Source organism: Pollicipes pollicipes, unplaced genomic scaffold (assembly GCF_011947565.3).
Source record: "Pollicipes pollicipes isolate AB1234 unplaced genomic scaffold, Ppol_2.1 Scaffold_7228;HRSCAF=8575_pilon_pilon_pilon, whole genome shotgun sequence".
In the NCBI taxonomy this organism is placed as follows: domain Eukaryota; kingdom Metazoa; phylum Arthropoda; class Thecostraca; order Pollicipedomorpha; family Pollicipedidae; genus Pollicipes; species Pollicipes pollicipes.
In genome coordinates this window covers 499,479-571,141 of record NW_023597032.1, presented here as the reverse complement: position 1 = coordinate 571,141, position 71,663 = coordinate 499,479, and the positions used below count along the sequence as shown (strand labels likewise).

The 71,663-nt window shown below is 54.0% G+C and overlaps 2 protein-coding genes and 1 non-coding gene across 3 annotated transcripts in view; all 3 read right to left on the bottom strand.

Moving 5' to 3' along the window:
• Positions 1 to 6,246: 6,246 nt before the first annotated feature.
• TRNAN-GUU (transfer RNA asparagine (anticodon GUU)) lies at positions 6,247 to 6,320 on the bottom strand. Its single transcript has one exon. It is a non-coding gene; the product is annotated as a tRNA-Asn (tRNA).
• A 26,679-nt stretch (positions 6,321 to 32,999) lies between these two features.
• On the bottom strand, positions 33,000 to 60,089 carry LOC119109036 (syndecan). The gene is made up of 5 exons (XM_037232575.1): positions 59,860 to 60,089; positions 57,850 to 58,126; positions 41,175 to 41,350; positions 38,725 to 38,938; positions 33,000 to 34,196 (listed from the first exon to the last, which is right to left on the bottom strand). The coding sequence occupies exons 1-5, from the start codon at positions 59,926 to 59,928 to the stop codon at positions 34,027 to 34,029; spliced, it is 906 nt and encodes a 301-aa protein (XP_037088470.1). The 5' UTR covers positions 59,929 to 60,089; the 3' UTR covers positions 33,000 to 34,026.
• Positions 60,090 to 71,193: 11,104 nt separating this feature from the next.
• The window catches only part of LOC119109042 (60S ribosomal protein L22), an 8,896-nt gene continuing 8,426 nt past the window's right edge, over positions 71,194 to 71,663 (bottom strand). The window contains exon 4 of the mRNA XM_037232581.1: positions 71,194 to 71,383. Within this exon, the coding sequence (XP_037088476.1) occupies positions 71,236 to 71,383 (148 nt within the window). The 3' untranslated portion in view covers positions 71,194 to 71,235. The remainder of the gene's footprint in view (positions 71,384 to 71,663) is intronic.

The window sequence follows — 71,663 nt, the reverse complement described above, 5'->3', positions numbered from 1 at the left end:
TTGTAACGGATTATAGGAGAGGTGCTGTATGCCTGCATGCATTTGGGTGAGGCTCAAAACTTAAAACTTGCTACTCGGCCTTCTGTATCTATTCTCCGTGCTTTCATATAAACACACCAAACACACACACACACCACACACACACAACCACACCCACACAACACACACACCACACACACACCCACACACACACCACACACACACACACACACACACACACACACACCACACACACACACACACACACACACACACACACACACACACACACACACACACACACACAACACACACACACACACACACACACACACACACACACACACACACACAACACACACACACAACACACACACACACACACACACCTATATATATATATATATATATATATATATATATATATATATATATATATATATAGGTGTATAGGCAAGGTATGAAGAAGACTCGGCGACGGAGTGTGCGGGACTGGCGCGCTCTGGCGGCTGCGGGCGGGAGAGAGCGCATTTCGCCTGCGTGTTGTGCAACACAGCCGAACCTATTCCATGGGATCGGTGAATGATCGTCGGACGTGGCCGGTGATTTTGGCCCTTCCATCAACTCTCAGCCTTTTGAATGATGGCAGCAGGCACTGCCGTTGTATTAAACAGCATTGTATTATATCGAACAGTGAAAAACGGTCGGTAGCGGTCAAATCGATTTGTCCGTTCGATTCCCCAACAATGCATGCTTCTCCCTAGTGCGTCCGTGCCGTCCATGGGTGAAGAGATCTGGCACAAAACGTTGAACAATGGGAAAGGAGAAAAAATCCATCGTCCTCAGTTAAAACCATCCATCCATCCACCCGAGTGAAAAACTTAAGAAATTTCAATTATTAATGTTTTGCAGTTCGATTCACCCCTCCGCCTGCCCTGGGTGCCGAGATGTGGCACAAAGCGTGCAAACCCGTGGAAGAGAGCAAAAGCCATCGTCCTGGCTCGTGTGTGCCCGACACGTGCAACGTGCCACCCCCGCACTTGTGACAACCGTGGGATTTCCCGTTCAATGGCCTATCGCAGCATGCCAGTCTCGCGTTTTACGTGCCATAAGAGCGGAAATCACGCGTAAAGCGTAAAAATAGACGAAATCGGCAAAATGCATCTTCACAGCTAATGTGCACGTGTGCCATGACTCGGGCAGCATTATATCGTACGCGTTTCATTGATTCTCGTCAGATCGCATATCGGAACATGCCAGTCTCGACGTACTTTATTCCCTGGTTTCTAAGATATCACAAAATGTGCAAGCTCCTCAAAAGAGCAAAAACGGGTAAATCCATACTTCAACACGTGGGCGCCATGACATGTGGCACGCGTCATCACACATTATCTTTTCGATCCTTCCATTCATCATCGAAGCGCGCCAATCCCGAGTGTGTTCGTGCCATAAGCGCCGAGATGTGGCACAAAACGTAAAAACCCGTGGAATAGAGCTAAATCCATCTGTGAGCCCGTGCCACGTGATACGTGTGACCGTGCTATTTCGCACGGTACACCACTATCCCCGTGTCGCTGCGACCCACCGTTGTCGAGATGTTTTCTGCGAGATGGCATAATCGGTCGGAAGCAATTCATTACGGCTGCCAGTCACGTGATTAGACTGCTGTTTAACCTTGAAACAACACTCAGGCGTCGGTCCAGACATCGGATGGCGCCGTCCTCTCGCGGCATAAAAAGCCGTCATGCAACCTATAAATTAGGGCTCATTTGCGAGCGACATATGTCAAAATGTGAGGAACAAAAGGGTGGTATAGAAAGAGAATGAATCGGCAACACGCTGATGTAGTTTTCAACGCTAAATCGAGGGTAGTTTGGGAGGCGTGCTGTCACGGCCGCTGTCGCGTCCATTGCCGGAGCGCCCGTTGGAATGTTCTAGAATGTGCTGGCACGTCACAAAGCTCGTCACCTAATAGGGAGCCCCGGCGAAATGAGCAAAGTCGAAAGTTAGATATTTTCGAGCTTCAGAACGTTTGCGATCAAAGAGACGGTCACACACAGCGTGCCGTTAACCACCCTGCCGGAGTCGAGACAGCGCTGAACAATGACTGCAGCCCCGGCTCGCAGCCGGACAGACTGACGACACACCAGAATGCTCGCCCTTTTTACGAAGGCCGGCAACATGATCACAGTCGAAAGCCGGATGTGCCAACGGCCATTTTGACACACATATATATATATATATATATATATATATATATATATATATATATATTTGCAAGCTGTGTGAGTCATGACCCAAATGACTCAATGAAAGCAATGAGTCTGAAGAGAGTTAGCTAAACAATGTATTTAAAAACCTGTGAGTCATTCCTGAGCTGGCTAAAAAAGTTTGAGTCAAACACAAGTCTGGCTGCAGATACATTGGTATGAGTGCAGCGACGCAGTCCAGCCAAGATACATATTGAGTTGCATTAAAACTGCTCAGTCCAGCAGTGATGGCACAGGAGTATGTCCTACCCAACCATCCGCTAGGTCCCGAGGCTGAGGGGCCCTTCGGGAAGTCCCTCCGAATAGCTCAAAATTTCGATTTGAAGTAGCCGCTCCTGTGGGAGATGCCTTACTTTTTCCAACATCGTGTCCTGAAATGTTTGCAGCACACTAGCTGCTAAAGCTTGAAGTACCCCGTTAATAGAAAAAAGTATGCAAACATTACGCTTTTATCCCACGAAATCAGCGGAACGCTATACCATTATTTTCATTTCTCCCCCACGACTTTAACTACAGTGGCTCTTTTCGACACGCACTTTGGCCTTGGGGAACAAAAGATCGCATGGTCTGAAGAGACGCACTGGTTCAAACTTCAAGCAATGCGCTTCTCGGTGACTGGCCCTCGCCGCCCGTTGTGCCAATCACAAACGTTCATTTGTGCCGACGTCATTCATAACAGTAGAGGTGCCGCTTTTAAGACGCAGGACGGCAATGTACCGGTTAAAACAGCTCAAAAGTGGCAGCTCTAACACAGGTGACAACGGCCCTCAGCAGTTTCTTCCATCGTCATGACGATGGCGGCTGTCATAACTATGGCGGCTGTCATGACTATGGCGGCTGTCATGACTATGGCGGCTGTCATGACGACGGCGGTCGTGCAATCTGCAGCAGCCGCGAGCTCGGGATACGCTGTGGGGCTACCACAACAGGAAGAAGTGTAGTGCTGTTACGGATCGTTGGCGGCGTGACTTCGACTCCCAAACAATGACAATTTATAACCTTATTACTCGCGCCCAGAGAGGGAGAGAGAGGGAGAGAGAGAGGGAAAGAGAGAGAGAGGGAGAGAGAGAAAGAGGGAGAGAGAGTGAGAGAGAGAGAGTGAGAGAGAGAGAGAGGGAGAGAGAGAGAAGGAGAGAGGGAGGGAGAGAGAGAGGGAGAGAGAGAGAGGGAGAGAGAGAGGGAAAAAGAGAGAGAGGGAGAGAGAGAGACGCTGAGATACCCGATGCTTTCATTTCGGCCACAACAACCTGTATTTTGAGGAGGCACCCACACCTGGCCAGGCACCACGAAGGCCTTCAGGCCCTTTAATTTCCTATGGCGATAACCTCCCGAGGGTACACAAATTTTCTTATTTCTTATTTTTACGAGGAACCAAGGGCGCCACGATCGGTGGGTCAGGGACGCGTGACCTACCTTAGATCTTTAGGTCCCGAGGCCCTGAGGAGCCCTTTTGGTCCCCCCTCCCCACCAGGGACGACCAAGGGTCCGATCGAAGGACTCGAAGGGCTGGCCGGGGATGAGGGGACATCAGTCAGTGGGCAAAACCGAACACTCCGCCCCGCGCTGATCTTGGCCGTATGTCTTCTTTCCCAAACAGGGACAGAGCCGGACCTGCGAATGTGAATCCCAAAGATCGTGCATTAGTTTGGCCTCTGCACTCATCAGGAGCTCATAGAGCCCACCAAGGGGTCCCGTGTCGACAATAAGCTATAAGCCGGCCATGGGCACATTTGCTTAACAGGGACAGGAGTGGTACCTCAAATGTCGAAAGACCTCTTGCGTTGGTCAGGACCCTCTTGCCAATGACAAGAGACATGACAAATGACGTTGTAACGATTTGCGCTCGCAATGAGACGGTGACCTGTGCCAGTCAGAGGTCGCGGGACCGAACGAGGGGCCCTTCGCACCGTTTCAACCAGGAGGCAGGGGTCGATAAGCCGCACCGGTGTCTCGGAACCAATTAGGCCTTTGACGACCTGCGCCCCACTAAGGGATCCTCTCGCATCATTGACGTGTCCCTGCGTCGATCCCATGTTAAGTCAGAGGGCCTGTCGCGTCAGGGATAGGACCGGTGTATGGTACATCCCTCTGAGGGCCTTCGGATCGACCAGGACATCCCGGTTCCCTTATCGCCAGGGTAGAAGCTGATAGCTATCCTGGGCTGGGATGAAAGGGCCTTCCATCTCCTGACCAGGACAATTCACATGAGCGATTTCGAGGCAGATTCTCAGAACGCAATATGCAGTAACAGCACCACGGGCAACCGAGATTGTGCCACTGCGTTGTTGGTCTTTGGTGTGGTACATACTACAACAATATGACAACGCGTGGGCAATCGTGTACGAAATACGTATGTATTACAACTTACTTATTGTGTGCTACGCGTTATAAAAAAAAGTTTTTCACGACCACTACTATGCTACACTCAACTGTCTTATAGTTTTAATGCACGATGATTTGACGCGCCGGGGGCACATACCTAATATCCTTGTTTTGAATATGTAAAACCCATAGTTTTATGCATCGCTCGTGTCGTGTTCCTCGACTAGACGCAAGAAATTTTCATACTCCCTCTAAACACTCAAAACATGCAGCATAAGTATGAACATTTCTATGTCAAGGACACAGAGCATGTTACGCATATTCCAGGGAGCTGACGGTATGTTTTGTGTCAAGAAAGAATACCGTGTCAAAAGTGCACGAATTTTAATAGTTTTGCCGCTTTCTGCCACCACCACCATCATTTTGATATGCGGGTCATGTCACGTCACTCGAGTGGCATGACGAGTTAGGTCATGTGTTCAAGCTACTGTTTTTGCGTTCAACCATTCACTGCGAGGTTTGATCCCCCACGGTACCCGCCCTTTCCGCCAGAATGAGAGGCAAGCGTGGCCATGTGGTCTCAGAAACGTTGTTAAGTCCCAATCACGCACAAGCGTTCATTGTGAGGTAAGCGACTTACAAAATGCAACTTATTGCTGTTTTTTACGTAAGTTATTGGGCATTGCGTCATACAAGTGTCTTTCTTTAATACTTCTATGCCAGCCAAACATTAGAGGCAGCCCAACTTGGGGGGGCCCAGCCCACATTGAGGGACCAATCCGAACATTGGAGGGCGCCCAGCTCATCATTGGGGTGGGGGGGGGGGGGGCACGACTCCCAAAGAGATATAATTCCATCCCTGCTGTGGCGTAGCTTTCACCTATGCAACTTTTGGTTGATCTTTTAAACGAGCTAGCAGCTACAACAAGGCGTTCAAAAGCGATTCCGTCATCACGCCAAGAGATCGTGATGCTGTTAATGCAAATCAGTGTTGAATATTAATCTGACATTTATACAGATGAAACCTAAGCTTCGGGCCATTTCCCAAGCGTGGGCATTGATTTCAGAGGCATTGGAAAGCAAACGTTTTTTTTTTTTGAAAAAAGAAGATTCCAGGCGAAGGTGGGTCGACGATATCAATGTAAACTGCGGATCCAGCTTTCACCTACGCCAAGTCTCCCAATATCTCTGTAGAAACCACGAAACTGATATATTCCGTGCAGTCATTAATTTCTCGTTTCTACCTTTTGTTGACTTCAAAATACAGACAGGATTGCGTCTTTTGGTGGCCTCTGATTTCTGTAAGAGTTAACAAAGCAGATCAAATGAACGAAGTTGGGCCTCTTCGGAACATAGTGAACCAATCCGATGTCTTCAAAATCAAAATCCAAACAGCGGAGTTGCTAGCAGAAATCTCTCTTCTACACCCGTCTTAATCAAGACTTTTGCTGCGCCCCTGGTGCTCCCTTCGTGTCGACAATCTTTGGTGAAAGACCGGCGCACAAGAAGCTCAGTTGGGTTAACCGACGTGCAAGTAGCAAAACACTCACTTACGTGTGGACATCATAGACTGGGAAATGGTTTTCAGCGCTCGCGAGCACGATGTTAGTTGACTGCGAGATTCCTGCGTCGACAATTATGGCATGTCAGTTCTTCAAAACCGACCTGTGAGGGCCGCCCCCGGGTGGGCTCGAACCACCAACCTTTCGGTTAACAGCCGAACGCGCTAACCAATTGCGCCACGGAGGCACGCGATGGGTTAAAACCGACCCCCGAATCCGTGCGCCGGTATCCAATGTGCACACCAACCGGCCGGGAAGTGATGACACATCTCCTGATCCTGCAACATCGCTAAACACGGTGACTCGGGTTCTTGCTGCTTATCGGAATGCTGGATGCGCACCTTAGCATATGCCTTAGTAAGTGTCTTAAAAAGGAATCGTTACCAAACGTTAAATCATGAGGCTTTCTGCAGTGCTGGAATGACAAACCAGTCGTGTGGTTGAACTCGCATCCGCAATATGTAATTTAAAGTAATCGCCAACAATAAGAAGAATGCCAACAGCAATCAAAATAGCACGGGGAAAAACGTCTGCGGCGTCTACCTGGAGCGTGCTCTAGAATTGTGAAGACTCGCCCTGAGCTGAGTGAGAATCACGTTTATCCCGTCGCAGTTGCAGCGCTCTGTGCAGCGTTCCGTCTCCGATAAGTTCTCGAGGCTTGGCTGACGTGTCGCGCTCGCCTGTTCAGTAGTCGTTGTCTGTTTTGCTTTATACGCGCGTCATTCCACACAGCCTGTACGTGTCGTAGGGTGAGTGGACCATTTTTATGCATCGGTATGATAATCTCGGGCTGCAGACAATCACCGCCGGTGGGCGGCGATCTAACGCATCAGGCACGTACCGTCGAGCGTCCATCCTCCAAACTAGTGCTTATGCTCTGTGTGATGTGCACGAGAGACAGCCGATTGGGAGCGCCACCTGTAGGGTTTCCGCGCCCCGGCGTCGTACCGAGGTAGGCCATCTTCCAGTCCAGGTGGCGCTGGTGGCACCAGGACGCGCGCTGCCGGCCGGCCCACCGGCTGTACGTATGTGCCAGGCGGGTGGGCGCATCACACCGCTCCTGGGTTAGGACAAGATGACACTGGCAATGTCTGTCCTTCATTCGCCAATGCAACTGGGGCGTCTAGTGCCGCCTACCTGCTTCGGGCGAATAGGTCTGATCGTGTTTTTAAGGCGGCGTTCAACCGCGACCTTTCAGGGTTACTACGTATCCAGACGGCTCCAAGCCACTAGCCTTTCGGTGAGCAACTGTGCTTGCTGATCACTTGGGAGCTGTGTAGTGCGCGTTTTTAGCGTGCTTCAGGCTGGATACTTTTGTTTTAACGTGTGCTTCTTGGGTGAGCCGTATACATTCATAGGAATTGGTAAGAAATTAATGACATTTATATTTTGGTGCAGGTGAGCCTCCAGAAGCACGTCGCGGTGTGATAATCTTCTGACCTCTGCACTGTGGAGACACTTCGATGTGCATTGTGATTGAAGATAGCTTTCGGAGGAATTATAATTGACCGGCCTCCGAGCCCTGGTTAGCACGTTCGGCTGTTAACCGAAAGGTTGGTGGTTCGAGCGCACCCTGGGGCGAGAGCAGCCTTGGTAGGTTGTTTTAAGCTGAGCAGAATAACTGAATGAATCGTGAATTATCGGCTTCATGAATAATTCTGCGCGATGCTCGAAACGGGTTGGTGACACCTGGCGCATCCATATGACCATGATCTTCAAATGTAGAATGAATAGCAGATGTTCTCTGACCCCTTTTGCGAGACACACCTGCGTCCATTTGCGTGCAGGATGTAATCGGGTTTTATGGGCGACGTGTATGACGTACACGCCTGACACCATCTCCACTTTCTGGAGAGTCTCCTGAAGCCAGGCGAGCAGGAATGCAGCTGTCGTTTGGGAGTGGAGTAACCAATAACGCGCCGAATGGCTTGGCTGCGCTGCTAGAAGCAATAACGCACTCTAATTTGGGGATGAAACAAGCCTGGAACGGTGATGCCGTCCGTTGCACATGACGCAGACCCGGCCTTGGGGAGATGGGGAACTAAACATCATCGAACGCGAGAAGGGGTCTGCACGTGCCTGCGGGGGTTCGCGCGGCCTGCGTTGACGATAGCACAGGTGTGCATTGGGTGATTGGGGTACCGCGCACCTAAGAATATTGAAGACAGTCTAGGCCTCCAGTTTGTGCGGAAACAGTATTTGAACCGCTTTGAGTGATTGTAAGCATGTTTGGTTGATGTTAGTGTTGTCAGAGTTGTCCAGGACATGTGCGTGAATGGGTTGTAATATCTGATATGATAGTGCCGGTGTATTATAGTGTCAACTAGCCTAGATGTAAAATATATATCTATATTAGATATATATATATATATAGTATATCTACATATATATATTATATATATATATATATATAACAGTATATATATATATATATGCTGTGTGTTGTGTGTGTGTGTGTGGTTGTGTGGTGTGTGTGGTGTGTGTGTGTGTGTGAGTGTGTGTCAAGAAATAAGTTTGCTATAGATGAAATTGTCGCAGCATGTGCATGTCATAGTGTTTTCATCATGATGCATTTCATATTATCAAAGAAACAGCAGGAATTTGTCTTACTTCAGTTTGGGTTTCACCTCCGTTGTCTTCTTCGGTACTTAGATGTTCTCAAAATCGGGGTGAATAATTTTATTTTTTAAAAGCCTAGCACTTATTTCTGTAACAGTCATAGTTCTCTGACGATGAGATAAGGTCTCGAGACGTAAGAATGCACAGATTGACGAATATGTGAGTGATTTTACATGCACCATCTTTGATTTTAACGATGCTGCTAAGACGAAAGCCCGGAAACTCGGACGATGAAAGTCGAACGAAAAATAATCTTGTCAATGCTGCGTCAGCGGGTCTTTTTTTAATCAAATATATATAAAAATTATTTTGCTAAGATATATCCAACCATGTATATATATAAATGTATATGACCGTGTGTGTATGTGTGCGTGTATGTGTGTGTGTGCGTGCGTGCGTGTGTGTGTGTATGTGTGTGTGTGTGTATGTATGTGTGTGTGTGTGTGTGTGTGTGTGGTGTGTGTGGTGTGTGTGTGTGTGTGGTGTGTGTGGTGTGTGTGTTGTGTGTGTGTGGTGTCTACACACATATGTATTGCTTGATGTGGTCACTGGACGACAACCAGCCTGCCGGGGGCCGCACACTTCGACCGTGTGGCCTGTGGAGGCTAGGTCCGATCCCGCCGGCGTCTTTTGACGAGGACCTGTCGCCGGTGTTGGCACGTGTATCGCTGCCTCGGGTTGTCCAATCCATTGTGAGGCGAGAAGACCTGATACATCGGGCCGGAAATTCCTTTCCAAGTTCTGGCGGCATCATGTACTACTTGACTTGTCTATCGCTGCCCCGCTGCCCACTCCCCGGAGACTTGCCCTTTGTCATGTAGTCAAATGGCAGGCCCACCCACTTGAACTATATGCTGGGTCTGCAATCTGTTAACATCCTGGGACAGAGGTTCGCAGATTTCCGTGGTCGTAAGCGGCGATGTGCTCGGATACTAGGCCTGCAGTGTCTGCAGAGGTAAACACTGGCCTTCCTAAGCTTCTGGATGATTTTAACGTGGATCGTAATCACCTCGGCCGTTCTCAATGAACTTGAAAAAACATGGCACGTGTTCTCAACAACACTTATCACAGACGTATTTACCAATTATATACGTGGCATACCGGCTCACGACACCACTTAAGACATAGGTGTTTATTATACCACTTAACTACTCTTATGACACAAGAAGGCAACGCCTCGGCCACGTTCCGATGATGACGGAGCTATCACGCCACGGGTGTCAGGTCTGTGGAGATGCTCTCCGGGCTCAGCTGAAGCCTGAACCTGGCGGAGTGGCTTCCGCACGGCGGGCTTCTGCAGGCCTCCCTGCTCCTATGCTAATAGTCTAGTAAGTAGTCTGAATGACACGAGACACAGCGTGCACTGGTGATGACATGAACATTGGTTATCTCATGGACATTGCTCCCTGTGAATGAGGTCCCTGCTAAGCTAATGCTCCATCGCAACGGGCAGCGGCGACTCGTCTAGCGTTGTTTGAATGTGACGTGATCTCGGTAAGACGTACCTTGCAGCCTGCAAGTGCAAGGTAGGGACCCTGGGGCAGCAAGCTTATAGTTAAATCTCAATAGTAGCGCGCGTGTCTGAGTCAGCATCCCGTCCGTCATCTGCTGTGGGCAGATGACCCATCCGGCAGCCGTTCATCGCTGACCTCTGTCGTTGGCAGGGAGCGCGGTGAAGTCCGAATCTCCCTGGCTCTAGCAGAACGTACACAGCTGTGGAGACTCACACCCAAGGCACTACTTACAAAGCAACAACAGCGCGAGCAATCCCCCCTCCCTCTGATCTCAAATCTGACCAATAAGGGCGTGGGGTGGAGGGGGTGGGTGTCGACCCGTTAAACTCTGGTATCACAGCCCGGTGCATCTTAAATTTCGTAAACTCGTGACCTGCGTGTCCGGTTTACGGTCGCGTTCCAACCGCCTAGTAAACACCGTCTGCGATCAGTTATTTTGTTGGGATTCTTGGATTTCAGACACTGGATCTCAGGCTTCTAGGAATCGGTATTCACTAACACTCTGACTTGCAGAGTCGTGGTTGAGTCGCCACCACAGCGAGGCGATAGCCATTACGTACCGTCACCAGCCAGGCATGACGAGGTGCGACGCTTGGCTTCCGCGGCGGCGCTGAGTGTCCCGTTGCCAGCTGTTGTCGGCGGCGCTGAGCGTCCTGTTGCCAGCTGTTGTCGGCGGCGCTGAGCGTCCTGTTGCCAGCTGTTGTTGGCGGCGCTGAGCGTCCCGTTGCCAGCTACTGTCGGTGGCGCTGAGCGGACAGAAGCCAGTTGGTGGCGGCGGCGCTGAGTGGCCCGCTGCTAGCTGTTGTCGGCGGCGCTGAGCGTCCCGTTGCCAGCTGTCGGCGGCGCTGAACGTCCTGTTGCCAGCTGCTGTCGGCGGCGTTCAGTGTCCCGTTGCCATCTGCTGTCGATGGCGCTGAGAGGACAGAAGCCAGCTGCTGTAGGCGGCGTTCAGTGGCCCGCTGCCAGCTGCTGTCGGCTGCGCTGAGTGGCCCGCCGCTAGCTGCTGTCGGCGGCGCTGAGCCTCCCGCGTCCAGCTGCTGTCGGCGGCGCTGAGTGGCCCGCCGCTAGCTGCTGTCGGCGGCGCTGAGCCTCCCGCGTCCAGCTGCTGTCGGCGGCGCTGAGCGGCCCGCGTCCAGCTGCTGTCGGTGGCGCTGAGAGGACAGAAGCCAGCTGCTGTAGGCAGCGTTCAGTGGCCCGCTGCCAGCTGCTGTCGGCGGCGCTGAGCGGCCCGCCGCTAAGCTGCTGTCGGCGGCGCTGAGCCTCCCCGCGTCCAGCTTGCTGTCGGCGACGCTGAGCCTCCCGCGTCCAGCTGCTGTCGGCGGCGCTGAGCCTCCCGCGTCCAGCTGCTGTCGGCGGCGCTGAGCCTTCCCGCATCCAGCTGCTGTCGGCGGCGCTGAGCGGCCGCTGTGGTGAAGAGCGTCACCACGAGGCTCCCTGGAACACTCAGGCGAGCTGCACCGGTCACGTGATTAGATGAGATGTAGCGGTTAGATGATGAAATGAGGTGCAGTAGTCACGCAATCACACAGGATGAAGCGGTCAGATGCTCAGACGGGGTGCAACGGTCAGGTGATCAGACGAGGTACAGAGGTCAGAAGATCAGACGTAGTGCAGCGCTCAGATGCCTAGACGGGGTACAATGGTCAGAGGATCGGACGTGGTGCAGTGGTTGGATGATCAGATGTCGTACGGCGGCGGGATGATCAGACGTCATGCAGCGGCGACATGATTAGGAGAGATGCAGTGTTCGGGAACTCAGATGTGGCAGAAATGTTATATGACCACGCTTACAGCGGTCAGATCCTTAGGCGCGGTGTGGCAGTCAGATATTAAAAAGAAAGTGCAGTGTTTGGATACGTGAGCAAGGTACAGCGGTCAGATGTGTGGACAGCGTGTAGTGGTCATGATTAGACGATATGCAGCCATCAAATGATCAGACGAAGTGTAGCGGTTAGACGCTCAGACGAGATTAAGCGGTCTGATAAGCAGGCGATGTGGTGCAGCAGCCACGTGATAATGCTAGCCAAGCAGTCAGGTGCTCAGACGAGATGCAGCAGACACGTGATAATGCTAGCCAAGCAGTCAAGTGCTCAGACGAGATGCGGCAGGCACGTGATAATGCTAGCCAAGCAGTCAAGTGCTCAGACAAGATGCAGCAGCCATGTGATAACGCTGACGAAGCAGTCAGGTGCTCAGACGAATAGGAGCATCAGTTGGGTAGATGATGTCCAGTGATCTCATGCTCAGACAATATGCGGTTAGATTAGCAGGCGAGGGTCGGATTCTCAGCAGTCAGAAGTTCAGACGAGGGTACAGAGGTCAGAAGCTCAGATGAGGTACAGCGTTCAGATGCTCAGACGAGGTACAGCGGTCATATGCTCAGACGAGGTACAGCGCTCCGATGCTCAGACGAGGTACAAAAGTCACCTGCTTAGACGGGGTACCGCGGTCAAATGCTCAGACGATGTACAGAGGTCAGATGTTCAGAAGAGGCACAGCGGTCCGATGCTCAGACGAGGTACAGCGGTCCTATGCTCAGACGAGGTACAGAGGTCAGATGCTCAGACGAGTTACAGCGGTCCTATGCTCAGAGGAGTTACAGCGGTCCTATGCTCAGACGAGGTACAGCGGTCCGATGCTCAGACGAGGTACAGCGGTCCTATGCTCAGACAAGGTGCAGAGGCCGGATGTTCAGACGAAGTACAGAGGTCAGATGTTCAGACGGGGTGCAGAGGTCAGATGCTCAGACGAGGTACAGCGGCTAGATGGTCGACAAGGTACAGAGGCAAGATGGTCAGACGAGGCACAGAGACCAGATGATTAGACGAGATACAGCAGTCAAGTGCTCAGACGAGGTACCGTAATCAACTGTGATTAGATGAGGCGCAAGTTGAAGGTGTTTACCGTTTAAATGAATCTTTGGGGTCATGAATTACCCATGGAGTGTATCGGACTCATGCTTGAAATGCCAAGTGAAACAGGCAGGCATGAATAAGAACATGGTCAGCACAGATTAATAAAAATGGTTTGAAAAATAAATTGTGTAAATTCCAAATTGCATGGTCTATTATGTCAAAAACATTGTAGGCATTCGACTGATGGGCTTAGAGTAGAAGTATCGGTAGAGCCTTCGGACTCGTTAGATTCTGTGCGGTGCTGAAAAATTTTGCATGGATTATACGCTGAGACATTTGCGCAGGTCGGATTCTCAGAAGACATGCATTCAGGTAGGTACTTTGACGAATTATTTCGTTCTGATATTGAGGCAAAGCTTATCAGTTGGGCAGTCAGACAATGTGCGTAAGTGCATTAAGCAGACCGACTGCATGCCCAACGAGTCATTGTCTATTGGGTGCCCCTTCCCTCACTTCATTCAATATGCCCTATCCATCATGCTTCATCGATCATGCGGAGCAACTGGCAGCCCATGGCTGCTCCATGCGAGGAGAACGTATTCTCGCACTACGGACAGTAAAGGATCTCACTGTAGGCGGGTGGAGAACCATTGGAAAACTCGACAGATCACTGAATATATTGCTTTTATAGCTTTGGTTGAGTCAGACAAGAGGAACAAACCCATCTCAAAAGCGCAATGGTCAGGACGATTCTAGCTGACATTGGTCGGGATTAGTGAGGAGAGCAGGTGCAACCCACTCGTATAGGCGGATTGGAATGGATGGAAAACAAAACAAAGATTCTTGGTCGTCCTGAAGTACAAAGCCTTGGTTAAGTGTGGAGAACGCAAACGTGTCGACCAGCAAATTACTGCCAAGCTAATATAAAAAGCTGGACATGTAACCCATGCACATTGCAGACCCCACTAACTGCTCTGAGTTTGTCATACAACAATTAATATCAACGCCATAAAAGGATGCTGTCAATCATTGCAACCAAAAGAACGGCGATCTTGGACTTTGTCAATCTTGCGATATTCTGACTAATCTGATTTTCCACCGCCATTCACGGAACACATCAGAAAGCGACGTCGTCGCCCATGCCGCGCCGGGCCTTTGGAGTCTGTGATTGACAGCACCAGCCCCCCCCCCCCCCCCCAAGCCGAGCCGGCGACATTCCTGGGACGGGCGCCGTTTGGCCTCCCGCTGGTGGTGACGGCTAGGCGGTGGCAGACCCCGAACCTGTCTGAACCGCTTTCTCCCTCACCCCTTCCCTGACACATGCCGACTGAGTGCGGGTTTAAGCTAGGCTTTTCTCCCTAAACCCTGGGAGAACGGGATGCATCCGAATTTCAGGTCCGACCAAGGTGTCAACCAGATTTTATCAACACAATCGCTGTGTGTTGTAGGCTCGTAATTGTCCACAAATCTCATGTTCACGTAACCACTCCAAGGTCACGATTGATCAAAACACAATCTGCAGTGGTCGGTTGCACTCCTAAATGAGGCGTGCTTTATTGCGCAACCGCCGTTGTCGTGACAAGCAATACGCGATAGGCGTAAGTTATGCTAGTGTTTTACCACGTTACTTTATGTTCTGAATGTTTATAAATGGTGTCGCGAGCCCTCTTCTCCAGAGTCAATTGACCATTCGGCCTGTGTCTAGGGTTATGGACTGTCACAGCTGACATCAACAGTTTACGACGCATCAGCAGCTGAGGTTATATGGCGTCGCCTGCCTCTCACCCTGGTGGAAAGAGCTCGCATTGCGGGGAATCGAACCCCTTACCTCTGGTTTTCCAGACGGGCAGCTTAACGCACTGCGCTCACGGCACCCGCCGCGGACTGGTGCTCTTATTTTCCTTGCTCTTACTTTCATTTCGGCTTCACTGATTATCTTATTTTGGTGTTATACAAAAACAAATCAAAGTCCTTCCCGCCTGTTGTTTGGTATTCCGCGACTTTTTCCGCCATGGGTTTTGGAGCGTGGTGTATTCAAAGATATGCGGCCTCGTTTACCATCTTGTCGATTCACTGAATGGTGGCAAACAATTTTTCGATTCTGCTGTCGTTACTTTCCTGTGCGATGGTCACTCTTTTCTTCACTTAAACCGCTTTCATAAAATGATACATGAATATCAGCTTGACCGTATTTTTTTTTAATGCTGCAAGGAAGAAGAAAGGAAGAGGATGGCAATGAAGTGTGGTCAGTAACCAGGACACAACAATTTTGAGAGAACTACTCACTGTATTTAGTCAGCTGTCTCTATTTTAGATTCTTACCAGTGCCAGCTAACCCGGGAGAAGTCAGTTGCCAAGCTATGTCTTGTCAAGAGACAGTCTTCCATTAAACTGTTTGCTATAGTGTTGAAAGGACTTCATTGCACACAGCAATTCGCTATCACCGAGATAGGATTTGATGCACAGTGCACATATGCAATGCCCTGAAATAATGCCTTGTCGCTGATTCATCGGCAGGATACGATGCGAGGCGATGTATCGGAACAATGACGGCTGTCATTGACAGTTAGTATCAGACAGCTGTGTCTGGTAACTCGCCTGACGTCTGACAGCACCAATTATTTCATAAAATCTTGCCCAGCTAGCTATGTAGGTGCCATTGCTAAGCAACACTCGCCATAAGAATGCATCAATAATAGACTCAGTGTATTACCTTCCTTGTAATTATATCCTGCATGTCAAAGACAACATGAATCGAGACAATAGCACGGAACATGAATTGAGGCTAGTGGACTCAACTGGTGTGGAGAACTACCGCTAGAAAGGAAAAAAATTATTGAAGAGCTGGGTCAAAGCGATCCAGATAACAAGTGACAAAGATTAGAACGTAAATACGAATGTCAGAAAGCTTATTAGCACAAAAAGCCCATAATGAGAACGAAAAGAAAGGAGTGCAACATAATAAGAAATAATGCCTTGACGACGCATGTTCTACTTGTGGGGCGGAGCGAGTCAAAGCAACTCTAGAATTTACGGTGGCGGTAAACGAAAAAGTGTCGCATGCAACAGCAAGGGTTTCGTCAGTGATATGTTTGGTCGGCGTGTTATTGTGCACTGCACTTACCTATGTGAAATATCCCCATGCAGTACGTTCTATTCGGCTCACCATTGTAACTGAGAATATAGGCGTTATAAAGGCTTAAGATGTCAATGCTATTTATTCGGTGACGAAAATGATGCGCTAGGAAGCGTCTGTAATCAAAGTTCATGAAAATATGAAGTGATTGAATCTGACATGGATCATGCCAATCCTGCAGGGCATTTTCGGTTTTTTTAAAACTCAAATTGTCTTACCATATTGATATTGCAGCAAAGCATCCAATGCCACAAAAAGATAATCGGAATCGGTTACATCGTTTCTGTCGCTTTTTATGGCCGTCAAACGGGATAATAACAAACCTACATAGACGACGATTAATTCAAAAGGCTCACTATCTCGTCAGTGCCCATTGCACACAATTCATTTAATTTGATTTTGTATTTGGCTTGATACTTCCTCAGTACCCAATGCATACACAACGCTATCTGCGAACTGATGGCCGCCTTTACAACACTGTCAGGCTCTGTTTTCACAACTGTCATGAAGACTGCTACGCACTAGCCGAGAAAGAGAGATAACCATGGAGACTGCAGTAATGCACAGAAGGCCAGCTGGAAACTTCGACGCCGGTTTTCGCTAGAAAGATGAACTGATGATATTGTTTTAGACCATAGACACTTGTATATTGATGATAGAATTGTGCATTTGAATTTTGGTCGTTGCTTTCCTATGATTTGCGCATGTCCTGCTGTTTGGGCGAGCGCTTATTCGACTTGCGATGCACAGCTCTCCCCCTCTCTTTTCGCTGTTATATACCTGGTGATACGAGCTGTTTACGCTGTTTAATACCAGGTGAAGCATGCATTTTGTGATGGTTAGAAACATGTGTGACGTATGTGCTCTCACTTCTTTTCAATACGTTTTCATGGCGAAACAGCTGCGTCCTAACGTGTTCGCGCACTTCTTCCGGGCGCAGACACCAAGTGGCAGAAATGCATTCACCTTCTCCAGGTATGAAGCTACTCCCTGTCGTCACCCTCCATTACATCGAGGCGTGCTTGAGCCCGCCGGTTCTCTTTTTCCGGACGCCGCTTCGAGTATTTCGCAGAAACCCAATCGGCCAAACTGCCGCGTTCTGGGAAGTCTGTCTGGACCCGTTATAACCACGACCAGCGTGTCGCACGTCCCCTTCGGTGGCGCATTGATTTCGGCGGCGACAAAGCCACTGGCGCCGGCCCTGGAGGGGGCGCGCCGATAACATCGGCTGTGTGTTTGGTTGTTTTTGAGCCCGGGCGCCGCCGCAGGCCTCAGGGGTGGCGCAGGTAGAAGCGTCGGACCAGCCGCCGCTGCGTTTTTTTGCCAGCCGGCCGCGGACCGGGGGACGCAGCGCATTCCACGCCGGCGCCGCGGCCCGGCCCCACCGCCCGCGGCCACACATTTCGTATCTCCGATGGCATTGGCCAGCGTTTCTGCCTCTGAGCGCCTCGGCGCGCGCGCCGACGCGGGGAGGGCAGACGGGGGCAGGTGCGGCAGGTGCGAGGCTCCGGTGGCCGACGGCGCGATGGCGGACAAGACGTGGTGCAGATTTTGACGTGTTAGGACGTCGCCTTCTACAAAGGTCACTCGTCCCGTGCAACAGCTTAAGGCCAGCTTTTGCTATGTCCTGAGCTTGAGGCCTTTCCCAGCCGCCTTCCGGACAAAGAAGTGCCGGGAACCCCCGCGTGCCACCCCCCGCCGACCGCCCGAGTACACGCCGCAAAGGATGCCCTCTCGGCGGCCCTTTCCACTGTGAGGTGGCTCGTGAGCTATTCCGTCCGCTGCGGGCCGTGACGGTCCTTAGAGCCGCAGTTTCTCTCCGTGTGAAACGGTAAGTTTAGCGTTTCGTCGCTGAGTTTCTGGCAGACCGCCATGTTCGGCACCATTTCAAGGTTCCAGGCGTGGGTTTTTCCGCCTGCCTCTGGAGCGGCGCGGCTCGAAGGCTGGCGCCGCGCGCGTCACTACATTGTGCCGACGTCTGAGCGATGCCGCGTGCGTTGCGTTTGCCTGTTTCTTCTCGCGTCGCGTGGTGTTGTGAACTTTTAGGAACCCTGTCGCAAGTGTTGTCTCTAGTTTCGTGCAAGACCATTCACTTACTACCGACTCGGGTCATGGGACTCCTGGTTCCCCCGGCGACGCGAGTGCCGCCTCTGCCTGAAGGCTCTTCAAAGAGGTTTGGCTCATACCGCAAGGTTTGAAGCTTGATGCAGTCCCGCTCCGGTTGATGTGAGTCTGGTCATGGTACTTTAAACCTCATGACTAGATCCACACTCATCCAAAGTTGGCTGCCTTTTCGCCGTTGGAGCATCAGCGCCGCGGCGCGGCGGCGGCCGGAACTACAAGAGCGTCTTCCCAAGGTTGAACGACCGGTCTGCGTGTGCCGGCTACAGCGCATCCGTGACCCCGGGCTGACCTTGTATGCTGCTGGGCGGCCTGGTAGACATCACGTTTGCAAACCAGAGCAGCTTGTCTGTATTTGTGGCCAATTATTATGATACATAGTTTTGTAAAGTAGCTTGCTTTACATGCGCTTGTGATGAGGCAAGGTTCACCAGGTTGGCCGTTTACCGTTGCGACGGAACATTGTAAAAATATAAAAATAGAAACTTATTATTGAATGCATTTAGCAAGGTCACGCATGCCAATATAGTATGGCGAGATTAATTCTGAACAATTCTTCGTGGCTTGGCGTAGTCTTATTTTTCTACCAGAACTTCTTTAGTAAATGATCTTTGTTCACTTTTCATTTACTAAGCCGAGGTGCTCTGGGTGGGACGTATCGGTTACATAGCCGGATTGTTTGCTATACAGACATGAGACTGCCAAAACTTCCCACCGAACTTCCAGAAGACGAACTACAGTTTGTTGGCCGTTGTAGTGCCATGTCTCCGCAGCAGCGCGATACCTTAATGGTTATATCTATCCTGATCTAGACCTGACCATCGCAACCTGAAATTGGGTATCCGTGTGTTCGGTATTCCATATCATGGTAGTCCATTCCAGGGATGCAAAATTCCTCAAAGTTTTGGGGAAATCTTCGCGAGACTTTAAAACCTTTACCGGCAGCAAAATTTTTGGCCTATGTTCCAAACACATCAGCGAGATTTCCATTCGATGGTTCAATTGGCTGGAGCGCCCACATACCGATCCAACCACCCAAGCCTGGGTGGGATGCACTGGTCAAGCGTTAGCTGTCCCCCCCCCCCCCCCCTTCCCCGGACTGTGATTGCCCGCGGACTGTGGCAGCGGCCGCGTAAGGTTTGGTGGCGTCGCCAGAGGGCTGGACAGATCGTGCTGAGCTTCGGGGCACGCTCCTGCAAAATTATGCAGTTACCTGGAATTTCACGATTTCGTGGTGGGGCTAAAGTTTGCACCCCAAGCGTCACTGAGCTTGGGCGCTGATCATACAAACTCAAGCAATCAAAAGATTTGGAGGATATTTTTGGAAAGGAAAATTATATGCTGATTGGTTTTGATGTTATTGCCTTTCGGAAATTTCGGCTTGAAACGCCGGGCAAACACTTCCAAAGTCGTTTACAGGCGATAAGAACAAATACTGACACAACCCACCCCTCCATATAAGGCCAAAACGGTAGAAAACTGCCATAACCTACCCCTCTTCCCAGCTTGAGAAAAACTCAAATCACCCCATGGAATGCACACAAAAGTGAATTTCTGGTCCTTCTCCCGATTGTTAAAATGTTCCCGAGGTCGATTTTTGTTCGCTCCACAATAATAGGCGCCAATTCTACACGTCATTGCCAAGAAAATGAGCACACAGTACGAAATGCAATTCAACTGCCTGAATCAACAATTAACCAAGCGCATGCATACAAGTTAAGTCGACAATCTACAAAAAAGCATAGTTTCAAAGGGCGCGAAAGCTGTGCAGTCTGAAGGGGTGACGTGCTGAGCCTCCTGCGACCACGGGCCAGGTGCGTGGCTACCGGACTGCTAGTTCGCAGTCTCTCGCTGCGATCGGGGCGAGCTAATGCGACGCTGGTGCCTACGTGTATATTGTCATCGTAAAATGTCGGAAAAATCCAGTTCAGCTGATAATTGTTAAGTAGAAATGTAATATAAATTATCCTCCCAGGACTTCTTTATTGAGATATGTTGACTAAACCTGATTTAACACAGTCACTTGCCATGACTTGTGTAAAGCCGCTTTTGTTATGTTTCGTTATCGTCTTCCAAGCGTCGAAACATTGTCTCACTACTGCATATCTTACAACTGCTTGTTTGCAATCTACGATAAACCCCTTTTGTTATCCTTTGTGCTTCGCTTCTTTCCTTAGCTGTCTGAATCACCCCACTACACAAACATATTTTAGGGTGTTGAGGATGGGCCTGTCCTGTTCTTTGTCCGTACCACACAATACCTCGCAGAACAAAAGCTGTTCTGGTAATTCGTCTCGTCAAGACGTCGTTCTGTGGCTGTTTTCCATTCGTAGGAAGGTCACCTCACTGGAGTTAGTGACTGCTTCCGAAGCCTACACCGCCCAGAGCCAGTTTTCTGCTAACGCGACACTGCATCGACCGCATTTATTTAAATGCTCGCATTTGAATGGATGCGGAAGAACATTCCGGTCCATGCTGGGACTGGCTGGTCGCATCAGATGTCGCGGACCTCGATATATGTCCTCAGGTGTCTGAAAGATGTTCAGTCCTTTGGAACCAGATACATGAGCCTGGGAAATACCTCCCATATCCCGTACAATCATGCGTATGGAATGTCAAAAAAGATCCTGGTTTATTGCAGGGGTCTCGCAAGAAACCATGTGTGGATCCCAGATTGTCGCAGCTTTTTGGATAATCTTTGATCACAAAATATCTGTCGTAAAATATACAGGGGACTCATGGGCCGAGGTGGATGGATGCTTCCATACACCACAGCGAGATCCTTTGGCTAATAATTGTTTTTTGTTATAAGGATATTTCACCCCGATTCAAATTAGGTGCTAATATGCTCAACTTGGGGTGGAGTGCGCGCGACCGGCTACACACCATCCCACACGTTTACAAGTGTGGGAAAATATGACTCCACTTTTCTCTGCATTAAACAGCTCCGGTTTCGCATAGCATTTGAAGTCGGGTCAGCGAATTTTGGGTTCGTTACTCAGTTAAGTCTTCCACGGTCTGAAACTTAGCTCGTAACCAAGCAAACTGCATCATGCAGCAGACTGGTGAGAATCCGCCCCGGGTTTGCCATTCGTTCAGATACTTACCACCAGGACTACTAGGGATTGGCCTTAAAGTTTTGTGATCCCACTTGTTCAAGCATATACAGATGGTCAACCACGAAACATTTCCTTTTTAGCTTCTAATAATCGATAGCAACTGAAATCATCACATTTCGCTCAGATCATGCGCCATCGTGCTAACACCAAACCACAGAGACAATAAAACTAACAGAGCGGCGTGACCGTTTTCCACGGATCGCTGAAGGCGGCGCACTACGGGATTATTGCAACGTAACGAGGAACCTCTGGGACAGAACGACAGCCAAGTATGGCGCATCGAGTCGGTATGATCAGATCAAGAAAACGTGTTCTCATAAGATCTCGTAACTCCAAAGGTGTGTTAAGAGCTGGACCAGGACAGATGGCAAAATCGCCGCGTATGGTACACGGGAGCGTGCGTGAGCTCTAGAAGGAGGCTAGTTGTCCCGGTTACCGCTACGATGAAACATAACTATAAAGCAGCAGGGGACGTTTGAGAAAGGAAAGACGTGCGATACGACACGGTGATCGAGAAATCTCATGTACTGAGGACAACTGGGGCTAGAAAATTGTTAGACCCACGCTGGGAAGTCTTAAATGATGGATAATGCCATGAACTGTTGAAAATTTGCTCAGATCCGATTACCTTGACCAGCCTGCAGGGTCCAGAAATTTTCCATCAACCCACAAAACTGTTTGCTGTGGCTAAGTCTTATAAACACAAGGCCTACGTAGGTCCCACAAACAGCTTGTATCAGCGTTGAACAAGCGCCCTTCAACATAAACGCAAAGATCGGGATAAGGACAGATAAGGACTGGCTCACCGTTATTCTCTTCCGTTGTACAAAAGTCGGGTCTGTCCGTGTGGCCACGGACCTATCCAATGTCTTCATCAGCGGCGCGCACCGTCATGGAATAGCGGAAGGTCTCCATCAGCGGTGTGTACCGTCATGGAAGAGACGGAAGGTCTTCATCAGGGGCGCGTACCGTCATGGAAGAGACTGTTGGAGATGTGGTGGTTGGGCATAAGAAGTTCCCTCTGTGAGGTATAGTGCACCTGCCTGAGCCATGCTGAAGAGTGCTCTGTGTTTCGCTGACTATTACTGATGTGATAAATGTGGGCGCCAAGGGAAAAAGTACGAGGATGTAAGGGGCCGCCCATAAATTACGCTTCACATGAAAGGGGAGGGGTTTTGTTTGGACTTCATTGGGCTTAGTGGAAGCGTATCAAGGGAGAGGGGTGTCAGATCTTGGACAGCGTAACGTTACGTTCAGAAGTTGTTGCAGATCATACTTAAATCTTCAACAAAAAAGCAACTTAAGATTTTAAAGCCGGACGCCTTTGGCTTCGTGCCATGACGTGGAGCATGGTCCGGTGGAAGCTCTGCAGCATGGACAGTACTATTTCCTGACGAGCGTTCATTGCGGCTGTTGAAATGGTTTAGCTATCACTGGATGATGCAGACAATTTTGCTGGCTAGCTTAATGGCCGTGCTGAAGCATGCACGAGTGAACGTATAATGTAAAGCTGCTACTCGCTCGAGTGTTTTCATATTGGGCTTGCCTGGACTGCATTTGACTTGGCTAACTTTCTTCGTCCCCTTCTTGAGCCGCTGTGTTTTCCAGCAGCCCTATTACAACGGCAACAATCCATTCATGAGCCCAGTGTTGTCAATCTGGCAAACAAACTGACCATTTGTTTATGATTTGTGCTGACATTTTCTGTACAAAGTACTGCACACAAATGCCACCATCATCGTTTTGACATTCGATTAACACATGCAGACATTCGGCGAGAAGAGGGGAGAACACGCTCATCCCGCCTGTTAAGTTTTTGCATGTGCAAAGAAATTACTCATATTAACGACAAACATTGTTTTTTTCCAGTCGCAGACCTTATTATATGTATTTGTTGCCAGGTTTACCTTGAAATCATGATCGCAACCACCATGAGTCATGAATCAATCATGGATCCCTAGATCATGATCCCGCGGTCCGGGCTCGCACTTCCTCATGATCTCGCGGTCCGGGCTCGCACTTCCTCGTGATCCCGCGGTCCGGGCTCGCACTCCTCGTGATCTCGCGGTCCGGGCCCGCACTTCCTCATGATCTCGCGGTCCGGGCTCGCACTTCCTCATGATCTCGCGGTCCGGGTTCGCACTTGCTCCTGATCTCGCGGTCCGGGCCCGCACTTCCTCATGATCTCGCGGTCCGGGGCTCGCACTTCTCATGATCCCGCGGTCAGCTCCTGCCGCTGGTCCGGAGCCTGTCTCCGCAGATTCTGTGGCTCAGACACACTCAATCGTTAATGGGACTGCACCGATATTTGAAGCGGCGGCTGACTATTTTTTCGGCAAGCCGTATCCGATTTATTACCAGTTTCCAACAAGCTCTTTAAAGGGGAGCTTTTTCTAAAACACTGCGATTTTGGGCGAACTCCTACCTGTTGTTTTTAATAAGTTAGCCCTTGCTGTTTGTGGTGATGGCGAATGGCTTGCACTGCAATTCCCGTAAAAACGTTATTTTCTTTTTTCGCGTGATTTCAACAGATAATTTATAATGAGTATTCCCTATATGCACCTGTTATAACAAGCTACAGGTCTTTCATTTTCCTGACCTTCCGGCAATGAGTCTCCGCACTCACTGACCCTCTCGTGGGCCCCTGGTTTAGTCTGAGGCGGCGTCGCATTAGATACGCGCTGTATCGAATGTCATGTGTACTGTTCCAGGCGTGCCGGGCCAGCACACAAGTGACTTTGCTCCAGCTCAAGGCCGGACGAGAACAAGATCATGAAACTTCAGGCCACTCTGTGTGCTTCTTCTCATGTTGAGCTACACTTCAACTTGATATAATGGTTATCTATGTGCTGCGAAGGGCTGCGAGCACACCACGCTGCTATCTGTTAGGACTGCGAGCGCACCACGCTGTTATCTGTGAGGACTGCGAGCGCACCACGCTGTTATCTGTGAGGACTGCGAGCGCACCACGCTGCTATCTGTGAGGACTGCGAGCGCACCACACTGCTATCTGTGAGGACCGCGAGCGCACCACACTGATATCTGTGAGGACTGCGAGCACACCACGCTGCTATCTGCGCGGCTCGTGAGGGACGATAGGAATGCCACTGAACCAGGGGCGGATCCAGAATAGGCATATGTATCTGCCACCGCTACTGCCACTGACCCAGGGGGGATCCAGAATAGGCAAAGGTATTTGCCACTGCTACTGCCACTGACCCAATGGCTGATCCAGAATCTTGTCGAAAGCAGACCACTCGACATACGAACATGAAATCGGCGGCGGGCTCAGATTAATATTCATTTCGATGTTCGCGACATGAGCCTGCTCTGAGCCTCATATATTTACGTCTGTCTCAGTCTTTGTGTTCGTTTAAGAATTCAATATGTACTTTTACGAGGGTTTTTGCGTGACTCGATGTGGCTCTTAATAATATGACCTTAGACCCGCTACAAATTATCATTTCGTAACAAGAGAAGAACCTGGGGAAGTTACTTGCCAGTTTCAGTTTTAGCTCTCATTACGATGGAAAGGTCAAGAAATATTTTCGTGCGGATTCTCAGGTCAGTCAGAAGTTGAATGTCCGCTGTCGGGCGAATATCCACCATGATCGCGAGCTGCGTGTGCTACCAGCTCGACGAATCTTATGATGCCCTTCCTCCAACGCTTTTGGATTTCTTGCATAATTTTAAGGCTCTTCGTTTTGTTAGTATTTTGTGGGGAACCCGTTTTCCCGGGAGCAGTTGTTGACGGGAAGACGTAGTGCGTAGGTACATCAACGTGTTTTTTTACGCTGACTGGGGCGAATCCCGCCAATTTTGGTTGTCAGTCAGAAAACAGACAGGAATATGCGCTAGGGCGGGCTGCTAAGTGCCATCAATTTTAGGCGCGATGATAGATCAGAATGGCTGGCTATCGCTATTCGGGGTAAACACCGCAAAAAAACATTTTATTGTGGTTGGGCACAACACACATTTTATGTGGTTGGATCATTCAAAGTGAAGGCAAAAAGTTTTCACACGAATTTTACTTACGAGTTGTGGCAGCCCAAGTGGCATCGCATCAGGCGGATATTGAAGTGACAGTGGTCGCAGCCGACAGCGGCAGAGGCAGCTGCATGCTGAGACATGATGCCGAATGTCCTCCTCGCAGAGAAATATGTGGTCAACTCTGTGGAAAGCGTAAAAAATGCTTCGTAGGTGGTCGTGTCATGACAATGGGAATAAGCAACATTGCGCTGCACGCTTCAATTACAGCGATGGACTTGTCAATTTGGTGACGTTCGCATTGTGTTACGAACGTAACTCCAGCCATGCGTAAGCGATGTCACCGCCGCCGCGGAGATTTACATGGGCCGTGCCACTGGCGCGCAAAACCATCACACGCATTTGGCTGCAACCGTTCCCCGGGTTATGCAGCTGCTGTTACGTGTTGCGGAACCGCCAAGAGAATCGTACTCATTTGTAAGAAATCTCGGACTTCTGTATTTGCATTTGTTTAGTAAGGTTTGTACCTAACAAAAAAGCGCCCTCGCAGTTTGGCTGCAGTGTACATGGGCGTAGGAATGTTTCAAAAAGTGGTCTTTGCTAGGTAGGCGAGATTCCACGCGCGGGTGGGCATTTTGGTTCATTGAGCAGACAGCTGCCTCCACAGGGTAAATGCTAAAACACGGCTTGACAAGAATTCTGTGAGTTGTTGTTTGTTGTTGGTGTTGGTGTTGGTTGTGTTGCTATCAATACAATAAAACAATAAAAGTTGGTGAGAATTCTGAAAGCGAATCGATGGCTCACAGTGCGACAAATTTTGCATGCGCCTCCATTTCGCTGGCTGATTTTCAAGAGATAGACTTGCCGCAGCTTTTTAGACGGAAAACAAATTTAGAAGCTTGAAACTGTTGAAAGCAGTGTGACAAGACTCATACAACCTGAAAAATCGGTTTTAAAAATCAAGCCACAGAATGAAGGCACTTCTGTCGTATATTCCTTACGTGGGCCCTGCTACCATCCGCCGTCGGCAGCCACTACCCTGGGCCGGCTGTCTCCCTTATGGCTGACCTTGAATTGATCTTATGGGTGCTTTGTTGCATATTTCTGGATCAGCATTATTACTAATAGGTCTGTAAAACATATGTAAAACACCTGCAACAGCATCTTTTTTCGAATTATCTTCCCTTACACCACACCATCGCAGAAAAAACCTCCGGGAAGCTGCATGCCTTAGGTATGCGTTGGCCCAATAGGCATTTAATTGCCCATCATTCAACGTAGGCAACTTGATCTGCTTCTGTATGCGGCCTGTGGCGTGGCCAGAGCCTTGCCAAAGATGAACACGATGTGAAAACGCCCGTTTTATGGTGACCTCTGACTCTAAAAAGTCCCGGATATAGCTTTCTTGCTAACAAGGAACATGGTTTTCTTCGTTTTATCGCTATCTTTACTTTGCAACCGGAAGAGAAAACAGGAGCTACCGTGGATCAGTTCTGTTTATATTTTAAATGTTAATAAACTGCAAAAATCAGGCGTTGAAAGACCGCATGCAATAAATCACCGGCGCCTTTAATTTTCAATGTCTTTGTGAACTCTTTCTAAAACGACATAATTCAGAAGCTTTGTCAGAATTTTGTATCTTGGTTCTACAGGCATTAAGGACATCACGAAGGTACAATGTGGATCAATATGTTTGATAGAAATTTGAAGATGAAAATTTGATTGTAGATCGAGTGGTCAATAATGTGTATTAACATGGCCAAGCCATGTTTGGGCTGAAAATGTTCAACATCCAGTCATAATCGATTAGTGATACAATCTATGTAACGTAGTTTCTTAACATGCGTGCTCGCAAATCTAAGCAACAAAAACCTCCACTCCAGGCGTTGCAGTCCCCGTAGTCCGTGGAGCGTTAGTTAGTGGCTAATTTTTAGTTGGCGCTCATTGGTGGACGAAAATGATGACGCTTCTGAAATGATTACCTTTAGACACTTGCATCGATTAGTGATACCAGTTATGTGCCAGTTGTGAGCATGCGCACGCGCAAATCTTAGCAGCAAAAACCTCGACCGCCAGCCGTTGCAGTCTCCGCAGGCCGCGCAGCGTTGGCCCAACAGTCAATACTAAGCCGTCGCCAACGGGCATTCGAAAATGATGACGCTTCCGAAAGCAGTGTCTTTGAACGCTTCAGGACATCAAATCTTACATTAAGAAGACAGTCTGGGTGCATATTTCACGTGCGCGATTTTTAGACCAACGATAAGAACGGATTGGCCCTAAAGTACCACAAAGTGATGCTGGAATCTGCTGGGATTGGAAGAGTAAATGTAGAACCTCTATTTTTTCATGTTTCTGTAACAATCAATCTGTCTAGAAGACAGATTACCACGGCGCCCGCCGTCTGGTGACACTTGCAGTGGCCGATGCCGTCGGTTTTACGGAAGCTGCAATCCAGGCCACCACTATCCTTGCACTCGAGGTTCCAGGCGGGCATGTCCAGACATGCCGATGTAATTTTTTTACTTATTCATCCCGAAAAGTGAGCGTTTTCAGGCAAATATGAAAGGGCTTTGATCATTTTTTTTTAACTCATTCCAACCCACTCTGTTCAACAGTAATGAGGCTACCACTCTACTCAGCAAAATTGAGACCCCTTATTTCCTTCCAGGCAGGGGCCCCTTGAGTAGAACACCTGGGGCACATTAACGTTTCAGATCAAGGGCTGAACTGTCATTCCATCCTATCGCAAAGTGTCTTCCGGCTGTCATTCTGGTGACACGGGGTAAGATCTCCTGATCGATCCGGAGGGTCATTAGGATATATCACACACAAATTGTTCCTCTCCCTGACACGGCAGGCCTTCTGACCCGCGCAGTTGGCCCTGGATCAGCACAGAAACCCTCACTGACGCAACAACATCCCTAATCGCCACAGGTGGTCCAATCATTGTCACATTGACTCCTGTTTCACGTTGTTTTTTTTTTCTTCAGAGATATTGGGGACTCCCTGGACGTAGACCGCAGATGAAATGGGGGTCCCAAATTTGTATTAGGATAGTTAATCCATGTTTTGGTTAAAATGCTCAAGATTCAGTCAGAGTCGATCACTGATAAAAGCTGAGTAACATGGTTTGAACATGCGCGCCCGCAAGCCATAGCAACAAAGATCTCAATACCCGGCGTTGCAGTCTCCATAGGCCGAGCCGCGTCGGCCCTGTGGTTGTAACACTAAGTGGTGGCCAATGAGTAACCGAGAAAGATGACTCATCTTGAGGAAGACGGTTGGTGAACTAGGTAATCGGCACATATGTTTAATGTAGTGCAGAAATAAGCCAAACAACAGCCTAAATCTGAAAAATGTGGAGGAGGAGGGGGGGGGGGGCAGTTAGCACTGCTGGCCCCCCACCTGAAAAGTGGGAGGGGGGGGGCATGGCCTCCTGCCTCCCCCCCCCCCCTCCTGTTTCTACGCCCATGGCAGTACAGGACATGTTCTCACTCTTACTGGTCTGTGGGCCCCAGGTGTCCCATAAAGTGTGATATTTTCCTTGTTAACGGCTGTGTTTTGAAGATAAGCAGTTTAGGTCTGTTAACAATATTCGCGTATATCGTACGTGCCATGGCATGTATTTACGAAAGCGTTCGTTAGTGCTGAAGCTATGACTGATTAAAATTGAGTAAATATTCGAGATAAAGACACCCTGAGTTGAAAATATGCAATAACAAATATTTCTAACAGAGACGCTTGAAGTCTACACACGGTTTCGGTTTCAAAAGAGGCAATGCCCTAGCAGACAACAAACTTTGTCGTGGGTGAAAAATCTCAAAATCCATAGAACGTTTGCATTTTTCGAATATCCCAGCCCCAGGCCAGGAAACTCATTCGGGAACACCAAAATTTCGAAGAAATGCAGCTAAGTCGTGCCACCAGCCGCACGGAGCGCGACAAATCGCTTCCCTGTTGCTTTGAGATTCAGCTGTACGGTGCTGGTCCCTAATGACCAGTAAAAACATCTAAAACTACACCTGTACGATAAAGGTGTGTTTCCTAAACTCAAACCTGCAAAACATAAAGAAACAGATGATAATATACCAATGGTTCACTGACACGCCAAACAGGAGCCATACTTTCCAGGCAAATCCTGGTTTATTGATTTGATGTGGAGTGGGCGGCTTATTCTCCTGAACTGTTACCTCCGTACTTGTTTTTTTTTGTGAGGAGTACCTGAAGGGCCATGTCTATGAGCGTGGCTCCGCGGAAGTCGCTCAGGCCAAAGCAGCAGAAGAATGGAAGATTGGAGCGATCCCATCGCCCAATGTGTGGACTTTGAAAACGATTCAGGCCTGAGATTTCAGGTGTGCTGGTGCTATGGCTTTTGTGTCTTATATGTGTTTGGGAAATCCGGCTTGCATCATGCACAATGTGTCGTGTGCCAAGAAAATGTCAGTTAAATGATCTTTCACCAGCTGTGCATAGGTGTGAATCTATTGTCCAAATTATTGTGCGCTGCTCTTGTGGCTGTAAAGTATCATGATCCTTTTGAGGCAACAGCACATTATTGTCCGTATCGCCTTGGCAGTGTGACTTATTTGCATGTTTTTTATTATTATTTCCTATACTCGCTGTTATCTACATGGGCATCAGTGACAAAGCTACTTGACTCACGTTTGATCCCATCCATCTATGCTCATTGGTTCAGTTACTTTCGCACTGCACGACTATTGTTTTTAACAGAAAGACGCGAAAAAGGGAGATTTAAAACGCCCTCGGGTGGGGTCAGTTTGATTCCCTCCCCAAGGTTCTTCCATGTTATTTTCCGAACTGCACGACGCAGCCACACCGGATTTTGCGTGGCTATAAAAAATTTCAGCGAATCGTTTGATATAAAAGTTTAGGTGTATTTTGTAAGGTCACTGACGTTTGGCAGGTCAAATTCAGGCCATAGATTTAGCGAAGACAATTTCTCGATAACTGTTCAATCAGATGCAATAACGAAGTGTTAAAGGAATCAATATATCTATGGGATAGTTCCCTAGGCAGCACACCAATTGAAGACGCAAATTTGATAGACCTAGGGTCAGTTATGAAGGTCAGATCAAGGTCCGACCAATCAAGTGTTAATGTCATGTCAAATGTCAATGTCATGTCAAATCAAATGTCAATCAAAATCAAATAAAATAAAAAGTCAGCAGGACGCTAGTGGCAAGGCAAGTGCCAAAATAAGAGCATTGTCAGTCACCGCAGCAATAGGGCAGAATTCCTGCCTGAATCACCTAAATGCTCTTGAAGTGACCTGAGATGTGGTGTGCAACAGGCCGGCATGACGCTCCTCTCAGTTCAACATAAATTTCGCTAAAACCAAATGTAGCCACTTAGGGTCTTTGTTTCTTTTTTAGTTATCGTGATCCGAAAAGGGTGGGTGTAAAGGGTAAAGGAAAAGGGTATGGGTGTAGGAGCGTGGATGTTACCGAATATTGGTAGTGTATGATTTCCTCAATGCATGATTTTTTTTTTATCAAAGCCAAACTTAATCTAAATGCGTGTATAACAACCAGTAGCGCAGGCAGGGGCACAGGTAGCACGTGCCCCCCCCCCTTAGGTTCCGAGGGGCCCGAAGGGCCTTTCGGAGCCTACGATTAACGACCTGATTTGAGGGCCCAAGGGGCCCGAAAAGCCAGCCAGGGGTCCTATTCAGGGGCCTCGGCCCGCAGGGCCGAGCACTCCAATGTCAGCCAGAGGGCCTTGGGCGCTGATCAGGGGCTCACTGAGTCGATAAGCGCCCAAATTTCGGTCAGATGTCACCAATAACGCACAGTGGGCTCGGTGGCGCCATGTGCCTAGGGGTCCATTTCCAAGCAGGGACGAAGCCGGATCCAGCAATTTACATTGCTCGGGGCTCCACAGCGCCTAACAGGGGCCCTGTGCTGTCGAGGGGCCCCGAGTCGGCCAGAGGCAGTGTTCGAGGAGGTCCAAATAGCTTGGAGGGTTCACCCGGTCCGACAATCAAGGGGCCGGTTGGAAGGTCTGAGGGCATAAAGGGTTGGTCGGAATCTTACTCAGGGGCCCAAACCTGCGAAGACGGGCCCTCAAATAACGGTGAAATAAGCCCTTTACGCCTATCGGGGGCCCCCGAGGCGATATGAGCCTATATGTCGGTCAGGTACCACTGTACCACATGGTTGGCTCCGTGTCGGTATGGGCCTTGCCCAATTCCATGAACCCACTTCCCAATCAGCTACCGAGCCGGGCCAGTGACTTGCACAGGCCGGGAGCCTTGTATCTGTCAGGGGCCCACAGCGCCTAACAAAAGGCTCCGTGCTCGCAAGGGTCCCGAGCCGACCAGGGGAAGTGTTTTTGATGAGGCCCGAAGAGCGGCCCGGGCGACCCACCGGAACCGACTAGCAAAGTCCGGTTGGAGGGCACAAGGGCCTGGAGGACTGGCTGTAGGTCACATCAAGAAGCGTGGCTCGTGGGGTCGTGACCCGAAATATTAGTCGGAGGCGTGCGTGGGTGTGTGTGTGTGTGGTGTGTGGTGTGTGTGTGTGTGTGTGTGTGTGTGTGTGTGTGTGTGTGTACGCGCGCGCGTGTGTGCGTGCGTGCGTGCGTGCGTGCGTGCGTGTGTGTATGTGTGTGTGTGTGTGTGTGTGTGCGTGCGTGCGTGCGTGCGTGTGTGTGTGTGTGTGTGTGTGTGTGTGTGTGTGTGTGGTGTGTGTGTGTGTGTGTGTGTGTGTGTGCGTGTGTGTGTGCGTGTGCGTGTGCGTGTGTGTGTGTGTGTGTGTTGCTGGAGTCTTCGGCAGGCCCTCGAGCCGCGGTCGAGATCCGAAGCGTTTTAATCATGCTCACACAAGTCTCTTATAGTATCACGAAGGCGGAGAACGCCGGGGGGGGGGGGGTGAAGGGTCCCACTAACCTACATTGAGATTCTCGTGATTTAGCGCTCCCATTGGAGACTGCCTGTTGCCTGTCCTTGCAACCGCGCGCAAAAACTCTCTTCGACATTCCCTAACCCGGTACAAAGTGTCCCCGAATGTTTGGATTTTTTGCTTGTAAGACAAATTCGATTGAACGCTGATAATTTTGATCAGCCATGTTGTTCTTACCAGCAGCTCAATGGCTTTAATTCAAAACCCTGTGCAAGCCATTAAGTTACTACATCTCCCGGGCCTTCAATGCCTTAGCAACTACTGCACCTGCATGCAAGCGCAACTTATCGATAACTCTAGACCCTTCTCGCTCTTTGTATGCTGGAGGGCATTTCCTGCCATGGTAAAGTGATGCTCCATATTTCCCCGACAGCCCCGCACGACCCTTGTATTTCCTCGCATTGAATGGAAACTACCACTGATCCGACCACATTGTCGCTGCATCAATCCCGCCTCGCAGCTCTGGAAATCGCGACACTGCCATCTCTTCTGATGACGGGCATGCTTCGACTTGGCCCCTGCGTAAGTGGAACTTTCATCAAGAGCGCAAGCATAACGATCACATTCAATGTTTTACCCTAATCGACACCGCTCATAATTAATGAATCTTTATTTGCCATCAGTTCTGTAGAAACAGTGTATTATAGCTAGGGTTGATGACAGTGAATTCGGCTAGCAGTGCAAGGCGACGACCAACCATACATCAACAGTCACCGCACTTCCTATGTTAACAGAGCGCGGGCATCCAGTCGTTGTACTAACGTGTAAAACCCTGCCTCCGAAAAATCATACAACCTAGGGAAGAAGCGTTACAAGTCATAATCTCCCGTCTCTCGACGTAAGCACTACGCGATGATTACAGCGAATAATCTCTCAGAACACTTTGGCCGCCAGAGCTCATCAGTCCGCTCAAAAATCGGCGCCAGGACGCGCGGGCAATGCGGTGCAGGGCTACACAGCGTGGTGGCGAGCACGGCCATCCCGTATGGCACAGTGGTGCGAGCGTCGGTCGGTTCGCGCAGCCCGTCCCGTCTCTGAACACGCCCTGCTTGTGACCCTCGGCCGGACACCGCCGGCCCAGCGCTGCCGTCCCGGCAGGGCTCCCATCACCGCGGCCTGGCGGCTCCTCACGCCCGAGCGCGCCCGTCTCGCCTATTTCAACACACACAGCGCCGGGTCTGACGGCTAAAATAGGAACGAGAGCGTGCTCGGACACCACTAGCGACGCGCAGCGGATTGCTGCGCAAGTAGTATCGCAGGTGGCGCTGCATGTCAGCGACGCAGCGAACCACGCAACGGGCAGTCGTCGGCGTTCAACACCGAAACATGTGAATGGTCATGGCGGGTAGATAAAAGCAGTTAGCTGCATGGAATCCTCCGTACGTGCCTCTACAAAATAATCTTCCCGGCCCGATATTTCGTCACCCAATTACGTACAAAATACATTTGGGTGGTCCAGACACGAACTGCGTCTCGCGTCAGTGGCTTGTCCTGACTGAGCGCACCCTCACAGCGGCGGCCGACCGACCGTGGGCCGGCGCAGCCGTCACACTCCTCATCTCACGCACTCCTTTACTCCCACACAGACAACAGTGGAACACAGCGATCGCGCGCGCACGCCCCTACGCATAGAACTCCTTGTTGTAGTTTTTGGAGTAGGTGTTGCCGGTGAGTGAGCGTTTGGGCTCGTCCAGCGGGTACGAGCCCTCGTCCTTCTTCCGCATCCGGTAGACGATGAGCATGACGAGCAGAATGGCGCAGAGCAGACCGACCACGGCGCCTCCCACCACGGCTGTAACGAGACGACGCTTGTCAGTCGGCAGCGGACCAGGGCGGGGCAAGGCGGGGACCGCGGCGACCAGGCGCAGATCCCGGCGAGTTCTCCCTGCGGAAGGGGTCACGGAGGCACGGCTCTCACGACACAGAGCACTGCGGGCGCGGGCCGAGGCGGCACTGCCGGGGGCCGCGACCCCGCCACCGTCAGCGGCGGCGTCAGCGTCCTGCCGCCATCACCGCCTCCCTGCCGCGGTCGGGGCGGGCGGGCGGCAGGGTGCCGTGCCGCAGTACTGCTCGGCTGGACCCTGCCCGGCTCGGCTCGGCTTGCCCCGCGCGGCCTGGCCAACGGCCACAGCCGCCAGGGCAGCTGGGTGGCTGCGCTGCTCCCGGCCGGCAGCGTCAGCACCGGTGCCGACGGCCAGCCCTGACCGCGCACGGTTGCTCGGGGACACCGTCCCTCTGAGGCGCCGGACAGGGGGGGGGGGGGGCACTCCTCGGCACGCGACCCATGGCTCCCGACGCCGCCTTGCACGCTTCGTTTCACAGTGCTACCGAAACAGAGGGCTCCTCGGCCGCGTAATGCACTGGTGGTGCGCGACGAGCCCCGGGTACGGGGACGACGGCTGGGAATGAGCGACTACGGCTGGAGTCCAGTCGCGCGGGGCTGCCCCAAGCCAAAGCCGCGTCAGGGCAGAGAAACGCATCCTGTCCAGCGCCTGCCAACGTTCCGTTCAAGAATGGGTGGCGCACATTACTTACATTCTTCATGAAGGTAGAGTCACACATCCTTCGAATGTTCATGCAATCAGATCAAGACTATGACGACAAGGCTTGGATTGCCCAATGTCTCGGGGCGATGGGTTTCACATAGCCGACAAAGCTCGTCTTAAAGCCAGAGAAGTCGTGCAATGGTAACAGGATAGACTTACACCGACTATAGTCCATAGCATCACGCCACCTGTCCAAATGTACTTAGGAGAGCTGCCACTTTTGCGCCCGCCGACCAGAAGAGCGCAGACAAACAAAGACCGCCTATCTTTCAACGGGCGTTGCTTGCAGAGTTGTACAGTTGCAGAGCAGCAGGACTGTAGAGTTTCGCTGAACCCACAGAATTCAACGCTCACCAAATATCATTTTCGATACCCAAAACCTGCTATATTTGTTTGTTTACTGGAAGCCAGGCTGATCAATTTTTCAGCACGAAAATACTGCACTACGTAATACGCACGTTTTAACAAAAAAAAAAAACCGGCCACATCGCCAACTACTGAGCAAATGCGGACCACCAACTATCGTGCAATCACTGCTCTTAGTGGTACTTCATGGATAGAATCCTTGTCTTACTCTACAAATATAATGTTATAGTGGCACATAGAACAGCCAAATATTGCACAGCAAGAACAGCAATAAACAATGAAACAATCCATCCAAAACAATACACAGAACGTTATGGCACATACAATGGCTACAGGCAGCGGAACAAAACAAGTGCCGCTGACGAAAAACGACAAATCCGAGTTGGCCATAATGACGGGCATTTGGACAAGATTCAAAACAGAGCGCAACAAATGGCCAAATGAGTCGTCACATCAGCCAAATGAGCTTTAAAATCATAACAGCCGTGATGCCTTCAAATGGTCGAACGACTACCAGACATCTTATCCTCACTACGCTACAGAGACGCTTGCTTGCTTGCAGAGATACTATGCTTGCTTGCGCGCCGATGCAATGCTGCTCCTGGCTTCCATGTGCCATTACTGTGGCTTAATTTCTTTGCAACCACAAGGAAATCCCTTCTAGGCGCACTTAAGGTGCGCCAGCCAGGCAAGACTTAAAGCTCGCCACGCATCAGCCGGCTACGTGGGGTTCCGCTAAATCCACAAGAATAATCAATTTACGGTGACATGACTGCCATTCCAGCGAGTATCCAACTTTGGGCTTTTCTTTACTTCATTTTGGTCGAGGCGCTTCGTTTCATGTGGGCCATTCCGCACTTTTGTGTGTCAATAGGAGATGCTTTCTCTTGGCAATGTTTCAATATCCGGCCACCTGGCTGGAAAGATGTCGATGTTTCACGATATCACGCCCCGACTTGGGGTTCACTGCCAGTTATCCATCCCCTTGCTCAAAATCGGCCGGCCAGCACTGAGTCGGGCGGCGGACGAACCCCCATCGAAGTACCTCAGGTTGGACAAATGGACGGCGCGGGTCACATGCCTGGACTCGGGGTCAAAGGGCAACGGATTAGCGTGCGGAGGCCGCGACAGCCGGGACTCTGGTAGCATTAATTTGTATTTACGTCCTGGACACCCTACTGATGAATTTTGGAACGCTGTCTCTTCGGGCCTCCGATACACCCGCGATCACAAAGGAACGGTTCGAAGGAAATGCCAAAATAGTTCTCAAATGACGCCGGCTGTGATGCCATGTAAGAGCTTATCGTCGTTTCCCACAACTGATTACGTGCTTCCGTACGCATCTTCTTCATGTTCCAGGAAACATTTGGAAGCTATGATTCATATCTTGGAACGTATCATTGTGTCCATATGGTGAGCTTGCCGATGCCACATCTTTCTGCCGGCGTGAATGCATCACGCACATGCTTGTCGGTAAGTGTACTTTTCTGATTCAGGCTTAAGTTTAAGATACACGATATTTTAATGATTCGGATTAACCCTGCATCGTACGCTGGGTTGTCTGAAGCCCATGAGACAACGGCAGTGCCTCATCCACTTGTGCATAGGCATAATTGTTAGCGCATTAGAGCGCGGCCAAGCCATGTATGACCAGCGTGATGTTGGTCTGACTTCAGCAGAACCTATTCCGACTCCGACTCGCGAGCCATGGGACTGATTCCAATTTAACCAAACGGTGGAGCGCAGCTCTGAGTTGATTCCGATTTCGTCCCAGGCAGATACAGTTCCAGCATGCAACTGGTTCCACTGGCAGCGGCTTGGGAGATCGCACGTTGTATGGACTTCATAACAGCCGGACAGAACATTTATTTTGATGGTAATACAGTTCTCTGTGCCTGTGGTGAGATGTGAATACAATGTCAGGCTATGCAAACATCATCCGGATGCTTACTTGAGTTGTCTCGCCGGTGGTCCGGTTCACTCAAGTCCGACTATGTCAACTTCAAAGTGATCGATTCCATCCTGACTCGAGAACTGCCAATTCCGGGACGGATTCCGACTCCAACCGGAGTCAAGCACAAGTCCGATTCCGGCAATAGTGTGACAAGCAGTAATACAAAGCGTTTCTGGAAGGGGGACCTCAGAAACGAGACAGGCCTGGCATGTATACACAGTCATGTTCCAGGCTCATTTCCTGGCCTTGCTCCATGACTGAACACTAAATACGCCTTCGCGACGAGAACCATATGTTGTCCGCCTCGTTCCGAGAACCTCGGAAACAAATTTACCAAGAAAGCATTCACACCGATGCAGGACGACACGTTGCACGAGGACAACTTTTGACTCACAAGTTGCCGTGAGCGCCCTCAATTTCCCAAGTCGGGACCAGAGCTGCCTCGCCAGAAGCAGCCGGCGGAGACCAGGGCGCCAGGGCCCGCCGCCTGACGGCCGAGTTTCCGGCGGCCATGCTGGGCGCACCCCAGTCGCCAGTGCCGGCGCCGGCGGCCACCGGTGCAGCCAGCCGGCAGTCGTCCGGATGAGATGCGCGCCGCCGCGCTGAGCGGCGATTACCAGCCGAGCCGGGGGCGGGGGGCGGCAGGCGGGGGGGGGGGGGGGCGGCAGGCGGCCGGTGGCCGTCCCCCGGCACGGTATGCGCCGGCGCCGCTCCCGCCGACCACAACACTACACTCAACTGGCACGTGGGCCACAACAATGCCCGGACACCGCCAGTTCGTGGAACGTGGAGAGCAGGCGAAGCGGTCGCCGTGGCGATGGGTGCACAGCAACCACATGACAACCCAGACAGCCCAGAAACACGACCGCACCACCGGTGTGAGCCTACGCCTGTGCGGCGCGCGCGCCTGACCGCCAGCCGGCCGGCCCCGGCGCCGCCGCCCAGGCGTGCGGACTGCCGTGTCCCGTCGCCCTCCCCCTGAGGGCAGCCCGGGGGCCGCACCGGTCCCGACGCCGCCGTCCAGGCGTGCGTCCCGGCACCAGCGGACCGCCGTGTCCCGTCGCCCTCCCGAGGGCAGCCCGGGGGCCGCACCGGTCCCGACGCCGAAGTGGGCCACCGCGCGCGAGGCGCGGCGGAGCTGGGAGGACCGACACCAGCGCTCCCCCGGCCGTCGACGTGGCCCGGTCCCTTCGACCGCCCATTCCAGAGCACTCCCAGCGGACAAGCTCGACACCTGTCTGCGACTCGGGACCACATTACGGACCAAATAAAACAACAAAAACGGCGCACGTCACTCAAAACCAGCCACGTGCGTTCAACCTTGTACACACCGCACAAGAGCGAGCCCCACGCACCACTCGGCGCACGTCCACGGAGAGCCACCGGGCCGGCACGCCGACAGAACGGGCCGCCGCCCCGAACGGCGGCTCCCACCCGGTCCCGCAGCCGCTCACCTGCCAGGATGCCGGGCTGCGCGAAGAAGGAGGTGTGCCGGTCCACAGCCTTGGCGCCCATGCCGTCCAGGCTGCCAGACGCCGGCCGGCCGTGCACGGTATCGTCCTCGATGGCGTTGTCGACGTAGGCCGTCAGCGTGACGTCCGGCGGGATGGTGATGCCGTTGTCGTGCTCCTCCATGTAGTCGAGGAACGTGTCGTCCGGCGCCGGCGTCTGCGGGGCAGGGGCGGGGTCAGCCGAGGCCCGGTGTGCAGGGTTAGGGATGACGGCAGAACGTGTCATGGCGACATCGAAAACGTGAAACAACTGGCCGGATGTCGGCCGGAAAGGCACGCCATTCACGTCCCAGGGAATACAATCGTCAACTCATGAACGGCCTTACCCGCATGATTCGCTCGACCATTACACGACGGCAACCACCGCGATTTATTACAATGACCGTGACGACGTGCACAGCGAGGAGCTCGACACAGCCAACAGCAGCGGCGAGCCAGCGCCGCAATCAGCGGGCAGTGCCATCCAATTCAGGCCACGCTCGTACCCCACGCCCCACCCACGCGATCTGAACGCCGGCTGCGGCCCCCGCCCACGGCTGCGCCGGCCGCAGCTGCGTCCGCTGGCCGGGCGTAGGCGACCTCGGTGGCCGCTCCGTCCCGGACCGCCGCCCGAGGCGGCAGGTCGGTCATCGGGTGTCGGCCACGGCCACAGGCACGGCACTGAGGCGTGACGGTCGGCGACGGGGACGGCCTGCCCCCCCCCCACCCCCCCCCCCCCTCCACCCTCCCCCCGGACCGCCGCCCGAGGCGGCAGGTCGGTCGTCAGACTCGGCCACGGCCACGGGCACGGCACTGAGGCGTGACGGTCGGCGACGGGGACGGCCTGCCCCCCCCCCCCCCCCCTCCACCCTCCCCCCGGACCGCCGCCCGAGGCGGCAGGTCGGTCGTCAGACTCGGCCACGGCCACGGGCACGGCACTGAGGCGTGACGATCGGCGACGGGGACAGCCTGCCCCCCTCCACCCAGACCACTGCCCGAGGCGGCAGGTCGGTCACTGGACGTCAGCCACGGCCACATGCACGGTACCGAGGTGTGACGGCCGGCGGCGGCGGGTACGGCTCCAGGGAGGAGTGACCTCATGACCTCGGGTCAACACGCGACGCCCATCCCAAGCGCCGCGATGCGCGATGCAGGACTAAGTTGGGACATGCTATAGTTCATTTCTGTCAGCACGATCAGCCGCTGACAAATGACGACGGCTTGCCGGACTCTACGACTGGACATGTACGGCGCCAAAACGGCTTGGTGATTAGTTTTGAGCGCCTGTGCAGCTCTGTATATCGTCAGCGACGACAAAGTACCGACAGCGGTATGACTGATCGCTCCGCCAGCTATCTCGTTATCAACAGAGCCAGGGCGGCTGCAGCCCTTTTGAGCCAGCCTGTCGAGGGCGCGCCACCGGCCCCGTGGTGACTAACAGACGGATCAGCTATCAGACAATCCACTCCACTCCTAGATTAGTCAGCTTCCCGCGGGATACGGCCGGAGGACGGCCTTCGTCAGCCTCAGATAACGACTTCCCACTGGTGAAGTGCTTTGACTTTACATGCGCAGCCACGAATGGTTGGACGGCAATAGATCGCTGTGCCGCGCTGCCAGCACGCCCCACTGCCAGGTGTCGCAGCTTTAACAAGGATCCCGCAGCTCTGAAGCTGGGCGAACCTGGGCGGCAATTGGGACGCTCATCCACACCGACTCCGCATCAGCGTCCGATGGGAAAACAGACCAGGGCCCGGCCCGACACGCGAGCCGGCTTCGTTAAAGCCGACACTCGGGACCAGCTCACAGAATGAATGGCCCCATAAACCGGCCAGAATCTCGGGAAAACGGGCCGGCGCTGGACGGGACACGGGGGCGGGTCGGAGAGACCCCGAAGCCCCGGACAGGACACGGGCGGGTCGGATAGACCCCCAAGGCCCCGGATAGGACACGGGCGGGTATCAGGCCGGGTCGGAGGGACCCCGAGGCCCCGTACAGGACACGGGCGGGTCGGATAGACCCCCGAGGCCCCGGAGAGGACACGGGCGGGTATCAGGCCGGGTCGGATAGACCCCCGAAGCCTCGGACAGGACACGGGCGGGTACCAGGCCGGGTCGGAGGGACCCCGAGGCCCCGAACAGGACACGGGCGGGTCGGATAGACCCCCGAGGCCCCGGACAGGACACAAGAGCGGGCCGGAGAGACCACGAGGCCCCGGACAGGACACGAGGGCGGGTCGGAGAGAGCCCCAGGCTCAGCCCGATTCACGCCCCGGCAGCATAGCACACCCGCGCCGCTCAAACCCCCGCCGCGGATCAACGTAATCCCTTGCCCGCGCTGCGGCCGCTGTCTGCCAGCGAGTACTCGCTCACGCTCACACACGCGCCTCGCTTCGGGGGCCGAGCCGCACTGACCTGCGCCGGCGGCCGCACCTCCGAGCCGAAAACGGGCTCCTGCTTGCGGCGAGGCACCGTCTCCTCCGTGGGCCGCGCGGCCGGCGGCAGCGCGTGCACCACACCAACATTGTGCACCCGGTCCTCGTGGTGCACCGGGTCCTCGTGCACGTGGTCCGGATGCTTGGACGAGTCACCTGCGGAAGGACACGAACGCTCGGTTACGAACAGAGCGCGGACACCGCTGGTGGCCATGTTTGACACGTAATTCCTGTTCACCAAGTTCACGGAAGACCGGTACACGGCGCGGCAGAGTCTGGGCGTGTATTCGCAGCGAGCCGGACGACAAAGACTTTACGTGACGTCACGTGGAGCATTTGCCGGACGCGCAGAATCTTTTTCAGCGACTAGATCGGAATGGTACAGAAGTGGCGCAATACATTCTACGACAAAGAGGTTAATTTACGTGCCCAGGACCGACCACGAGAGAAAACAATGCGTTTCATGCGTCGCAAGGAGCATAATTTAAAGTTCCCACTCTCATGAGCAGTACGTACCTGTAAACGAAAATATTGTCTTTGAATACGCATTTATTGTCACGACAGTTAAGGAGACGTAAGTAGAAAACGAATCGCCTGCGAGAACGCCCGGCAAAATTTTTTCGTGACGTCACATATAATTGACATCACGTAGAATAGCACATTCTTGGTGCGCTCCGAATACGCTCCAAGACCGTGGTTTCTGAGTGAACACGAGGCAGCACGGTGGTGGTTGGAATCACGAGGAAGAATATCCCATGTTCGGGCACTTCGTGCGAGTTCCCGTCGATTGCCGTGGGCATAACAGACGCCACACGACACAAAACGACTGCGATTAATTTCTGCAGCTCCCGAACAATTTCCGGTTTCATCGACGCAAGCACGCGACGAACACATCAGCGCCATGAAGCGAGATCGTCAAGAACGGCTGCCGTCAACAGCGAGCCGCGCACGCGTCCGGCCGTGGCCGTTATTTGCCGGTGGCGGCGGTCCTGTGCCGCCGGCGCGGGGCTCGGCCGCCTCTCCGCCGTCGTCCGGCGGCCCAGCAACACCGGCGCTGGACGGCGGTCACGCGCCCGACAGCTGGCCTTCGCCGCACATTGCCTGCACCGCCCGTAACGACGCATTCTCGGCGGCAAATCGGTGTCGGATGGCCACGGCAGCTCGACGATGACCGGCTCAGGCGCGGTGGCGGTGCGTCGCGCTGGGCACGGACGCTGCACGCGCTGCACGGCGCGTGGCCCTGTAGCGCGTGACTAGCGCGGCGCGGCGCCGAGGTGATTGGGGTCGGCCGCTGGGGACGCGCCAGAGCGGGCGAGCGGCGAGGTGGATGGAAGATCGCCCAGAGGCTCAGCCACGCCCCACGGATTAGGCACCACGGCAGCGACCACCACAGGCGCACCGTTCCGCCTGAAGTTGCTAATAGGCCACCACGCTAATTCCTCAAAAAAAAGAAAGAGGTGAGTTCAGGTCTTAAAGGCATTTTGGACAGCACGGGGTTTCTGGTGCGTCTGACGCCACATCGTAACGAGGCAATTGGTCTTGTTTCGCAGAAGTGAACAGGCCACGCGTAGCAGCCACCTGGATACAAAAATGTGAACGATGATTTCCCCATCTTACCACATTCTTTGGCGAAACAGGTGAACGGACTTTCGGAGCACGTTAAGTTCTTACACCACACGTAGATACAGCCATAACCCAGCTTGATAACCTAGTTATCTGGCTTTTCTATTCCAGACACGAGCAGGCCAGGACCTGGAACGCATCAGCTGATTGCACCACCGAATCACCGAATGACGTCACTAACCGGCAGGTACGAGGACTTTACAACCCCACATGGCTGTGAACTCGAATCTACTGGAGCATCCGCTACCAAAAGGTGGCGGCATTTACGGGCCACGTAAGACTTATATGACTTCACGCCATGAGACATAATGCACCTGGCAATGAGAGGGTTTATAAAACTCCCAAAATGAGACAGCGCCAGCACGCTCCGACCATATTATTTCGGGAAGGGCACCTGAGCCCGAGCGAGCCATATGTGGCGGATCTGGTACGAAATTTGGAACTAAGTCGGACGAAGCCGATTGGCGGCAGGCCAACGTTTGGAGTGGCGAGTTACAGGTAAAGAACAATTCGCGTGAGGCTTTGCATTAAAGCTATTCTGTGCTATAAGCCGGAGATGCGCGCGCAAAACGAGAAAGACAACACCTGGGAAAATCAGAAAAAAGACGAACAGAGCCACGTGTACTGCGGAACCCTCGCGCTGAATCCACTTCAGCACAAAATACTACCGGCTGGGTGTCCCCGAAGCATCTATGCAGCGACCTCCCGTATGGACACTAAAGCTGAGTTGCGATGTAGCCAGAGCAGTGTCTGTGGGGCCTGGACACCCCAGTGCCAGTGAGGACATCACAACACGGCCGAGTTGGCGTCCGTGCGCCACACGGGTCACCTGTGCGCCACACGTCACCCGGTGACCGTGCGCAACAGGTTACTGGGTGCGGCGGCAGGCTGAACCATGATGGTGTCCGCGTGGAGGGTCAAAAAACCGTTGCGTCGCATACCAGCCAGCACGCGCCGGGGGTGAGTCAGTACGCGGCAGTACGGCGCGCGATGTCACGTACGACCGTGCCGAAGGTGCCGGGGTGCCGGCGGCAAGCTGCCTCGGCGAGAGCTGCCGCTGGAGCTGACCTGGCGGGGAGCGGCCCGCCTGGCAGCGTGGGGCGCGGCCCGCCTGTTCCCCCCCCCCCCCCCCCCCCCCTCCACCCCAAGACCGCCCGACAGTGCAGGCGGGAGAAGAATTGACAGCAACAGCCGAGGAACACGCCGTGTGTCGGCGCTGAGGGGACGATCGGCGGCCAACAGCGGAAACACGGCTTCAGCCCGTGTCCAGGCTGGCGGGCGACGAGTGCGCGCAGAAACCAACCCGGCGCAACAGTGCCTCGGAGCAACGCGCAACCAAGGGCGCAAGAACTCACCCCCTCTCCAAGAGCTCGCTCTGCAGAGCACGTCAGAGTTCACACGTCAGCAGTGATGGGTCGCTCAGATGGAGCGCGCCCAGCTCCGAACGCGCACATCCTCGGTTCGAGAAAAACAAACGCCGACTTTCCTTCGTCATATACAACAATGTGGACCGTGAGTAGCTCTGTCAGCGACCCATCCCGTGTTTAGCGCGTCTGGCCGCTCCTCCTCTCCAGCCGCCCTGCAGATCCCCGCTGCGCCACTGAAGCCGTCAGTAGCCGCCCCACCTCAGCACTCGGTGCGGGCGTCACTCCTCGGCCTACGCCTCGGCGCCTTCCCACGTCGCGGCCGCCGACACGCCCCAGACGGCCGTCAGCGCCGGCGCCCGATCGCACTGAGCGCCCGCTGTGACATGCTCGACATGGCGGCGTCACAGTGCCGTCGGTGCCAGGCGCCGTTTACCGCCGCGCGCCGGCGCCCGCTGACACGCGGAATGCGCCGCTTCTGCCGCGTTTATTACCCGGTCGGTGTCGGCTGGACGGCAGGTGACGTCACGGCCGCTCCGGAGGCCGTGACCGCGGCGGGTCGACATCTGAGGCGCCGGCGCCGCGCGACAAGACCGCCGTCACGGGTTACGAGCGGCCGCGCCGCGCCGGCGGGTGCTTCAAAGGGCTGCCGTCGCGGCCGCAGGGCGTCGGGAGGGGAGGGGGCAGGCGGCCGGCCCCCGCGGGGCACGCCGCGGGCGGCACGCCGTCGCGGCCGTCGGCCGGCCGGACAGTAGCGGCCAGCCGCGTCAACAGACGACAGGCGGGGGCCGCAGAACGAAAATACGGACGTTGGCCGAGCGGCGGGCCGGCGAGCTGGACAGGGGCGGTAGTCACCGGCACGGCGTCCGCTGCAGCGCTCAGCCCACATCAGGAGACGGCCTATCTCCGGTGCAATGCCTCGTTCGTTACCCGAGACACCGGCATGGCTTCTCCCACTCGCACTGCACCCGTCAGACAAGGCTGGTGAGCCGGCTGTCATGCTGCGTGCCTCATCAGAGGCCCGCCGGCATTAGGACGCGAAGGCGAACACTCCTCACACCTGGGAGCGGCATTACCACTTGGCAGGTGGTTTCCCTCCTTCCACTCCCCCAAACAATGACAGCGTGGCAAATGGAAAAGTACACACTCAGCTATTAGCACATCGGACGGCTGGACGCGTTCTGTCAGTTGAGTGGCGAAACCAGCCGGCGGGTTTCTCCACGAAGGACGGCGAGCATACCGACCTGCTCTGCTTTGAGAGCAGGCTGCTGTTGCTCGGCTTCGCGAAGCAACGAACGGCGAGCTGTTCGCCGACAACAACGCGGAACAGCCCCCGAGGAAGTAGTGAATACCTTCCGGATGACAAAGTATGATTCGCACCAAGCACCAGCAAATATACATCTGACTAGAAAGATGCACGTCTCCAACGATGGTATGAACAGGGGCCAATCGTCCTACAAATCATGTCTTATACATCGGCCAGGACCATCAGCATCAAACCTTCCCCGCCAGCTGTGCCAAAGGTCAAAGGTCAAAGAGACACCAGGCGGCCGGGACCCAAATCGAAGCGTTCGATCGCGGGTAGCTTGACCTCTTGAGCCACTTGCATGATTTATAAGCATTCCGTGTTCACCCGTCTTGTCGCATTCATCCAATCAATTGCTGTGGCCCATTTCAAAATGCACCATTATCGGTCACGCAAACTTGTGACACTTCCATCGACGGCGCAAGCTCGCACCAACTTGCTAGTCAGAAAGCATATCCGTGCTCGCGGCCCGTTGGCGTTTCATTCATTCGACACTAGCAATCGAGAGAATCACCAAAGCCGAAATAGCCTGAGCAGCGCTTCACTCACCTACCGCCTCCTGCGGATCCCAACACGTCGCTCTATCCGACGGACACCTGCCCCCAATACGTCAGAACAATTCCCTTGATCCTAAGCCCGCCAAACCGCACAAACAGTTCGGACATGAAAAACCGGATCACCTCGAGAATGACATCCGGCAGACCGGCCCTGGCATCTCCGGCTCAGGCGACACGGCTGCACCGTCCCCATGCCACCTGAACGCCACTCAGCCACATCAACGTGACCAGAGCGCCGCTCCATCTCATCCAAGGACCAGACGGCGGCTCCATCGTCTCTCTGCGACTCCCGCCGCCACATGCGGTCGGCGCCGCCGCGACGGCCGCCCGCCGGTCAGGTGGATCGGCTCGCGGCCGGCCGACTGCGCCGGGCGGCCGGCCGGGTCCGAACGGCCCCCGCTCAGAACACCGCTGCACGGCCGGGCCGGGGCCACAAATCGTGAGGGCGGCCCCGTCAGCGCGACCCGCGACCCGCCCGGGCCGGCGGCGGCCGCGGCGGCTGCGCGGCGCTCGAGCCCAGCCTCGCCCGCCCATTGGCTGCCGTTGGGTACCGGCCGCTGCGTCCTCGCCGTCCGTCCGTCTCCGATCGGGCCGGCAGCGCGCGACCGGCGCCGGCACACGGACAAAACGCGTCCGTGGCGGGCGGTCGGCCGGCCGCCCCCACCCGCGCGGCAAAAACGTCCCGTAATGGCCGGCCCGGTAATGGCGGCCGCCGTGCGCGGCGACAGACGAGCCGCACCGTAATCGCCGGTAATGGCCGACCGAGCAGCCGTCCGCCGGCGGGGAGCGAAACGTCACAGCGGCGGGAGGCGAATGTGCCGGCCCGCCCGCCGACGCCGGTCGCGGCGAACCGCTGCTAACCTCACCGCTAGCTTCACTGGCGCACGTCAGCGGTGTCGAGTACGCCGGTAAGTCGCCAATCTGACGAGAGCGGCGACGATGATCCCCCGCTCACCTGATCCAGCCATTGGCACACAGCGCGTGGCCAAATGACTCCCCAGATGATGAAAGGACGGGGAATGCAGCAAGGCTTCATTTTCTGGAGACTGAAATCGCGACTGCACAGTGCTCAACGACAAAAGTGTCCCAAAACAAAACGCCAGCGAGCCTCTGCCTCACGTACACCCGTCACGCTCAATCAAAGCGTTATCGCGCTTTTTGCAACGCCGCCTGCATTTTTCAGGATTACGGCGATTGTCTCGGCCGCCAGCTGACACCGGCGACATCTGAAAGCGCAGCACCGCTGATACAATCGCCGCGCGGCGCCCATTGCCGTCGTGGGCCATGACGAGGCTCTCGATCAGCGACATCCAGCCGGCACGAGGGGGCCCAGGCGCCGCCCACGGAGCCGGCGCCGGGAGGGGAGGGGGGGGGGGCGGTCCGGACCTAATGCACATCCGGCGAACGTGCACAGGTGGCGGCGGCCTGCACGGTGCACCGAGCACACAGTGTCCCGCTCCGACCGGCTAGCGTCGGGGAGTCCCATGAGCGAGGACTGAGCAGTGTTCCATGCCCCGGCTCGCATCTCACGGCTGGCCTGGCCACGCGGTCTCAGTCGAGTGATAGGGGTCGGGGACCTGTGCTCGCTGCACACACCCACAATATCGGGGTCAGGGGACCTGTGCTCGCTGCACAACCCATCGATCTCAACCGAGAGTGATCGGGGCCAGGGACCTGTGTTCGGTGCAAACCCCAACCGACCTCAGTCAACTGATAGGGGTCAGGGGACCTGTGCTCGGTGCACACCCTCACCGATCTCAACCCAGAGTGATCGGGGTCAGGGGACCTGTGCTCGGTACGTACCCCCACCGGTCGGCGTCGCCGTGTGGGCGGAGGGCGCCGGACAACCGGCTTAGGTCCACAGGACGCGGCTGAGTTTCCACGGAGAGCGGCCGAGCGCCAAGGAAAGTGACTGGGTTCCACAGGATGTGACTGAGTCCCATCAGACGTGACTAAGTTACGCTGAGAGAGGCTGAATGAGCAGCGAGCGGCCTGCCCGTAGTACAGAGCCTTCTTTCCTCAGCCCTTCCACCCTTCCACCCTTCAACCCTTCAACTCTTCGTCAACCCTTCGCCCGGAACGATCCTTTTGACGAACCAAGTCAAACGCAAGCGCCCTTTGCCTCTCAGTTCACCCCACTCCTGGTAAGGTCCGTTCTTCATCACCAGCCCGTAGATCACGCCCCAGCCTTCTCAAGAATCCCAGCCGGCCCACCGTCGCCAGGTTGGCTGCCGTTAGCACCGCAGCGCTGCGCCCGGACGCCCCGGAGGGGCCCGTCGCAGCACTCGGAGAAACCTTCGCTGCGACGCCACAGCCACATCACAGCGGGGTGCTGAACTGGTGACGTCACTCACGCATGTGGCACGCTCCTAGGAAGAAGGCGCTACACTGTGACTTCGCCACCTCCAGGCGACCTTCCGCGTGACGTCACAGGCGTCTGGTGTGACGTCACGCCGGCGCTCGCAGCGCGGGGCGCCGGCGCTCCATATGCATGAGGGCAGGCGGCGTCAGCCTTGGCGTGCGCCCGGCTAGAAAGTGGCCGCCGCCGTGGTGGCCGCCGCCGCCGCCGCCGGCCGGTCAGCTGATGTTCAGTGCCAAGGCCGGCCGCGACCGATGCCATATCGGGCAGCCGGACGCCCAGGCCGCGGCCGACCGCTCCGCCGCAGCTGAGGTGGGCACGGGGGCCGCGTCGGCGGCGGCGGCGGCGACGCGCACACCAGGCGCTGCTCCCGGGAATCGGACGGGCGTGCTCGTCGCGCGCGGTCGCGCGGCCCACTCCGCCGAACCGGCGGCGTCTGTCATCCGCGCCCCAGGGGCCCGATTCGCCGAACGGCGGCGGCCACCACTGGGCCAACAACATCGACCGGGCGCGCATAACAGCTCCGCTCCTTCGCAGAGGCGATCGAGCGCCGAGGCGGGCGAGGCGACACAGAGGCGCGCCTGGTGACGGCGACAGGCACCGGCGCTCTGCCGACAGGCGCATGCAGCCAGACGCTCGGCCGATGACCGACACCCCGACATGCGGGTCGGGCGACCGGCACCCACCGGCCCAGTCCCGCGCGGCACCTCGACGCCCGCCCTCCACGGCGCTCAGTCGACCGGCGCACGCAGCCAGACGCTCGGTCGGTGACCGACGCCCCGACACGCAGGTCGGGCTGACGACACCGGCACCAACCGGCCCAGTCCCGCACGGCACTTCGACGCCCGCCCTCCGCGGCGCTCTGTTCGCAGGAGGGCGGCCGTGAATGGCTGGCCAGCGCACTGCCAAGAGTTGTGCGCAGAAGCCGGGCGCGGGGAGCCGCCTGGCTGGACCGTGACAGAGCAACGTAAATTAGCTCCAAACCGAAAAACACGCGGTCTGAGGGAAACTAAACATAATAAGCATTCCCGGTGACGATCACCAGTGGCTAACACCACTTGTGGTGCAGACTTTCCAATTTGGCATGCACAGAGGAGGAATTGCCTAGTTTACAAAGGTGAAGACCAGGCAACACTTACGATGTTTCGCGTCCGCTTGAGTCCACATAGCGAAGTCAAGAACTGTCCGTCGGCCACGTGAAAGATGAATCATATTCCATCTAATAGGATTTTCGAAACTTCTCATCAATTCCCGCGCACTACTTCCACCGGCATGGATCAGTTTCGTCACAAACACACAAGAATATGCAAAGCGAGTGGCAGACCAGCAGAACAAGATGGGAGGGGGGGGGGGGGGGCGAGAGGGTAGGTTAAAAAGGACAAGCAGACACATACAGAGATAGTGTAATTGCCCTGAGCCATACAGCTTGGGAGGCTTAAGGGAACCGGGCATCATCACACAGGCTTAGTGCACAAGTAGCCGCGAAAGTCTTGTGTATAACCATCAAAGACAACTGCTGCACTCCTTGTGACCTGACAAGGCGAAACCCATATTTTGTTCACAGCTACCCGTCATCCATGGGCATTCGACGTGAGCGTGTGCGAAAGTACTCCTGCTTCCGTCATCCATGGGCATTCGACGAGAGCGTATACGGAAGTACTCCTGTCTCCGTCATCCATGGGCATTCGACGTGAGCGTGTACGGAGATACTCCTGCCTCCGTCATCCATGGGCATTCGACGTGAGCGTGTACGGAAATACCACTGCCTGAAAAAACTATCTCAGCTGGACTGCCATGGGCCGGTGGATTAACGATATAAACCACAAATAACGATCTGAATTGGTGCGCAGAAATAAATCATGTCACGCTCTCCACTCATTAAATTCTTCACCAACCTAGGCCATTGATGCAACTGAAATAAGCCACTGATCATACCCGTGCGTTCATCTTGAAACAGGTGCCGGCATTCATAAAGCTTTAAGGCCTGGACACGACACAAATCAGGCGACAAGTCACGGCAACCCAGGGGCCGCTTGCTGCAAATGGAGCAGCGTGGTGACTGCATGCACCATCTCGGACCTATGGCCTTGACACATCTGCTGGGTGCATTTATGGCTTTATGAAGCACCCTGGCAGCAGTGCAGCGAGGGGCTGCCGGCTGGCAACTGCCGACTTAAACCCTCAGAGCATCGTGGGAAACCTTGCTAACAGGCTGACTTACAACTACGCGCCGGGTCTCGAGGATCGGTTATTCGGACGTTCCAATGACATCCGAGCCCACCGGGTGGTGAGTCAGCGCAGCGGAGTAAGCGACGAGCGATGAATGAACGCGACTGGCAGCCACTATCTCCATCCAACCGGATCTAAACATGCGATTCATTCCCGGTTGATTTCTCATTAACTCGGAGAAGCCGGACGACACGCTCGCCACCCCAGGTGCTGCCACCCGATCGCCTGGGTTTCACAGCCGACTTTCTCTCCGTTGCCCAGATGGCTCCAGAGGAGCGGCCGCGCGCTGCGCGGACGGTTACGAGTCGGGCGTCAGAAAGTGTTCCACGAAGCGGTCGTGTTTACGCGGCTCGGGGGCGCCGCCGGACCCCTGCCGTTCTGTTTGCACGACCACCGCGCTTACAGCGTCCAGGGGCCGGCACCTGGCCTCGCCCGACGGGAGGAGAGGTGTCAGGCGCGCGGAGAGGGGGGGGGGGGGGGGGCACATGTTGGGCATATCGCCAGAAGCCAGCGACTGCATTCACTACACATGATGTGATGTGTGGTGAAGTCGGGGACAGGCGCGCTCTGTGGTCTGTTTGAAGCGCAGCCATCGATCACTTCGATTGCATCGCGAAACCGAAGGCGAAAATATGTTCACGGAAATTCTAAATCGCCGTCTTCCGGCTATCAAACCGTCGCTCTTTAACGGACTACGCCTAACGCCCCACAAGTTCGTCGCCGGCGCCTTTGTCTGTGGTCGACTGATCAACATCCACCGAGCGCAATCGACGAGGCAAAGTCCAGCACCTCTATCAGTGATAGCCGTCTGGCGCATCGTCCTTGGACGGGCCCGGACGGCACGGCGCCGCGCCGGGACCGGTGCAATCGGGCGGCAGCGGCACAGGCCGCCGGCTCCACCGGCCGGCCAACGCGCCCGCCCGTCTCCCGTCCAGCGGCGTGCCGCGGCTGGCGCGCACCTGGTACTCGTCCGCCAGCGCCGGCGCCGGCTCCTGCGCCAGCCGTCACTCAGCGTCAGCGGCGGTCGGCCGAGGCCCGAGCCGGCCGCGCCGGCAGCGACGGCATGACCGACGACGGCGCCACGCCACGCTTTCCTCGGTGCTCGACTTAATGTCGTCTGCGTTACTTTGGCAGCAAAGAGCGCCCAAACAGTTCTTCTTGGCGGGGGGTCTGTTCGCTGGGGGGGGGGGGGGAGGATCGAATGCGCAACGACCGAGAGCAGCATCAGCGCAACACGCAGTCAGGTGCAAGAGCATCTTGAACACGCACTTCAGCAGCTTCTCCATCCCGCGAGGTTTACCTAAGACGCAATAAAAGACGCAAGCCAAAGAGGACTGAACGCCACCGTCTGGCGACGCCCTCCAAAGCTGACGCGTCCGTGGTTTTCACAGAGCATCGGCGCGGCGATTCCGCCGTACCTACAAAGCGGGCGACGGCGGTGCGCTCGAGGCGGCGAATACTGCGCCAGCCGCACAACCAGCCGCATGTCGAGGGCGCACTGTGTCTATACGGCGGCCTGGCCAGGAGCAGGGTCCGGAGCCGAGCCAGGGAACGGCAGCGGCCGGTGCAACGGTCCACTCTCCTCGACGGTCCACACAGACGCAGAACGGTGCGGAACACGAGCAATGCGACGATTTGCATGCATTTGCCGCGGTTAGCTTTCGAGCCAGTTCCCAGCGCCAGAGAACAGATATTCCCATGGAAGGGCTGAGCTATGACACTGCTAATTTCACAACAAATGGGCCGTTGTTTTCTCACACGGCTGGTGAAAATGACAACGGCTGGTGACAACCACACATGACTGCGGCCTGATGACTCGGCCACATCCACAAGCGCACAGTAACTCATACGCCTCCTCTATCGACCTTCTCTCCACTCTCGGGCCTCGCATACACACGTCAAGCGCTCCTCTTCATCCGACGCCTGTCGAACAGCGGGGCGTGTCAGGGTGTTCGCACCCTCCCTCGCCACGCGCTGAGCGTCCCGCGTTCAGGGCAGCCGTCCAAAGCGCTGTCAGCCCAGCTGCGTCACGACCCGCCCTACCTCCCATTCCGGCACGAGGCCCTCCGCACGCCGGGCACCGCCAGCGCGCCGCCGCTCGGCCACGCCGCCATCCAGCCGGCCGCATTCCGCGAGGCCCCCCGGGCCGAGGTTCGGGACCATGTACGGCTCGAAAACGGCCCGGCCTAACGCCCCGCGGCGGCTCGCGTGAGGACACGGGCAAGGGGCGCAGCACGACGCCCCCGCGTACGACGGACGGCCAAATTGCGTCACGAGGCCACGTCAGTGGCACGAGCCGGGGGCATCTGGTCGGTGTCGGCGTATCACGCCGTAGCCGGTATCCAGCCGTACCACGTGCCGGAATGCACATGAGGCTTTCAGTCTTATCAGAAACGGCGGTGGCCTGTGCTGAGCGCGTGAGTTGAATCGCAGACCGGGGCGCGGGGGGGGGGGCGGGTAGTCGTTTGAGAGCGACTACGAGTGACGCTTTTCCACGGCCATAATCTGAAGCCATCCATTCATTTGACGTAAACCCACGCTCATTTTCTCAGAAAGCTCCAACACACGCACACGCACAACTGGCGAATGTTCCCAGCGTCCGACCCATACAGCGTTCGCGGTCTTGCAGGCCGGCCGATCATTTCACAATTGGCAGCCTTGTGCAGCCAGTGCACGGCTAACGAGGGAGCCGGCTGGCTGCGTCTGCAGACACGTCACGGCGCCGGCAGAGGGCGCATCCCTCGCCGCCGCACGGCAGCCTTGCACCCCGTGCCGTGGATGACGCCGTCCCGTCACGGCCGGAGAGGAGCCGACCGACCGCAGCTGGCCGGGTGTGAGCTCGGCGCTCGACGGTCCCGCTCGAGCCCACCGACCGCAGCTGGCCAGGTGTGAGCTCGGCGCTCGACGGTCCCGGCCGAGCCGACCGACCGCAGCTGGCCGGGTGTGAGCTCGGCGCTCGACGGTCCCGCTCGAGCCGACCGACCGCAGCTGGCCGGGTGTGAGCTCGGCGCTCGACGGTCCCGCTCGAGCCGACCGACCGCAGCTGGCCGGGTGTGAGCTCGGCGCTCGACGGTCCCGGTCGAGCCGACCGACCGCGGCTGGCCAGGTGTGAGCTTGGCGCTCGGCGGTCCCGCTCGAGCCCACCGACCGCAGCTGGCCGGGTGTGAGCTCGGCGCTCGACGGTCCCGCTCGAGCCGACCGACCGCAGCTGGCCGGGTGTGAGCTCGGCGCTCGACGGTCCCGCTCGAGCCGACCGACCGCAGCTGGCCGGGTGTGAGCTCGGCGCTCGACGGTCCCGGTCGAGCCGACCGACCGCAGCTGGCCGGGTGAGCTCGGCGCTCGACGGTCCCGGTCGAGCCGACTGACCGCAGCTGGCGGGGTGTGAAATCGGCGTTGGACGGTCCCGGTTGAGCTGCGGCGCGATTCGACGTCACACACGGGATGCCCGGATGGTAGCCCGGTCTGACTGTACAGGGCCATTGCTGAACAAAGCGGACTCTGCACGGCGGGAATCATTCCTGGCTGGGACGAAGGCAGCCACCGGCAGTCGCCGGTGGGACGCCGACGTCACACCACGCGCCATTGACTAGCCCGGTACCTGCGGCCGGCGACACCGACAGCCGGTCACGGACCGCTTCAATGGAAAAGCGCGCACGTGCCCGTTCAACTCCGCGTGCGACGCGTGGCTGTCCTGCGGCCCGGCGCGGGGGGGGGGGCGGTGCCGGTCGCGGGCAGGCCGCCGGGCCGCCAGACGGGCGGCTCTCTTATCGGTCCGATAACGGAGCGGGCGGCCCCCATGAGCGGCGGTCGATTGGAGCTACATCGCGCACTGCGTCACCCAGAGCCCTCCCCTCCCCCTCACCTTAGCCCCACCGGTCCCGAAGCCGCGCACTGTGTGTCGAACCACTCCACGCCGAGAACTTGCGCGCTCGCGTCAGAGCGGACAGTAGCTGCCAAATGCACCCGACGAACCCAGAGCGTTACTGACGCACGATGGACTTCGGAGTGCGAGGATGTAAGACAGCCTGCTCGATGCCACTTGATGAATCAACAGCTCTAGGCAGGGTTCGGCGACGACTATCACAACAGTGAGAACAGTCGCCTGCTCTGAGCACCGTCGTCACAGCGCCTAATCCTCCCTCCTCCACGTGACATATCGGAGGGCTCGGCTAGCGGCGCGGTGTGGCACCAGCGCCGTGATCAGGGTTCGCTGAAGTAACAGACCGTGACTGTCAGCGGCGCCGCGGCCACAGCTCGCCGCCACAAGCTCTGGCCGCACCACGCCCTCAGAGCAGGATGAGAGGAGCGGCCGACACCGACCGAGCTCCGTCTGTGCCCAGCTCGCGCCCACCTCCGTGCCGACCAGACAAAGAACCGAGCTCCTCACGGCCGGAAGCACATCGAACTCGACTAGCACCAGCAGAGGCTGTCCGTTCGACCAGCGAGGCCACCAGCGCCCGACGCACCATCAACAGGCAGCGGTCTGTGAGTCACGCCACAGATGGTCAGCGGATCATGCCATGGGCGGCCGCCGCCGGGCCACACCAGACGGCCAGTGATTGCACCATAGACGATCAGCGGGTCACGCCGTGAACGGTCAGCGGGTCACGTCATGGACGTCCCTCGTCAGCCCACTGTCAGCCGGCAGTCGGATGCCGGGCGGGTCGGACGGCTTCGTCCGCAGCCGGCGCCGCGGCACCCCAATGCCGTCTAAGCGGTGAGCTGGCGTAGAAAATCCATAGCGTGACCCGTTGCCGATCCGTGGCGTGATCCGCTAGTCATCCGTGGCGTGACCAGCTGGCTCCGTGGCGTGACTCGCTGGCCGTCCGGCTCCAAGACCACCCCCGCATCGACACCGACGGACCTCCGCCTTCGAAACGGACCAGCGCCAGCGGCGACGGCCGAGCGGCGCCGGAGCACCCAGTACGCGCGGCGAAAACGCCCCGATTGTCGTTAATAATCGACCGAAACGGCCAACAAACGGCTGCACGCCTATAACATAAAGACAACCTTGCAGCTCCGGGAAAGTCTCAGATCCGCCGTCGCGTGCCTTCCCTGTCAGACGGACAGAGAAGGTACGGCGGCACAGGGGCCCCACCACGACGCCGTGCTTCCCGCGAGCTGTGGGCGGCCCCAGGCGGCTGCATTGGGTCACGATGGCACGGTTGCCTCACTGCTGGCACGCAGGGCCCGTGGCAAACAAAACCATACGCATCCGATGCTAACCCGATCGGCGGCGGTCGGTTCAAAGAGCCGCACGCCGTCGCGGCCGGAGCCGTCCGCACGTGCGGGGCACTCTGAGTATTCGGGCGCATTACCGAGCCGCGGTCGCTGATCTGGACTCTGAGCGGTCCGGTCATGCTGACACAGGGCGGCGGGCGAGGTCGCAGCCCGCCGGCCGCGCGCCCCCGTCCTCTGCTCGCTGGGCACAGCCCGCCCGCCGGCGGGAGCCCCCCCCCGAGTGACCCGGTCAGGGCGTGACCTCAGCGCGCGCGCCCGTCAGCGGACCGCCTCCGACGAGCGGCGGCCGGCGCCCGGACGTCGTGGGGAGCGGAGGCGGTCACCGGCCCGCCGGTCATGGGAACCGTGACGAGCGTCCGGCGCCGCCGCCGCCGCCGCCGGTGTGACACATAACGCCGTTGGCGGGCGGGCCGCCGCCGCCGCTGCTGCCTGACACCGTGCGCCGGCTCAGGTCACCCCGCGGGCACTGTAGGCTCTCGCGCCCCTCTGTCTCCAGCGCTCCCCCACTACCCCTATTCACTCCAACACCGCTCAGCCTGCCTGCTGACCAGTCACTCGCCTCCAACGCTTCACTCACGTCCGGCAACCCCGCCAACGGATGCCACTGAGTCTGTTCCCGCACGTCATATCCTTTTCCTTCGGCGGAACCAGGCGCCGCGGCAAAATACGAGACTGACTTCCACTGGAATGCGTTCAGGGATAGCCTTGCAGACGAATGCAGCACAAAACATGTCGGAGTGACTGCAGCCATCCAGACAGCTGCAACACAAGCTAATGACTCATTGGTTTGTGTCAAGCTCTTCCTAGATGAGCCAGCCTGTAAATGTCGGCATCCTCGGTCGAACACAACCGGCAGGTGTCCGTATCAACGTTATATGATCATTTTAAGCTGACTCTAAAATGTGCGCTACGTCGACTTCTCGGAGTGGCGCCTGCTGCCACTACAAACAAAAACTAGCACGGTTCACGCACAGCCGGTCCATCGACGCCGCTTGGACGTTCCCACCTAGACATGTCCTTCCGGTGATGTGGGCCTCCGGCCCCTACTGGGTCACGACAGCGAGGCAGCGTCATGGGCTACACCGCACCGACCCATCGATTCGCCGCTGGACGTGGGTGGCGCCGCCGGAACCCGCGGGACGCGCCCCCACCGCCGGTAAGCCCAGGCGCGGTCGTCCGACCCGTGACGTCACGGTCGCCCCAGCCCCCCCCCCCCCCTCGCGCAGCAGCGGGACTTCCACGAACGGATGTTCCGGGACGTGGGGGAGGGGAACGGGGAGTCGCGTCACGCGTACCGTGCGGGAGGAGGCAACGGCGCGAAAAACCCGAGCGTGGCTGCAATCGGAAGGCGTTGTTCTCGCCGTCGACTTCACGGCAATCAGCAACAACGATGAAGGAGAGGCACCGCTACGGTTTCAATAGAACGTCTGACGCGTCAGATGGCGAGCGGTGCAACCGCATCCTTCTGGTACCAGGAGTAAACTGTAGGGATGGGCAGTTGGGCATTTCCAGTTCGTCGGTTCCACAACATACGTCATAAATGGGATGTAGCAGGGAAGTTGCACAGCAAGATCGCATAACGGCGAAACTGGTGCAAAACTCCGAGCCACCCCCAGGTCCTATCGCTTCATCCTACGATGAGACCGCAAGCCTCCCAGCCTGCATACAGTCAAACCATTCTCGAATTGGGCCACACTCATGCACACCCAGCATCCGATCGACTCCCAGCCTCTTCCGCAGTACGCGGAACACAACAGGATGAGGAGCAATCACCGAGTGATTGGCACCTTCGGGTCCTGCGTGGGGCCCCAGGCTCTAATCCTGGTTCCGCAATGGCTCCTGGGCGCTTATATGGCCAATGTAATCGCTAGCGCCCAGAACACAGATTGCGCGGCAACGTGAGCCGCGTTCCCTTTACAAACAGAGCACAAGCAGGCCAGCACACAGCGCGGGCCAGACGCCGGCCGAGCACTCACCATCCGAGCCTAGGACTGTGTCGAAGAGGTCGCGGCTGCTCTCCTCGCCGTCATAGTAATCGTCGTCGAGGTGGTAGTCGTAGTCCTCGTAGGCGCCGTAGGCGTCCTCGTCCTCGTCGTCGGCGTACAGTCCGCTGCCGGACGCCTCGTGGTGGTCGGGCGCGGCGGCGCGGCTGGTGGCGGGCGCCGCCGTGACGTTGTGGAGGCCGAAGTGGCCGGCCAGCCCATAGCCCGAGCCTTCCGGCTCGAACATAAAGTCGTCGTCGTCGGGAGGTGCCTGCGGGCGGGCACACGGTCAGCCGACGCCTCCAGCAGCTGCAGTAGCTGGTGCAGCACGACAGTTGATGGGACAGAAGTTGTGGAAAAGATGTCACCCACATGCACTTGGCACATATTCATTGGTTCCAGTGATCCATAACAATAGGTCAGAGCCACAGTGAGCACACCACTTTACCTGTACCATAAACATGTGGAACATGGCTGTTGCTGCTTGCCAGAGGGTCAATCCAGGGCCCAGAAGCCATGCAAAACCATTGCATAGCATGCCAACAGTTATTTCACAATCCCAGATAAGCTATTTCAAATGTGGAATTCCATGGTACATTGCACAATTCACTGTGCAAAATGCTTCATGAAATGCATTTCTACCTCTTGTATGTTAAGTCCATTATGCATTCTTTATGAGCCATGGCAGATAGTTGATAATATTGTAGGCTGCAATGCCATCAACATGTTCTGTGCAAAATTGTCTCCCAGCAACCACAATGTAAAATAATATCAAAACTGGGACATATGTCATTTTGCCAGGGTAAATGTGGGACCACCACACATGTTTTAAAAACAATACAAATGCACTTCATTCAGTGCCTGAAATTCAGAACACAATGGTTTTTGGTCTGATGGCATTTGTCTCCACCAATGAATGCTGAAAGTAATGGCATATTTCCTTTTCAATTTGTATCACAAAAGGCTTGAGCTAATTGAATGGAAAAACTAATGCTGGGCCCAAATCTGATCATGTGTGAAAATTATATGTTATTCAAGAGCTGCTTCTTAAAAGAAGCTATGCATGCAGCATGTACTAGCTCTATCCCACCATCTTCTCACTATAAGAGACAGCTTTGGCAATTCACATTCTCTCTTCCCAACAGGAAATTCATATTCTCCCTTCCTAACAGCCAAATCACATCTAGCCAAATCTAAGCAAGATCAGGTTTGTCCAATTTACATGTCAAAATGAAGTCATGACTCACATGCCATAGCCATTGAAAGGTTACATGCTGGAATATTTTCACATAAATGTAACTATCTACTAATTACATCAATATAAACATCAAAGTAAAGGTTGTAAATCTACCTGAAACAATTTCATGCATATTATTGTGTGACCTATACAGTTCTAAACAATAAGTTTGCTGTTTCAGTGGGGAGCACAACTTGAAACACAGGCAAATAATGAGTTGTTAGTAACGGTTCTATGATACCTTATTGGAAATAATACAATTTGACATCTTTCTTTGCCAGCTTTTGCCTTTCCACTACATACAGACATCCTTTCCTTCACCGTGACAATTTGAATTTCATCATTTTTTTCATTTTTCCAACTTGCCTCAGAAGCATACACAAGCTTGCCACAAACCACAGCAATAGCCAACATGGACCCTACCCTGTATATGTGCTGGGAGCATCATTTCACATACAAATATTAGACTAGCACAGTATGCTAATGCATGAAAATAATCATTTCAACTTGTCCTACATTCATATTATACCTGCAACCCTCACCAATCATATTTGAAATGTGATGCCTGCCAGAAATCAAGACAACCTTCCAATCACTCCCATCTCAATCATTGACAAATATAGCAGGATCCTAGTCAGTCACCCAAACAAATATAGCTCCATTTTGCTCATATCCAGATGCAGTGCCCAGTAATAAAACAATGCATGCTTGGTAAGCTTCATTAATGACAAGGAAAGCAGCACCTGTAACCGAACGAAACCACTCACCTGTCCCAGGGCGAAAGCGGCGCAGCTGACCAACACCAGCACAGCTACAAAGCGGCGATTAGGGTTCATGATCGAAAAAATGCGTCCAACACCGGGCGATCACACTCAACAACTGAGCCGCGGTCCTACGATGCCGCTGTGTATCACATGCAGCCGCCTCGATTGCGTATCACTTCCCAGAAGCCGCAGACCCCAACACCAGCACCAAGCACGAGACAATGCAGGACGGATTGCCAGGCGCGAGGGAAGCTCGGGCTGATTTGGCAACTGTGAGACACTGCCAGATTTCCCTAGTTCTGAATGAAAAAGTCTCTAGTTTTATCATGGCATCCCCTTCAGCCGGACTTCGCCCACCCAGCGGTCCCCTACCAGTGGAGCCGTCAGTTAGGATATAAGTAACGGGGGCAGAGGAGGGGGAGTGGGGGGGGGGGGGCGAGACAAGCAGGGCAAGGAGCACTGGGCATGTCTCACTTGGCCTCACTAGTGCAGGCAGAGGGGCGCAGGGGGCAGTGCCCCCACCCCGCCCGTTAGGTTTCGAGAGGTCCCTCGGGCCCGTTGGAACCTGCGATTAAGGTTCCGAAGAGCCCGAAAAAGTAGCCGGAGGTCTCATTCATGGGCTCCGGCCTGCGGGGCCGGGCACTCTAATGCTAGCCAGAGGGCCCTGCGCGCTGATCAGGAGCCCACTGAGTCGCAAGGGGCCTATATTTCGGTCAGACTCCATCAATGGCGCACAGTCGGCTCCGTGGCGGCATGGGCCTGAGGGCCCATTTTCCAAGCAGGGACAAAGCCGAAGCCAGCGACTCACATTGTTCGGGACGCCACAGCGGCTAACAGGGGCCCTGCGTTGTCCAGGCTCCCCGAGTCGGCCAGAGGCAATATTCGAGAAGGCCCGAAGAGCCCAGGGGGCCCACGGGTTCAATAATCAAGGGCCCGCTTGGAGGGTCTAAGGGTTGGTCGGAGTCTTATTCAGGGGCCCGGCTCGCGAAGACGGACCCTCAAATTATGGTCAGAGGGCCCTCTGCGCCGATCAGGGAACCCCTGGGTTGATAGGGGCCATGGGTGTCGATTCCTGAAAATGATTGCGCGGGGGCTAGGTTTATGGAAGTCGTCGTAAGTGGACAGGGCCAAAAACATTTCCGATTTCGTACCTAATGTTCTGGTTATCAGTTACAGAGAGAGAGGGATATATATATATATATATATATATATAAACTATGTTTACACATCTTTTTAAAGCACATGAGCGTAGTCACAGTAATCATGCATGGAAGCCTCGCAGATTGCACCTGCTTCTTATAAAGGTAGCTGTTTTGTGAAGCTGAAGGGATGCAGTTACAGCTCTCTCCTGCGTACTGAAAACACGAAATGTAAGCCAGCTATACGTCTGTGGGACACTATTTCAAGTTGTTGTACCTCTGAAAGTAAAGCAACCCTCACCCGTTTTACTTCGAGCTGTGAAAAATGAAACGCCCGTCATGTCAATGTTAAGCGTAATGCAGGTTGATTGTAACAGCGTTGTCAGTTGAGCTGCCTTTTCCGTTACCATGGGATGATATTTGCATACGCATACTCGGTGCTCAAGGAGCGTGGCGACGCAGGGCTGCAGTCGGAGTCTTGGTAACTGTGGAGTGGGACACGGGGTTGACCCAAGCCCTCTCCCTGGGATAGGGCCCCCACCCAAAAAAAGAAGTCATCGGATATGGCCTACTTGATTCCGAGGGGAGCCCTGCCGTTCTTAAAAGCCAGGAGTCACCAATGGATACAATGCTGTTTGCATTTCGAAGTCGATCAACTGAAGGAAACACACCGATACTGTTCGTTGTATTATGTGTCAGTGGACTCGTCCTAAGCCGACAGCACTCAGGGACTGTACGGAAATTTTTCTGGTTTGTACAGGGACATCGTGCGCGTAGATCTTAGATCGAGATAAAGTCCCAAATTTACATTCACATCAAGCTGTTTTGGTCTCAGAATGCTTAACTTTGTTCAGAATCAAGTAGGGGGAGAATAACATAATCCAGTCTTGGCCATGCGCGCTCTGAGGTCTTACAACAAAAACCCCGACGCCCGGCGTGGCAGTCTCCGGATGCCGCGGCGCGTCGGTCCCGTGCCTAACACTATGTCGTGGCCAACGAGCGGGCGAAGACGGCAACGCTTCTGAAGGAAGTACCTTTAAACGTTTTAGGATGTCGATTGGAACGCTTGGAAGGTGTTCCGGGAGTATATTTCACCTGCAAATTAATAGATTTTTTATATGAACGGGTTAGCATTCGTATCACCGCGAACCGTTGAAAGAATGTGATGGTAGACACTGACAAGTAAAGGTAAAATCTCTATTGTCGTGCTGCTGTTGCTGTTTTCCCCTTCAGAGGATAAGCTCAAATAAATTCAAGCTGACCATATGCTGCTGTCCAGTTTCCAAACGATACGAATGGATTTAAAAAAGACTTTTGGCAATGCTATTTCACGATCGCTGTTTTCGGGCGCCAAGCGCCCAAACCACCATCTGGTGTTAGTTGCACTGGCCAATGCCGCTCGGTTTCACGGAAACTGCGGACCCCGGCCACTGGTGCTCTTGCTCCTAAGATTGTGAGCAAGCAGGCCCACGACTGTTTCATACAAACTGTTTCACATGATGACCTCGCACAAGGATGGACGTCTCGTTCGTCTCGTTTGCCCTTTCCATTTTTAACGTCATTTGATTCGCCCTGTTGAACTCTATGAAAACCCCTTTTCTTTTCCAGACAAGGATTCCAGTGGACCAATAGCGGCACGTCATATTTATCGATCAGGGGCTTCCGGGCCATACGGTTCCAGCGTGGGGTGCCTGACTGGTGAACGGGTGACTGTCATGCCGGTGACGCAGGGGCGGGATCACCTGATCGGTACGGAAACCCTTAGGAGGATACATCATACACTGGTCGCCTCCCTGACGCCAGAGGCCCCCTGATCCGGCCATACGCACCCAGATAGACACAGGGCCCTCATTGATACAAAAGATCCCTTGTCGTCGCAGGTGTCCAAAAATTGGCGCAGAGACTACAGTTCGGCACAACGGGCCCCTAGCTGACATGGGATGGAGAGCCCTCCGTTCGGTACCGGTGCCCTGCCTGACAAAGGGCTTCCATTATCGCCATGTGGACTCACATCGTTAAGGCTCAACTCCACTTTCATTGTCAGAAGGCCTCGACCAACGCAAGAGGCCCCTGGCTTTCGAGGTCCCGTCCCTGTCCCTGTCCAACAAATGTTGCCCTGGCCGACTCGAAACCCCTTGCAACCAAAGGTCCCGACAATGCAAATAACGGGCTCCCACCCTGTCAATGCTTAGGAAATGGGCCCTCAGGGCTCAGACCGACACGAAACCGACTGGGAGGACCCCAAACAATGTAAATCGCGGATCTCGGCCCTTTTTTGCTTAGGAAATGGGCACTGTGTCCCAGACCTGAACCTGAAGTATAATCTGTTGACGAATCTTTTGCGTGTCACGGTCGTTAAGAATTCACCATAGTCGTGAGTTTTACAAAATAGGGTTGGTGAGGCCGAGCGAGAGAAAACTAGCACCACATACACTAAAAATAGGTTTGGTGAGGCCGAGCAGGAGAAAACTAGCACCACAGACACTAAAAATAGGTTTCCTCCGAGATTTGACCTAATGCTTTGTCAGTGGCGTTGCAGATTTAGTCCCCCAAACAGAAAATAAAATACAGCCCTGGTCTTATACGTTTGCTTGCTCTGTCTCGGCGAAAGATGTTGTCATTGGGCATCATTTCAATTTTGTTTGGCGTCGATCGTCGAAACCCGGTTTCGGTAATCGACGTAGAGTCGATGTTGAGTGGCTTCAGTCATTGTTGGACGTATACGGCTTCGGGAGCAAAGAATGTGAGTTGATCTGCGCGACTAATCGTGTCTGCCATGGAAATCCCCGCTGATTGCCGCAAGGCGGAGTGGGCCGCATCACTCCCATTAGGCATGCTCGGCACGGCTTGTGCTGGTGGTCATGGTCGGACGGTTACCTCTATCGGTTTAGTCCGCTGGTGTCGATCGGCAGGTTTTTGCAACTGCTTCATCGAGTATTCATGTTGAAGCGAAGGTAGACACATTTCAAGGGTTGACGCAAATGTAGGCGGCTAATACCTTCATTAACCTTTGTTTTCATTTTCCGATGACACGTCGTAGCAAAACAACGCGACTCGCTGCGGTCTGTATACTTAAATATCGCTGAATAATATCAAAACACTCCAACAATAGTACAGAACTACACTACAGTCAACCAGCGATATAAATCGTGTAGTTAAAACATGCAGCGTACAGAACGAAACACAGAAGAAAAAAGAACTCAAGCAAACACGAAATGATTGCGGAGCTTTAGCACGGGCCCGCGTGGCCAGTTGGACACCATCCGCTCGGGTGGAGGGTCAATTTGACCCCGCTGAGATCTCAGGAACTAATAGGGCTAGAGACACCAAAGTCATAGGGTGTATTGGCCTGTACATGGACTCACTTTGGCCAACATTTGAGTCTCTTAGTTTACGACCTTCGGGTCAAATAGAGTCAAACAAGGTCAAACTCCAATATGGTTTCCAAAGTGTCCCCAGAACTTAGATACCCGTTCTAAGCAAAAGATCACATGCTCATTCAAGGTCAGTGACCGTGGTTGAGGTGCATCCAAGGTACAATATACATCCGATTAATTGATACCACACGATCCGCTATTCAATTGTCTACAGTTCTGCAAAAATTTGGACCGGCCACGCCGCGCCGTTCGGAAACCATTCCGAAAAACTTCGGGGAGTAAATTTGACCTAAAACCGAGCGCGTGCTTAAGTGTGACTAACGCAGTCAGGTGCACTAAACTGAACATGAAATCGCAGTTGTCATTTTTTAAAACTCTTTTACCTGTGAAACAATTAGAAGAACCCTTCTTTGAATGTTAGGTAGTTTTGAGCTTCCATTCGTAATGTTCTAAATGAACTTCAGCTTCAGAAGTTTGGGGCCAAACTCGCAATTGGGGGAGGGGGAGGAGGGCAGATTGAACATTGGGGAGGGGGCAGTGGCCCACTCAAAATAATACAAATAAACACTTGTGAAAGGGGCCCATATGTTGATCAGGTACCATCGTACCACATAGTTGGCTCCGTGTCGGTATGGGCTGGAGGATCCACTTCCCAGTCAGCTATAGAGTGGTAGCCAGTGATTTACACTGGTCGGGGGACCTTTTTTCTGTCAGGGGCCGACATCGCCTCACAGAGAGCCCTGAGCTCTCAAGGGAGTGTTCGATGAGGCGCGAAGAAGGGCCCAGTCGGCCCACAGTGCCCTCTAACCGGGCCTTTGAACTGACGATCAAAGACCCGGTTGGAGGGCGCAAGGGCCCGCAGGACTGGCTGTAGGTCACATAAAGAATTGTGGCCTGTAGGGTCTTGACCTGAAATATCGATCAGAGGTTCTCTTGCATCGTTTGAGGAACCCCTGAGACAATGCGGGTGTCTAAGTCGGTCAGAGACCACGAATACCAAACAGTCGGCCACACGTTCGTCTGAGCCCTTGAGACTCATTTCCCAAGCAGAAACGAGGCCGGGGTCTGCGATTAGCAATGTTCGGGGTGCCTGACACAATCAGGGGCTCCTATGTCGGTTAGGAGCCACAGTGTCGAGCAGGGGTCCTGTGGCGACAAGTGGTCCCGACTCGGAGCGGTGTTTGAGGGGGCCCGAAGAGGGGCCGAAGAGTTTCTCAAGACCAAAGATCAATGGCCCAATCGGATGGCTGAAGGGTCCGAAGGGTTAGCTGTAGGTCACATTAAGGACTCCCACCCATAGGGTCGTGATCTCAAATGCCAGTAGGATGATCTCCCACGCCAATAGGAACCCCTGAGACAGAGCGTTCCTCTATTTCGACCGGAGATTACGAACAACGAACAGTCGGCTCCGTGTTGGTCTCAGCTCTTGGACCCATTTTTCATGCACGGACAAAGCCGGGCCCGCGATTTACATTGGTCGGGCTCCTGTATCGCTCAGGGGCCCACCGGGCCTAACAGAGCATTAATTATGTGTTACCGAGAGACCTCGATTTGGTCGGAGGAAGATTTGCTCAACAGGGATGAGGACAGAAGCCAGAATGGCATAGGGTCTCTTGCGTTGGTCGGGGCCCTCTGGAAATTGAGGGAAACATAAAAACTTATGATGAGGTCACACTGAGGTAATAGGAAAGTCCAGTGCCAGCCGAGGCCCCCGTACCGAGCGGTGGGCTACCAAACCTTTCCCAGCATGGGTCCGTTAAGCCCAACCGGAGTGTGTGTGCCAATTATTTGACCACCTGTGGTAAGCAGGGATGTCGTTGCGTTAATGACGGTTCATGCGTCGATCCGGGATCAACTGCGCGGGTCAGGAGGCCTACCGCGTCAAGGAGCGGATCGATGAAATGTGATGTATCCCTCCAAGGGTCCTCGGATCGGCCAGGGAATGCCGCTCCGTGACGCCAGAATGACGGCCGGAAAGCACATCTCGGTGGGACAGAATGACGCTTCAGCCCTTGACCGAAAACAACGATGTGCCCCGTAGAATTGCACTCAAGGGGACCCCTTTACCGGAAAGAAGGGTCTCATATAGAAATAAGGGGTCTCATTAGAGCTGAATAGAGTGGGTCGAAATGAGTTCAGAACGCCAAGGCCACTCCATGTTCCCCTGGGGACGTTCATCATTTTGCAGAATTAACTAGTGAAACAAATACCATCAAAACGTTCGAACATACTCGCCGGGTACCGATAGTGTAAGTGTTTACGCGCCTGCGTTAACTACTCCGTATCCGGGAAACCACAGGTATGGGTTCGATTCCCAGGGTGCCCGCCTTTCCCATCAGGGTGAGAGGCTGGCGGCGACGCGATTTAACCCCAGCAGCTAAGTGCATCATAAAGCCCTAAGGACACCCCACAATCTCGGGGAGCAAGGATAGCGATGGCTTGCGTCGCAGTTTTAGTAAAGCCGAGCGGCGTTGGCCGCTGCAAGTGATGTCAGGAGACAGGGGCCGAGAGCGCGACAATGGTTATCGTAAAATAATGTTTCTTAATGTCTTTCGAATTAATCCGTGCAGTTCAATGACAGCACTGGGAGAGTCTTTTTTAAAACTTTGAGGATGTCCACTGGGCAGGTTAACAGTTACAACAACACGGAAAATAGACTTTACCTTCCTCTCCCAGTTCCACCACCAGCTTCCAGCACCACTTCGCGTTGCTGTGAGGACTAACGCGTTATTGTCATCAATCTAAAAACCGCACTTGTGATATATACGCTCGGAATATCTCGTGGGGTACAATTTGGTGTCCAAAAGCCTTCAAAGGCACTTTTTCAGATACATCGCCATTTTTACCTGCCTGTTGGTCACGGCCTACTGTTAGCCCCAGGGCAAACGCTGCGCAGCCTAGGGAGACTGCAACGCTTCGCGTCGAGTTTTTTGTTGCCAAAATATGCGAGCGCGGATGCTCAAAACTACGTTATATTATTTGTTCTACTGATCAATTCTGACTGAATGTTGAACATATCCAGACAAACATGGCTAGGCCATGCTGAAACAAATCGTTGAGCCATTTTGATCTTCAAACTGCACTCGCGGAATCCTTGCTATTTCTGTGCAACCCAGATAAGAATTTTAACAAAACTTCTGAGTTCTATCAGTTTAAAAGAGTTCACTGGACCGTTGTAAAATAAAGGGCACTGGCGATTTATTTATTGCGGTCATTTAACGCATGATCAGCGCCTATGCCATATCCTAGTAAAAGAAGGTAACAATGTGCAATATATATATATATATATATATATATATATATATATATATATATATATATATATATATATGTGTGTGTATATATATATATAAACATGTACATAAATCCGCATATATATATATATATATATATATATATAATTTATCTGAAAAACATGCCCTCTATAATAAATGGACTATATCCGGCGATTTTTGGTGGGCCCTTTTACTGTCAGGGGGCCCTTTGTCAACCCTGTGCCCTCCCCTCGCCAAGGCTCTGGCTACGGACCTGCTTGGTTTCGAGGCGCCCGCAATTTTTTGCCGTGGGGAAGTCTGGGGAAGATGCGGCAGTGTGTAACAAGATATAACAATCTTGCATGCAAGGTAAGATGCAGCCGAGACCGAAACAAAGTGCGCACAGCTAAATGTATTGCAACAGAACGCGCAGTTTGAACAGGACCACATTCCCAATGACTACAGATCGTACCCCATGGGAGCGGAAACTATGTCCAAGTTGGGGGCAAGTATCACAATGCACAAAAGTGCTCCCTGAGATTAGATTGTGGGTCCTTACAAACTCGCAATGGCCGTTTGATAATGGGCGCTCTACTGGTCAGAAAAGGCCCTGCGCGTGTAAGACCGGGCCATCTGTAGGACAAAATAGGCCCTCTGCAGGTCAGAATGGGCCCTCCACAACCAATAATGACCCCAAAGAATTGAAGCCGCTCTTGTACCACACAGCTGATCAATCTGAAAAAGAATGAACCTCCTCCATACTTAGGACGAGCCTTCGGACTTCCGGGAAAAGGCACTGTGGATATGTGCGGACCGCAGCAGCGTCGTGTTTCATCGCGTCTGACAGCGCGCAACAACTTTTAGGCGTAATCTGTTCAGCTTCTCGCCAATATACCGCGAAAGGATGCGGCTTGCATTGCGGTGCGATGCAATTGCCGACCTTCGTCGTGAACGGCGAAGGTGTGGTTTTCTGAAGTCTAAAATGATCAAAATTTCGTTCTCGGCCAGACGTTTTAAAGGTCAACGAAAAATTGACTCTGGTGCTAAGCCATTAAGTGATGTGTGGTTACCGCAAATATGGCTGCTGACAATTTGGTCAAAAATTCATTCATTGGCAGACCCAGTTCAGGTAAAGTACAGCGGTCGGTCCTCACATACCGGCTAAATCTGATTTCGTTGACCGAATCGAAAATGTTCTCTGCTTGCGCATTTATTGTATCAATCAAAAATGACTGTACACCGTCCTTAACGCAGACAATTATCACACTCCTGCACCACGCTGCATTCCCTATCAACATCACACACGGTGTGACTCAGTTAATCGACATGTTGCAGGCCAAGATATCCAACCACCAGCTTTGCGTTCTGGTGATAAAAGCACGCACAAGCCGCGTGAGTGCCGCTGCTACCCAGCAAAACGCAGTGTGCGTAGGATAATAGTCTCACGTCTGCGTAAATTTTCTCTAAAGTGCCTCAAGCTTTGGTAGCATTTATTACGGATGCATTTTGAAAAATAAGCGTGCTGCAAACATTACAGTACATACCCGTCGGAAAAAGCAATGCAAACGAGACATTACTTTAATAGAGATGCACAGGGAACCCAGTGAGATTTGCCCCGCAGAAGTGGCTACGTCAAATCAAAATAATAATCTTTTCAGGATTTCAAGAAAAACTGGCATAACCTTTCAAATCGGACGTGCCTGATCTGAAAGTGAGTGACAGCACATAAAAGGCGACATACTCCTTCTAAACCCCGCCGTACTCCCGTTGTGTGCATCCAAATGGATCGGCAACTGGTTTGAGCGTTCCAACGCCGCAAGATACCAACACCACCCGGCGCCGCAGCGGACAATGACACTAAGCCCTATCACTGGGCCTTTGACCTCTAAGTCGCTCCACATGAACAAGAGACACCACCGTCACGGTACGCCTTCACCTCCCCATCCCTGCTTCAATTGCCCCGGGCTCGACGGTACACATATGGGGGGGGGGGGGGGGGGGGGGGGCGGCCGGCAGCGACGGTGCACCGCGTACTCGGCGTGCATCACACATGATTCGTCGGTGCATGAACCATGTCTTTCCGAGCCGATAACCACCTTCTGGGTTTTAGAATTTTGAGGAACAGCCTACTCTTTCGCATGCAAATGAGAAAAAGATAAATATCACACGGGAAAATCGTTCTTCGTGCTCTGTAAAATTTCATAATGCCCTGACCTGATTAAGCCTCGAGTAATAACGTTCTCAAGTCGTATACAAATATTCAAGACAGTTGTATGACCATTGTAACGTATACGTTTACCGAATTATGTTTCCAGCAAGTGGAAAAATTATCTTCGAAGGTATATCCGCAAACATACAACTTAAATTACCGAAGGCTATAGCTCCGAAACGGTGCGACCGACACTTCACAAAATATCACCAGCGAGTTCAGCACGGATGACAACCCCTGAGACCTGATGCGATGAAAATCCGAGGAATGTGGGCGTAAGGCGCTCGATTCATCGTGGAATATCCCGACGAGCCGACTCAGCTCGCGGCTCGCCCCAAAACGACTGGCTCATAAGCCAAGTTATGATTTAGCTCGAGTCGAACACGAGCCTACCCCCTGATGTTACAACCCGCCATGTGGCGTCATATCGTCTCCCCATCACGCAACGCTTTTTTGACCATGAGAAGCCCAGGTGAACCAGCACCCACTGCTCTTGGACAACAGATCTCACTTTCCATGATCGCGTCCGCTCCATTGGCTTCTTTACAAAATAGTTTTGCCATTTACGGCCAAGTTATACTGTGGATTATGTACCACATGACAGTGCAACTCCACGAATGCCAAGTAGGCCACTTCAAGTTGCTCTGCGCTCATAGTGATGTCCAAACGATGAAATTATTGGAAATAACATCAATTGAAACATGTATTCCAGCCCTTACATTCCCTCGCTCCCATGACGAAATGTGTATCCTCTCTCTACATCCCTAATGAGGACGAGCCTTGTCGGACGGTTGTTCGCCATCACCGCGTAGAAAACTTGCGTATTTCATACAAACTTCATGATATAACGATGACAAAGCCATAGATGGGCTAACGATATGCAACAGCAAGTTAAGGTTTTTGTTGCGGTTGCACGATTGCACGACGCATGCTGCGTTGGTCACCTCAGCGCCCACAGCGCCAGCTGGAGGTCGAACCACGTCTCCCACGTGTAACCCATCACACTCGCCACTAACATGTTTTGCCCGTTCCTAACATGCAATATTCTGCATTCATGCATCGTGCGGTTGTTTGGCCGCCGCTTACAAAAGTTTAAAGAGCCGGTGGTTGGCCAATCCTACAGTGCCATGACGCAAGACCACGTGAAAAAGTTTAAAGAGCCGGTGGTTGGCCAATACCGTCCCTTACTTTTCACGCGGTCTTGCGTCATAGCACAAGCCGAGTGTACGGTAAACAATATGAGTGAATATTAGCCAGCGAGACGAATTTTAAATCTACTGCGTTGTTAGGTCGTTCCAACAAATCTTCCTTTTAATCAACACGTCTGCTGATTTCAAGTTTCGGGAAGAAACAACAAGAAAGCGGGTAACTTTGTGTATTGAGAAGACTTCAAATAAAGCTTAGTCCTCGTTTTCATCACCCTCCTCTTCCTCATCATCGAAGCTGAAGTACTTGAGCTCGTACGAGTCCTTGGAACTGGCAACCACGCGCAGGTAATCTCGCAGGCTGTTCTTCTTGAGGTACTTCTTGGTCAAGTACTTAAGATACCTGAAAAGGTGCAAAAACCTTAGAGCATTTCACACCGGTCTTGGGACGCGTAACACAGGCAAAACACGGGCAAAATCTGCCGCTGAGGCCGCCCATCTTCAGATGAACAACACATGCAAAATCGGGAGCTGACGCCGCCCAGTATCTGCTCTGAGGCGTAGATACTAGTGTCACTAACAGGAAGGCACACAGTTACTTCAACGACACTAACCAATCCACAACTTAAACCACTGAGTAGCGTCTAGTATGGCCACGTAAAATCAGACCGTGGAACTAAAGT

What these genes read in the sequence shown, in the direction of transcription:
- LOC119109036 (XM_037232575.1), bottom strand. Translation starts at nt 59,928, where the DNA reads ATGAACCCTAATCGCCGCTTTGTAGCTGTGCTGGTGTTGGTCAGCTGC. An exon ending in CCGCTTTCGCCCTGGGACAG is followed by an intron (nt 58,127 to 59,859) that starts GTGAGTGGTTTC and finishes GCCCGCCCGCAG; the next exon opens with GCACCTCCCGACGACGACGA. An exon ending in GCAGCCCGGCATCCTGGCAG is followed by an intron (nt 34,197 to 38,724) that starts GTGAGCGGCTGC and finishes GTCTCGTTACAG; the next exon opens with CCGTGGTGGGAGGCGCCGTG.